The sequence below is a fragment of the Danio aesculapii genome, chromosome 16, assembly GCF_903798145.1.
Source record: "Danio aesculapii chromosome 16, fDanAes4.1, whole genome shotgun sequence".
NCBI lineage: Eukaryota > Metazoa > Chordata > Actinopteri > Cypriniformes > Danionidae > Danio > Danio aesculapii.
The window spans coordinates 13,450,862-13,522,950 of NC_079450.1; the positions used below are offsets into that span (position 1 = coordinate 13,450,862).

General features: G+C 35.5%; 2 protein-coding genes across 3 annotated transcripts in view; one reads left to right on the forward strand and one right to left on the reverse strand.

Annotated features, from left to right (window-relative positions):
- Positions 1 to 2,019: 2,019 nt before the first annotated feature.
- On the forward strand, positions 2,020 to 31,953 carry washc5 (WASH complex subunit 5). Its single transcript, XM_056474686.1, has 29 exons — positions 2,020 to 2,084; positions 2,343 to 2,610; positions 3,989 to 4,134; positions 4,282 to 4,366; positions 5,901 to 6,001; positions 6,145 to 6,337; positions 9,044 to 9,196; positions 9,281 to 9,394; positions 12,644 to 12,815; positions 15,888 to 16,015; positions 16,589 to 16,718; positions 17,255 to 17,367; positions 17,443 to 17,609; positions 18,079 to 18,154; positions 18,225 to 18,335; positions 18,420 to 18,560; positions 20,391 to 20,471; positions 20,545 to 20,646; positions 20,764 to 20,943; positions 23,006 to 23,130; positions 23,213 to 23,375; positions 24,985 to 25,087; positions 25,418 to 25,497; positions 26,254 to 26,357; positions 26,431 to 26,560; positions 28,837 to 28,933; positions 29,336 to 29,489; positions 31,528 to 31,615; positions 31,725 to 31,953. The coding sequence occupies exons 2-29, from the start codon at positions 2,425 to 2,427 to the stop codon at positions 31,779 to 31,781; spliced, it is 3,480 nt and encodes a 1,159-aa protein (XP_056330661.1). The 5' UTR covers positions 2,020 to 2,084; positions 2,343 to 2,424; the 3' UTR covers positions 31,782 to 31,953.
- A 7,663-nt stretch (positions 31,954 to 39,616) lies between these two features.
- The window catches only part of adam22 (ADAM metallopeptidase domain 22), a 124,351-nt gene continuing 91,878 nt past the window's right edge, over positions 39,617 to 72,089 (reverse strand). Inside the window, exons 15-31 of one of the 2 annotated variants that reach the window (XM_056474690.1) lie at positions 69,017 to 69,116; positions 66,644 to 66,715; positions 66,469 to 66,561; positions 66,298 to 66,378; positions 63,143 to 63,193; positions 62,946 to 63,009; positions 62,346 to 62,451; positions 59,630 to 59,749; positions 59,382 to 59,550; positions 59,036 to 59,147; positions 56,260 to 56,350; positions 53,558 to 53,611; positions 51,381 to 51,581; positions 46,137 to 46,237; positions 45,977 to 46,043; positions 40,669 to 40,792; positions 39,617 to 39,728 (exon numbers count right to left, since the gene is read on the reverse strand). In XM_056474690.1, the coding sequence (XP_056330665.1) occupies positions 39,708 to 39,728; positions 40,669 to 40,792; positions 45,977 to 46,043; positions 46,137 to 46,237; positions 51,381 to 51,581; positions 53,558 to 53,611; positions 56,260 to 56,350; positions 59,036 to 59,147; positions 59,382 to 59,550; positions 59,630 to 59,749; positions 62,346 to 62,451; positions 62,946 to 63,009; positions 63,143 to 63,193; positions 66,298 to 66,378; positions 66,469 to 66,561; positions 66,644 to 66,715; positions 69,017 to 69,116 (1,627 nt within the window). In that variant the 3' untranslated portion in view covers positions 39,617 to 39,707. The remainder of the gene's footprint in view (positions 39,729 to 40,668; positions 40,793 to 45,976; positions 46,044 to 46,136; positions 46,238 to 51,380; positions 51,582 to 53,557; positions 53,612 to 56,259; positions 56,351 to 59,035; positions 59,148 to 59,381; positions 59,551 to 59,629; positions 59,750 to 62,345; positions 62,452 to 62,945; positions 63,010 to 63,142; positions 63,194 to 66,297; positions 66,379 to 66,468; positions 66,562 to 66,643; positions 66,716 to 69,016; positions 69,117 to 72,089) is intronic. The other variant, XM_056474691.1, reaches the window with a different exon arrangement.

Here is a 72,089-nt window from a genome sequence, read left to right on the forward strand (position 1 = left end):
ACAGAAACATCTTGCTGTATATTATCATTAATAAATGAGCCAATATGTTTCCAAAATTGTACAGCATAATTACACTCTTAAAATAAATGAAAAACAGTTTCAGTGTGAAATTGACAAAATGAACATTTTACATCAATATTAGAATGAGACATTTTCAAAAATGGTTTAATGGAATAAAATTTGTTGATTAATGTAAAAGACACTTCTTTGACCTTGTTGGAGGAAATATTTTTGTTGCAAAGACCATTATTTTTTCAAATCTTTAAATATATTATTCCAATAAGAGATTATAGGGGACAATGTAACAACGTTGTCAATAAAAGGAGATCTAATTTTGTCATTTCAATTTAGAAAAACAAATTTGATCTATAAACGTCTCAGTCGGATCAGAGAGGCACGTTTTTGATGATTGCTATTTTTAAAGAGCAGTAATTCCTGATGATAGCTCCCATAACAATGGCAAATTTTTTTTTGGCTTACCTGTATGTTGTATTCGGAAATAAATTCATTAAAAAAAACTGTTGTTAAATAACTGACTAAATAAAAGCAAACCGTTTGCTAAAAAAACAAATATTTATTTTTATATAAAATATTTTGGTAATTCCAAATAAAAAATGTGTGAGGAGTAAAATTGTGTTTATAAATTATAGCCCAGGCCAAAATTACTTGGTGGAAATTTCAAAGTTTAACTGGAATTTTGTGTTATAATTATACATCAATCAAAACTTAATGCCTCCAACAAAAGAAAATACCTGTTTTGGAAAAATATTCCAAATATTCCTTATTTAGATACTGGTTAAGCCAATTAATTTTTAAATTATCATTTGAAGAGCAGAAATCAATACAGTTAAGACCTTCTTTATTAAAATAATTTATTATAACAGACTTTTTCATGTAGTGGCTTTTATTTTCCAGACAAATTCTGGTAAAGTTTTGTCAATTGGTTTACATGTGGGTTTATCTACGTACAGAGATTGAGCTGCATAGGAGAGATGAGACAGACCAACGACGAGATGATCCCAAGGTTTCCATATCCTGGACCAGGCCGTATCCTGAGCAGCTACTGTGGTGGTCATGGAGTAGTGGAGAACATGAGACTGATTCCTGTGACGCTCCAGAGACAGACGAGTCTTCGCTGAGGCCAGCTTCCAGCCTCCGCCGCTGAGACTGCAGCTCTGCGCAAGACGTTTGGCCAGCGGAGAAATTAAAATGATCGTGCCCAACTGAGCCTGGTTTCTCTCAAGGTTTTTTTTCTTCACTTCCGCCATTTAGTGAAGTTTTTTTCCCTCTCCGCTGTCGCCACTGGCTTGTCTGGTTCAGGATCTATAGAGCTGCGCATCAGTGGATCTGCTCTTCAGTGTTTGAACTCTCAGTAGTGATTATTAAACCACACTGAACTGAGCTCAACTGAACTGAACTTAAACACTACAAATTGAACTACACTGTTCCTATTTACTGTGACCTTTTATGTGAAGCTGCTTTGACACAATCTACATTGTTTAAGCGCTATACAAATAAAGGTGAATTGAATTGAATTGAATTAAGACAGGCTCTCCACTATGGTGGAAAAAATTGCCTACCCAATCCCCCTAAACTATCTTAATAACTATTAATAAGGAGCAAATTAGGAGTTTATTGAAAAGTCGAAAGCAAAAGTCAAAATGGTTTGCAAATAGCGAGAACTGAACCTTAAAATAAAGAGTGACCAAAAATTCTTTGTCTAGCAAAGTATATTGCAATATTTATTGCAGAAAAACAAAATATCGCAATGTCAGATTTTTCCAATATCGTACAGCTCTAATGTAAATATATTAACTTCAGTCTCAGCGGTTCATTCCGCTGTGGCGACCCCTACTTAATAAAGGGACTAAGCCGAAAATAAAATGAATGAATGAATTACTTCAGTCTCAATCGTGTGAGTTTGTGTCCTTCATTTAAAAAGGAAAGTGCGAGTCTTTTATTTTGAAGTAGTTGACCAGCGAGCAGCCATTTAGTCAAAATGCTAGGCGGAGCGGCCAATGAGCTCTCCTCGTGACACCCATGTGATTTGTAAACAGGAAGTGTCTGGTCTGTGCTGTAGAAGGGTAAGTTACCAAAATCTAAAATCAACAAACAATTTAATCATATAATCACATTTTACATGCCAATAATGCATCACAAAATTTATAACGAGCCAAATTTAGTATATTCAAACCGTCTGCGCGCTGACTGACCAATAAACAATAGGTTGTTAGGCAACTATATGATGGGAAAATCAATCTGAATTATGGAATAATGACTAATTATGGTATTTATGTGAGCGGTATGTATAAATGATGTTCTTTATTTTAATTATCTACTAGTATCAGACCTGGGCATCCCTGAGGAGACTGAATGAATCTGTGAAATCAGAGAGCAGATCTGCTGTTTTCTTCCTCATTCATAATGGTGGATTTTCTGGCAGAGAATAACCTGTGCGGTCAGGCCATCCTGAGGATCGTGTCCAGAGGAAACGCCATCATAGCGGAGTTATTGAGACTCTCAGACTTCATCCCTGCAGTTTTCAGACTCCGAGACAAAACTGACCAGCAGAAATATGGAGACATCATCTGTGATTTCAGCTACTTCAAGGTTCTCCAATTGTCATCTAATTTCTGTCTTGAATTAGATTCACAGTTCACTCAAGAATGAACATTTACTAACCTTCATGTGATTTTAAACCTTCATTTAAACACGAAGGAATAAATTTGGAAAAAAGCTGAAAACCTGTAGGTGGCATGGTGACTCAGTGGTTAGCACTACCGCCTCACAGTAAGAAAGCCGCTGGTTCGAGTCCTGGCTGGGCCAGTTGGCATTTCTGAATGGAGTTTGCATGTTCTCCCCATGTTCATGTGGGTTTCCTCTGGGTGCTCCGGTTTCCCCCACAGTCCAAAGACATGCTCTATAGATGAATAGGATGAACTAAATTGGCCGTAGTGTATGAGTATGTGTGTGTGAATGAGTGTGTATGGTTGTTTCTTAGTAATGGGTTGCAGATGGAAGGGCATCCGCTGCGTAAAACATATGCTGGAATAGTTGGTGGTTCATTACGCTGTGGTGACCCCTGATAAATCAGGGCCTAAGCTGATGAATGAATGAATGAACCTGTAACCATTGACACTCGTAGTAGGACAAACGAATACTATGAAAGTCAATGGTTACAGGTTACGGTTACGGTCACAAAGGTTACGTTTTCTTCACAATATCTTCCTCCGTGTTTAAAAGACGAAAGAAACTCAAACAAATTTGAAACATTGAGGTAAAGTTGGTTTTATATTCACACAATCGTTCATTGACAACTTAAAATGTTTACAATGCTGCTTTAAATATTAGGTCAGAAATAGCATGCTAGTATGACTTCAAAACAACATTGGCACTATTTAATTGACTGTGAACAATGTTGTACTTTGATCACCAACCTGATTTTACCAAGTAGGACATGTTGCTGGATTAACATCTATGTTGATCCTGGAACAACATTACAATCAGCCAATCAGAATTAAGATATGTGTTTACTGTTTATGTTACGTTTAGGTGTTTGGTTAGGTTTATGCACTTCTACATGATTGTTATGCAACTATTCCCCCCTGATTGTGGGATTAATTTACAATTATGGTTGGGTTTAGAGGTATGAAATAGGTATGGATAAAAATTTCAAACAAAAATGATGTTCCAGGATAAACATAGATGTTAATCCAGGATCACATCATAGTTGGCAAAATTATGACGTGCATACTTTGATAGTCTTTGATTTCCCCATTTAGAATTTGCGAAGAATGTTTTTCTGAAAATATAATATTAAGGTGAAAGTTGGAATTTGTTGATATAAAACCAACTTTTCCCCAGTGTTTGGAACGAGTGAATGTTGAGTTAACGAGAATAGAATTTTTGTTTTTGGTTGAACTGTCCTTTTAAGTGGATTTAGGGTATTTAAGGTGATGAGTTTACACTAAGCAAATGTATTTTCTAGGGTCCGGAGTATTATGAAGGTAAACTAGAAGCAAAGCCGGAGCTGCAGGATTTGGACGAGGAGTTTCGGGAGAACAACATAGAAATATTGACACGCTTCTACCTGGCCTTTGAGAGCGTCCATAAATATGTTGTAGACTTGATAAGGTCAGTGTTGTTTTCATATCTGATTTTCATGCAAATACAAGCAATTTTTGTTTGTTTTAATTATTTTATGAAATTTATTTCTATTAATATTAAATAAATAAATATAAATTCTCATAAGCCTTATTATTTTGTTTTCATCTCATGAAGGTACCTGGATGATCTCAATGAAGGGGTTTACATTCAGCAAACACTGGAAACAGTTTTACTCAATGAAGATGGGAAACAGCTCCTGGTAAAGTTTGATTTCTAATTCATTATATGTGTCTCTGGACCACAAAACCAGTAAAAAAGAGTCAATTTATTTGAAATAAATATGCTTTCCACTGATTAGGGATGCACAATATTTTGGTGACCATATTGATGTCGCATAATAAATGTTATTTTTAAATGTTATTGTTTCACAAAAAAAATTTAGGCTGATGTCTTGGTCCCACTTTATATTAAGTGTCCTTAACTAATATGTACTTACACAGAAATTAATAATTTTTTACGTTGTACTTATTGTGTAAATACATGTATTTACTGTGTACTTATGCTTAAGTAAATACCTGTATGTAATTACATCTGTAATTAACTTATGTAACTATATGTGTAAATACACTGTTGACCATCCCTTACACCTTAACCCACCCTTAAACCTACCCATACCACCAAACCTGTCCATAACTCCATCTCTATCCCAAATCAAGAGCAGCACAAGTGTTCTCAAATACATAATGAACACAGTAAGTACATTGTATTTATTTTTTGATGCAAGTACATAGTAGTTAAGGACACTTAATATAAAGTGGGACCGATGTCTTTAAGCCGATAAATGATGTATTATTTCCACTGCCTGAACCATTTCACATGCTTTCTGCTTGTCTCTTTTTATATTTTACTGGTATTTTGATTTTGGTCAATGATCAGTAACTTGGTAACTTGCTTTATTTTTACTTAAAATCTGTAGTTTTTATTTAATTAAAACAAAATTTGACCATAGAGAAACAGTTGATTAATAAAGTTAAACCTTTTCTGTAGTTAAGGCATTAAAATTAGTTATTCACTCTTTATGTTTGCCTTTTGTTTTAGCAATAATGCAGGAAAAATGTAAAATATTTATATATATATATATATATATATATATATATATATATATATATATATATATATATATATATATATATATATATATATATATATATATAAAAAAATGTGTGTATATATATATATATATATATGTTATCTGCCTCCCAATCTTAATATATATCTATCTATCTATCTATCTATCTATCTATCTATCTATCTATCTATCTATCTATCTATCTATCTATCTATCTATCTATCTATATATATATATATATATATATATATATATATATATATATATATATATATATATATATATATATATATATATATATATATATCTATATCGATAGATGGATAGATCAAAAATATTGAATCTGGTGATTAAAAAAATCCATTTAGAGAAAAGCACATTTAAACTCGTCTATAAAAAGTGCTCATCAATGCATAGTAGTAATCAAAATTGAGTTTTGATATATTTACTGTAGGAAATGTGGAAAAAAATATTCATGAAACACCTTTACTTAATATTCTAATGATTTAGAATAAATCATGGCCTTAAAGAAATATATATAATTATTTGACCTGTACAGTGTATTTTTGGCTATTGTACAACATAAGACTGAGTTTGTGGTCCAGGGGCACATATATAGGTTAATAGAGTAAGTCTACTTGTAACCGTGTGTTATTTCTGTCAGTGTGAGGCTCTGTATCTATATGGAGTCATGTTACTGGTTATCGATCAGAAGATGGAAGGAGAAGTGAGAGAAAGGATGCTGGTGTCCTATTATAGATACAGGTAAGGCTTGCATATATTTAGAGATGTTTTTGTTACTCGTGATTGGTTCATGGCTGATAAACAGATATGATGAAACTGCTCATAAAACGGACAAACAAGTCAGATGCTGATGAATGAAACATCTGTGTATGTGTTTTCCCCAGCGCCGCTCGCTCCTCAGCCGACTCTAACCTGGATGACATCTGCAAACTTTTGCGCAGCACAGGATACTCAAGTCACCCGGGGGCCAAACGGCCACCCAACTACCCCGAGAGCTACTTCCAGAGAGTTCCAATTAGCCCCACATTCATCAGTATGGTGATCGGCCGCCTGCGCTCTGATGACATCTACAACCAGGCAAGACAGCTGTGTAATTTATACTTGCAGTTTGCAGGAGGTACTTGGTGGTCATCAGGAAATTTCAGAGGAAAAAAAATACACACATATATATATATATATATATATATATATATATATATATATATATATATATATATATATATATATATATATATACACATACATACAGCTGAAGTCAGAATTATTTAAATATATTTTAAATATTTTCCAAATGATGTTTAACAGAGCAAGGAAATTTTCACAGTATGTCTGATAATATTTTTTCTTCTAGAGAAAGTGTTTTTTTTGTTTTATTTTGGCTAAAATAAAAGCAGCTTTTAATTTTTTAAAAACCATTTTAGGGACAAAATTATTAGCCCCTTTAAGCTATATATTTTTCTGAGAGTCTACAGAACAACCTTCGTTATACAATAACTTGCCTAATTACCCTAACCTGCTTAGTTAACCTAATTAACCTAGTTAAGCCTTTAAATGTCACTTTAAGCTGTATAGAAATGTCTTAAAGTATCTAGTCAAATATTATTTACTGTCATCATGGCAAAGATAAAATAAATCAGTTATTAGAAATGAGTTATTAAAACTATTATGTTTAGAAATGTGCTGAAAAAAATCTTCTCTCCGTTAAACAGAAATAGGGGGAAAAAATAAACAGGGGACTAATTATTCAGGGGGGCTAATAGTTCTGACTTCAATATATTTATAGATAGATAGATAGATAGATAGATAGATAGATAGATAGATAGATAGATAGATAGATAGATAGATAGATAGATAGATAGATAGATAGTTATATAGATATATAGATATATAGGTGTGTATATAAAATAAAAGTAATACATGTTTAGTGACAATAAAAAAATAAAATAGTTATATCTTTTGACAGATAAAATGACAACTTTACTTTTATAGCAATAAATTACATTAATAAAAAAATATTAATGAAAAATTATTTATAAAAAACATTAAAATATAAAATAGTTTTTAAAAATAATTGCAATTAGTATCTACTGTATGTTCAATAAGATTTTAGAATCTTGCCCGACAGAATCATCAGAATTTAAATTGCCGTTCTGGAGAAAAGAATTAAATGTAAATATTCCATTGGATGAATGGAAGGAATCATGTACAAAAGCTAAATCATTAATAGTAATCTTAAATTACTAAAGTACAACTATGAAATCCAACCTGAAATCTCAAACAGTATTTTAAGACTAGATTTGATCAAGTGATTTTTACAAGATGCTGTATTGAACATATAGGATTAACCCACGGATTTTTAATTGGATGAAGACCCCACTCAATGTTTGTACTGCACAATTCCCCCTACTGTAAAACACATTTTACTGGACTGTTCTGCTTTTAATGATTCCAGAAGACTTTTTTTATGAAATGAACTCTCTTAAGGACATTTTCAACAAAGTGACACCAGGAAAATTTTTAGAATTCTTATCAGGTATTAACACCAAAAATCTTATTTAATTTATGTGCTCATTTGTTTGTTGTTTTTAATTGTATATTCATTATTGAAATGTTCTTGCCATGAAAATAGCCTTGGTTGCTGACATGACATTAAATAAAAAATACATTACATTACAGTACAACTGGATTATGAGAACATACATCACTCACGTCAGGGTAAATAAAATTAACCAAAGCATCCCAGACACATGCATCAAATCCTCAGTTGAAAAAGGTAAACTTTTGCACTGTATGTGGGACTGCCCGAAGGTACAGGAATTTTGGAAAGAGGTGACAGTGTTCATTTTTGAAATGGTATCTTTAAAACTGCCCATGAAACCGGAAATTTTAATTTTGCGAATTTCTTGTGAAAATATTGATTGCCACAGCAGTACTCGTAAGCTTATCCATATAAGAATAGTCCAAGCAAAGTGTCTAAAATGCCATCTATTGTACAGTGGATCAATAATATGTCCTTCTGTTTAGCTATGGAAAAGATTTCACACATGTTAAAAGGCAAGCTTACTGATTTTGAGAAAATGTGGACACTCTTAATATATCTTATTTCAAATTTCAGCAATTTATTAAATAAAACAGGAAAAGACAAAATAAACATTGACTTAGCTTATCTACATATCCCCCCTATTTCCAAAGATTTATTTAAACAAGCCAATGTCATATTAATGATCTGGTGCATGCCTTCTATAGATGATTTGTATGTTCAACAATTTCTTCCCAATGTTTTTTTTAAATAATCTGTTACTAATTTAAACAACCTGTGCCCCCCCCCCCCTTTTTTTTTTTCTTTTTTTCTTTTTTAATCCCCTTTTTTGCTTTAGTTTTACCCTCATTATTTTAGTTTGTTCCGCTAAAATGAAAACAAGGATGTAAATATGATTGTAATGTTATATTCTCATATTTTTATTACATCCCAATAAAGTTTTTTATTTTTATTTAAACATGATCATCTACTACTATAAACATCTATTGACATAAAATGCTGAAAAAAGCTTACAGAAATTTTCATACAAGGTAAAATAAAATTATTTTTTCACATATTATTTAATTCTGTTGACAGATAAAATGCATCTATTTATTAATTGTTTGTTTGTATTTTTTTAGATAAATTTTTATATCAGAAAATGCTGCCTCATATTTATATTCTGAGAACAGTTTTAAAACCTCTCATTCAGTCAGATATCTGATGTTTATTCCTGATTTGTGCAAATGTATGCTCTGTTGTAGGTCTCTGCGTATCCTCTGCCTGAGCACCGCAGTACAGCTCTGGCAACGCAGGCCGCTATGCTTTATGTCTGCTTATATTTCACTCCCTCCATCCTGCACACACAACAGGCCAAGATGAGAGAGATCGTGGACAAATACTTCCCTGACAACTGGGTGAGAAGTCTTTAAGAAACATGTTCTTTCAGAAAATGTGAACCGCTTAATATTTTCATTAGAATATCGACCTTAAATCCACAGGTTATCAGCATTTACATGGGTATCACAGTAAACTTGGTGGAGGCATGGGATCCATATAAAGCTGCTAAAATAGCCCTAAACTACACGCTGGACACAGCCAACATCAGAGAACAGGTACGATCATCTGTGCTCTTCCTGTTCACACACGTATAGGGAAATCCAGAGTAACTCTGGATCAGTGTTAGGCAAGTTACTTCATAAAAGTAATTAATTATAAACTACATCATTAAAATTTGATTTAAATTACTTTTTATTTACTATGTCTGAAAAATTGATTTAAATGTGCCTAATGTTGGAGCACATCTGATCATTTCTGGAAGCTGATTCCAGCAGCGAGGGGTGTAATAGCTGAAAGCCGATTCACCCTGCTTTGAACTCTTGGAATTTCTAGTTTATTCGATCCTAAAGATTTGTTAGGTTTGTATTCAGTGAGCATATCTGTATAATGTATTGAGCTCCTAGGCCATTTAGTGATTTATAGACTAGTAGTAATACTTTAAAATCTATTCTGAATGTAACTGGGAGCCAGTGTAAAGACCTGAGGACAGGTGTGATGTGCTTTGATTTCCTGGTTCTTGTCGAAATCCTGGCCACAGCGTTCTTGATGAGCTGCAACTGTCTGACTGTATTTTTGGGAAGACCAGTGAGGAGTCCGTTACAGTAATCCACTCTGCTGCTGATAAAAGCATGAACAAGTTTCTCTAAGTCTTCACTGGAAACAAAGCATCTAATTCTTGCAATGTTTTTGAGATGATAGTATGCTGATTTAGTTACTATTTGGCATGACTATTGAAACTCGGATCTGACTCCAGAGTCACAGTAAGATTCTTGACCTTATTTTTTGTTGTTTGACCCTTAGAGCCAAGCTACGCATTCACCTTGAGAACCTCGTCTCTGCTCCCAAATGCGATGAGTTCAGTTTTCTCTTTGTTTAACTGAAGATAGTTTTTTACATCCATTTGTTCATTTCGTCAATGCATTGGCAGAGGGTGTCAATGGGGCTGTAGTCATTAAGCAGTAAGGCTAAGTAGATCTGAGTGTCAGCATAGCTGTGGCAGGAGATTTGGTTCTTTTCCATTATTTGGCTCAGAGGGAGCATATAAAGGTTGAACAGCAGAGGTGCAAGAATTTAACCTTGTGGGACTTCCAAAGTCATGAGTGTTAACCTTGACCTATGGTCACCTATATTGACATAGTAACCATTTGAGGACCGTCCCAGACAGCCAAACCTAGTTTTCCAGCCTGTCGAGAAGTATGCTGTGATCGACAGTGTCAAATGCAGCACTGAGATCTAGTAATACCAGCACTGTTAGTTTGCCTGAATCTGTATTTAGGCGGATGTCATTGATTATCTTTATAAGGGCGCTCTCTGTACTGTGATGTGCTCTGAAACCAGATTGATAGTTGTCTAAACACCCCTTGAAGTTTAAGAACTTGTTAACCTGGTTAAAAACAACTTTTTCAATGATTTTGCCAATGAAAGGGAGATTTGAGATGGGCCTGTAATTGCTCAATAGGGTATTATCCAGGTTGCTCTTCTTCAAGAGTGGTTTAACAACTGCAGTTTTAAGTGAGTTAGGAAAAATCCCAGAGAGAAGTGAAGCATTTACCACTTTTAGAAGATCCATTTCTAAACAGGTAAACACAGTTTTGAAGAATGATGTGGGGAGCATGTCAAGACTGCAGGTTGATGTTTTCATAATTTGCACGATCTCTTCTAAGATTTTACCATTAATTGCCATGAAATGAGACATAATGTCTAATTTCTTAAGTTGTGGTTGAGCTTGTCTGACTTCGACACAACTTGGCTGATTGGATGAGCTGATTGCTTTTCTGATATTATTGATCTTGTCAGTAAAGAAATGAGCAAACTCATTACATTTGCTTTCAGAGAGTAGTTCACTGGGAATCCTACTGGGGGGAATTGTGACTCTCTCTACTGTTGCATAGAGAGTACGAGCATTATTTTGGTTGCTGTTTATAAGGCTTGAAAAGAAAGTCTGTCTAGCAGTGTTTAGTTCCACATTAAAGCATGACTATTAATTACTATAATCCTGTAATTCTCAACACACAAAGATAAAAAAGTAAAAAGTTTCATTTATATTGTCTAAGTTTGAGTCAAATATGGCCCTTTAGCTTTATTAAAAAAAAAAAAAAAGAATGCTTAAACATTTTTATAACAAGCATAAGATTATTCGGTTAACAAGAAAGGAAAAAAAGAAAGCTGTTAAATAATATAAATATATAATTAATTAAAATGTGCTTAATTTTATATCATTTTTTTGATGTACACCAGTTATTCTATTGACAAATAAAATGCAAAAAAGTGGATATTTAATGTTAAAGGTTGAATAAAGTATTTTTCAATAAAATCTTCATTCGGTTCACAGACAAAAGAACAATATTTTTAACTTTTTTTTTTTTACTAGTTTTGTACCGTTATCATAAGTTATTTTGTTAGATAAGCTCCAGATTTGGCTTCAGTACTGAATAATCTAATGTTTATGCACAAATATAATATTGTATAGCTTTCTATAAAAAATATGAATTAAAATGGGAGATTTGTGAGGAGTGTACTCATGTATGCTGAGCACTATATATATATTCATTGTTCAAATTCATTTTTCAAATGTGCAATAGTTTTATTTTAAATTGATGTCAATAATATAATTATTCTGCCAAATATATTTATATAACAAAAATAATAATTATTAAATTAATAAAACATGATGCTTGCTGTAAACTAGGCTACATTATTTGAGCATTCATTATGACATTGATATCTGTTGTGTTCCAGCTTATGTTTCCTTTTTTAATGTTACGATTTTTCTTTGAAATCTGTACCACTATTGACCCTAATCGTTGATAAAATAACCAGCCTTTTAGCGAAGCCTGATATTTTCCTGCAGGTTTTACGCAGACTAAACCGTCTGAGGCCAGTTTTACTAAATAAACATTGACTTTTCTGTTAATGACAATCCATATTGCGCTTGTCAGTTTCACTTTTATTAATTTAATCAACTACTTTGACCACAATGCTTTACAAACTATTCACAGAGCTGAAAGTATTCCCCTTGGAAGAATAAACTCAGTCGGAAGGATGAGAAAACAGTGTGCAGCCCTCCAATATCTGCAGGCACTTTCAAAACTTAGCAATACCCAATCCAGCAAAAATAGCAATATCAAACCGATATCATATCCAAGTATAGGGATTAGTGCATCCCTACAAGTAACTGTAAATGACCTAAAAATGAGCAATAATGCCTTTTTCAGTGGATAAGTCATTTATTTATACTTACTAGATCATTTGTAACTCATCACATCGCTCTGGATTCACACACAGTGATTTTTATCTGTTCTCAGGCTGGACGATACGCTTCCAGTGTGGAGACTCTGCGGCCGCAGGTTCAACAGTTGTTGAAGGAGGGATTCCTGAGGGAAGAAATCATCCTGGACAACATTCCCAAACTGCTCAACTGCCTCCGTGACTGTAATGTTGCCATCCGCTGGCTGATGCTGCACACTGCAGAGTCCGGTGAGGTGTTAGGGCTCATTCACACCAAATGCATCTTTGCTAGCTCAAGAATGGGGTTTAAAAAAAAAAAAAAGCTCAGGGCAGCGCGAAAACCATGTGACTCGATATTATAAATGTGATTTAATAACGACAATAACGAACTAGACACATAAAAAGACACATCCTATAGTTCTGGATATTCTGGACACAACTATAATGAGCTCCGTCATTATATAACGGTAAATAAAACAGTTGTCATGCCAATTTCTACTATAAACAGAAATAAGTGTAAAGGTCAAACTTGTCCATCAAGCGCATTTATATTGAAAAAACTATAGAAACATAGCGTGTTGAAGAGGAGAAACAAATTCGGTGTCAACAGCTCCGTATGGGGTTTACGTCAGATGAATATAATCACATAAAATGATGGCTGCTTAGTATTTTGTTAATTCACATTTCCCTCATCCATTTGTAATCTGATTGACCAACATACATCTTAAAGCTGGGAGTAAACGGGGCTAAACTGCTTTTGAGTCCTATTAATGTCATAACGTGTAATAATTTAAAACCACTAGAGCATTGTTATATATTTTGCTGACTTGTATAATTACATTAGTCACCATTTCCACATATTGTTCAAGAGAAATAAGCCATTTTAACGAGTGACACGGACCAAGTGCTGTGTTCATGTTAATGATGTCATACACACTTGATTTCTGGTGTGGTTTAAACAGCAAAGCACCAAAGACTTTTTAATATGTTGTGTGTTTTAATAAACTGCACAGTGCAGAATTATAACAGAACTTTAAAATGTATTTAGTGTGATAAACCAGCGCTGAGCACAATCGCCTCACAGCAAGAAGGTCGCTGTTCGAACCTCGGCTGGGTCAGTTGGCATTTCTGTGTCGAGTTTGCATGTTCTCCCTGGGTTATGTGGGTTAACTCTGGGTGCTCCGGTTTCCCCCACAAGTCTAAAGACATGTGCTATAGGTGAATTGGGTCAGCTAAATTGTCCGTAGTGTATGAATGTGAATGAGAGTGTTATGACTGTCTAGGGGTCGATCACAACAGAAAAGAAAAGAGAGTCAATACCAGAGAGAATCTGAATGTAACAGGCTTTGCTTATTACATGAGATAAGGATATATCTTCAGGGGAAGACCAGGCTAAAAATAAGAAACAAAAATATCTTTGTTTACTAACTATCTTACCTAAAGAGAATAAAAATAATAAATAAAATACAGCAATTACTTGCCTAACTCCCTTTTTCCAAAACAATAGCAACTGTACAAAAAATGTGGCGTCATTACTTCTCTTCTCACAATTATTCACAAGTGTGTATTATATTAGCGTTGACCACAATTCTTAACATTATGGGTAGAAATGAATGAGCAAGAATAAACTTACAAATTGAAACAAGAAATGACAGGAGAAAAATCTAAACAAAATCACAACATTAATGACACTCTTACATTTCTATACATACCAAAATAATTTCAATCTCTCTCTGGCATAGTGCTCAATGGTGGGCAAAACAGAGAAATATGCTGGAGGAACACAAGCAGTGTTGCCAACTATTTCCAATGAAAAGTAGCTAAAGCCTGCCCGAAAAGTAACTAAATGTTGCCAAATGATGTCACACACTAATTTGCATATCAGTGACGTCATCATGTAGTATCTGACAAGCGTAAGCTCATCATGTCTTTACTTACTGAGGCGCCGTGTATTATATTATATTAAAACATTACATCCAGATGCACAATAAATAGGTTCTTATTAACATATTACTTTGTGTGATGACGTCATTGCGTAATCGCAACTCAAAACTACATCTTTATGTAGTATACAAAATAATTAATGTTTTCTCAAATTGACTGGCCATCTCAGCAAAAACATTATGTGAAATATGTCCATTTAGATTTGCATGAAAAATAGAGTTGACTATTTGTAAAAGTAATACAAACACTTCGATAAGAATCTTTTAATTTTAATTATAATACTGATAATGAACAGTTCTTTCTCATTCTTTTAAGCAATCACAGCTTGTGTACTTACTCTCTTAACTTGTGAAATTTGTGAAAGTGAAAACTATAGCACTATTGGAATTTATTGCTACCTAAATTACCAACAATGATACATGTTAACAAATATCAGTAAATTAACGGTTATGAAAAAAATCTGAGCTAGCAATTTACTCTACTGAGTGAAGAGTGCAGTCACTGCTCTATTGGGTCACTTTTTCAAAATTGCAAAAAGCAGCCAAATGAATGTTAAATATTGCTCAATTTGTTGCTAGATGCTTTTTGAAAAAAGTTGCTGGGGTAGTATGAAAAGTTGCTAAATCTAGCAAATAAATTGCTAAGTTGGCAACACTGAACAAAAGGGCCCACAAAGCTAATGCGTAAAACAAGTCATTGTGGCACAAAAGGCCTCAATCTGTGCTCCAGTGCCTCCTTTTATTCAGGGTAGGTTGAGATGAGAACCAATCGAATCCATCATCAAATTTCCTCCATGAACCGCCTTCCTTCAAACAAAGTACAAACACACAGAAAGAACCCCAGAGGGCAGCATAGATCCAAACACATTAACTAACGGTCCTAACAAAAGTGTATGGGTGTTTCCCAGTGATGGGTTGGAGCTGGAAGGGCATGCGCTGCGTAAAACATATGCTGGATACGTTAGTGGTTCGTTCCGCTGTGGCGACCGTTGATTAATAAAGGGAGTAAGCTGAAAAGAAAATGAATGAATGAATGAAAACAGCGCTGCTTCTTCTCCATGTAATCACAAGTGGAAGAAACAGAAGTGGTGGACTGTGGCATTATAAAAGCTCCCTAATATGCTTCATACTACCATGACAACAGGTTTTTAGCTAACAACTTTAGTTTACCCATGAACATGATATCTGCTGTCTTGTAGGGTGTAATGAAACTCACATAATTCCACACTCAGTGTTGTACTCCCTATTTATTAGTGAAAATGACATACTGTGCCTTTAAGGAAACACTTAAATTGGAGCTTTTATTAATTATTGATTTTTATGGAATAAGAAAAATGCTTTTCTAATTTTGTTGTTGTTGTTGTTGTTGCTCTTGAAGCTTATGATCCAAACAACAAGAGGCTGCGGCAGATCAAAGATCAAGTCATCAACGACTCCAAATACAACCCCAAAATTCTGTTTCAGCTGCTGCTGGACACGGCTCAGTTTGAGTTCATACTCAAAGAGGTAAACATAACAAAATGTCATTATTTAATTTTCAATGTTAGATTGATGTTGAAGCTTTTTTTAAATGTAATGTATTTTAAAGCAATCCACTAATCTTGTTTCAGATCTTCAGTCTGTCTATGAGAAATATACCTTTTATATTCAAAGCTTTAAAAGGCATAGTTCATCCAAAACTGAATATTTTGTCATTGTTTACTCCTAATTCACCTGTTTCAAACCTGTTTGAGTTTCTTTTTTTCTATGGGACACAAAAAAAGATATTTTTAAACATGTTAAAAACCTGTAACCATTGACTTCTTTAATATTTGTTTTTCCTACTATGAAAGTCAATGGTTATTTTTCTTCAAAATATCTTCTTTAGCGTTCAGTGGAATAAAGAAACTCATAAAGGTTTGGATAAACAGTAAATTATCTTTTCTGAGTGAACCATCACTTTTACTTTTGAGAAAGCAAATATTTTGCATTTATTAAAAAAAAAAAACATGGAATCTTGTATAATGTTTTCCCATCCTAAGTAAAAAAAGCAACAACTTTTGATTTATTATTTCTTTCTTTTTTTAATGTGATTGTCAGATGTTCAAGCAGATGTTGGCAGAGAAGCAGCTGAAGTGGGAGAGCTATAAGAAAGAGGGATCAGAGCGGATGATGGAGCTGGCCGAGGTGTTTTCTGGGGTCAAACCTCTCACCAGAGTGGAGAAGAATGGTAAAATGTATTCCATCTTTCACAATAGCCGTAGTAGACAACTTTTTTGTGTGTGTTTGTTAAAATAAACCATGGTTTTACACATCCAAAAATTGTACCTCATTACCAAAAATGACATATTTCAAAAGTGATTTAATATATTCATCAGCGTAGTAAAATAATAGTTAATTTTAAGTTAATGCAATCTTTTTTCTTTTTAAACTAAAACATTATAAATGTGGAATAGTACAAATGTGTTATTGGACTTGCAATTTTTACACATTTATGTATTTATTTAATTCTCTCTTTATTAAGAATTATTTTGGTTTATACAAGTAAATAAATACAATATGTACTTTATATATTTACACTTTATACCTTAATCTCTCTATATGTCCATTTATGTTTTTCCAACAAAATTAAGCTTGTGCAGTTTGTGTTTCACATACAAGTCAAAAGGTTGTTATTGTACTTGCATAGATTTATTTGGCATAATTATTTTAAAGGAACTCAGCATAGACATTATTGACCATGTATTCTTCTTTTTGCTTCATCAGAGAATCTTCAGGCCTGGTTCAGAGAAATCTCCAAACAGATCGAGTCCTTAAACTATGAAGACTCCACGGCTGCCGGCAGGAAGACTGTGCAGCTCATTCAGGCTCTGGTGGAGGTACAAACACATCTGAACATGTGCTATACTGTGATTCTCTCCAGTGATTTCACACAATGTTTGCTTCTCTGAAAGGTCCAAGAGTTTCACCAGCTGGAGTCCAACCTGCAGGTGTGTCAGTTCCTGGCAGACACACGCAAGTTCCTGCATCAAATGATCCGCACCATTAATATCAAAGAGGAAGTGCTCATCACCATGCAGATAGTGGGGGATTTATCCTACGCCTGGCAGATCATTGACAGGTGATGCCGTCATACTGGCTTCTTTTTATTTTCTTGCACATTTAATCCATTCATTCTTTTTCCTTTGGCTTAGTGTCTGATTATCAGAGGTTGCCACAGCGGAATGAACCGCCAACTTATCCAGCATATGTTTTTCACAGTGGATGCCCTTCCAGTCACAACCTAGTTCTGGGAAACACCCATACACTCTCATTCACACACAAACTCATACACTACGACAAATTTAGTTCATCCAATTCACCTATAGTGCATGTCTGTGGACTGTGGGGAAAACCGGAGCACCAGGAGAAAACCCACACCAACACAGGGAGAACATGCAAACACCACACAGAAATGCCAACTGGCACACCCGGGATTAGAAGCAGCAACCTTCTTGCTGTGAGGCGACAGTGCTGTGCCACCAAAGCCAAAACAATAATACATAAAGATGCTCAATGGTTAAAGTTCCTCTTCTACACATTTCTCACAGCTTCACCTCAATAATGCAAGAGAGCATCAGAGCAAACCCGTCGATGGTGACCAAACTCAGAGCCACATTTTTAAAGGTGAGTAAAACTGTCCTCTTGTGGCGCAACACCAGAAACAAATCCACTTCTAACCCAATGTTCTGAACAGTTGGCGTCTGCACTGGATCTGCCTCTGCTGCGAATCAACCAGGTCAACAGTCCCGACCTGCTCAGCGTGTCTCAATTTTACTCCGGGGAGCTTGTGGCGTACGTCAGAAAGGTTTGAAAAGGCTTTATTAACATCGCTGTATGCCAGCTGGTTTGGTTCAGATCTCTCAAACCGTGTTTCCATGTTTCCTGGCAGGTGCTGCAGATCATTCCAGAGAGTATGTTCACCTCGCTGGCCAAAATCATCAAGCTGCAGATCCATGACATTATGGAGGTGCCCACACGCCTGGACAAAGACAAACTCAAGGATTACTCTCAGCTCAGTGCCCGCTATGAGGTACGACTGACTGACTGCATCTCAATGGTTTCCTTCAGATGCTATTAAACTTGTAAACTAACTTGCTCTTTGATTTTTCATGCTGGTGTTTCATACTTTTTTGCAATTTATTTAAACACTTTATGGTGCAATGAACCATACACTACCTGACAAAAGTCTTGTCGTCAATCCCAGTAGTTAGAGCAGCAAATAATAACTTGACTTCTAGTTGATCATTTGGAAAAGTGACAGAAGGTAGATTTTTCTGATAAATCATCTGTTGAACTGCATCCCAATCATCACAAATACTGCAGAAGACCTAATGGAACCCGCATGGACCCAAGATTCTCAGAGAAATCTGTCAAGTTTGGTGAAGGAAAAGTCATGGTTTGGGGTTACATTCAGTATGGGGGCGTGCAAGAGATCTGCAGAGTGGATGGCAACATCAACAGCCTGAGGTATCAAGACATTTGTGCTGCCTATTACATTACAAACCACAGGAGAGGGCAAATTCTTCAGCAGGATAGCGCTCCTCATACTTCAGCCTCCACATCAAAGTTCCTGAAAGCAAAGAAGATCAAGGTGCTCCAGGATTGGCCAGCCCAGTCCCCACACATGAACGTTATTGAGCATGTCTGGGGTAAGATGAAGGAGGCGGCATTAAAGATGAATCAAATGAATCCTGATGAACTCTAAGAGTCCTGAAGAAGGCTTTCTTTTCCATTCCAGATGACTTTATTAATAAGTTATTTGAGTCCGGGATCTATTGATGCAGTCCTCCAAGCTCATGGGAGTCATACACAATATTAATTCTTTTTCCACTGCACCCTGACTTTATATTCTATACTGTACATTATTTCTGTTAAGCGATAAGACTTTTGTCTAAGCAAAGTCAGACCTTACTGTCCTAATTAAATACTTAAAAATCAAGGCATGATCATATTTTATTTGGTCAAATAAGCGTAATCTAGAGGCCTTTCATATAAACCACTTCTGATACCAAATGATCAACTAGAAGTCAAGTTATTATTTGTTGTTCCTAAAACTTGGATAGGCGACAAGACTTTAGTCAGGTAGTGTATATGGTAACTTCATTGATATTGATAACATTAGATTTTTATTTTATTTAGTTTTTTAATTTAATTATTATTTTTTATATTTTATTTATTGTATTATTTATTTATTTATTTAGTTAGTTAGTCATAAAAATAAGTTCAAAAGTCTTGTAATAACCACCATTGACACTTCAGGGTTTTACAATGAGTGTTAATATATATATTTCTTTTCCTGCACATTTAATTTAAAAATAAATTTTTCATGAAAATGAACCATATTCATTTTCACATCCATAACTTGTACTGCAATGCAAAAAAATAATTGAATTATGTTTGTTTTAATTTATTTATAAACATTAATTGATCAATTAATGAGCATTAAAAAACATTAATATATGTGTAGTGTATAGTGTGTGTGTGTGTATATATATATATATATATATATATATATATATATATATATATATATATATATATATATATATATATATATGTGTGTATATAAATAATATTTATGTAGTGTAGAGTATATATGTGGTGTTGGATTTTGCAATATTTTCCCCTATACATTTTTTATTTAATGTTTGATTGTCTATTTTTTTGCTTTATATAACTCTATTATATTTATTTACATCTCTATATATGTACATTTACATTTTTTCCCACAAAATCAATGTTTTACATCTTTAAGTGTTTGAGATCTGAGTCAACAGGTTGTTATTGTACTTGTATAGATTTATTTTGCATAATTATTTTTATAATACTAACAACATTATTGCTCTTGTTCATTTGACAGGTAGCTAAACTCACTCATGCCATTTCCGTCTTCACTGAAGGCATCCTGATGATGAAGACCACACTTGTCGGCATCATTCAGGTACACTAAAGATTTTCCGAACATTATGCTTTGGGTTTCTAAAAGCTCATCACCATGAAAATGTGTGTTCCAGGTGGATCCTAAGCAGCTTCTGGAGGACGGGATCAGGAAAGAGCTTGTCAAACGTGTAGCGTACGCTCTGCATAAAGGCCTCATCTTCAACCCTAAAGCCAAAGTGAGCGAACAAACCTGCTAGTTAACAACTATTCTGTCCTTATTTCTGGATTTCCTCATATCCTTTTTGTTGTTTTTGAGTTTGTGGTGAGGTGTTGGTTCCTGACGTTTCTTTCAGCCCAGTGAACTGATGCCAAAGCTGAAGGAAATGGCTGCCACTATGGACGGGTTTTATCGCTCGTTTGAATACATTCAGGATTATGTGAGCATCTACGGCCTGAAAATCTGGCAAGAGGAAGTGTCTCGAATCATCAACTACAATGTAGAGCAGGAGTGCAACAGTTTCCTTAGGACAAAGGTCTGTTTTTTTTTGTTGTAGATTATTCATTCTGGGTGTGATTTGTAGATTGATGACAGTCCTTGTCCAGACTGCCGTTTAAGATAAGGGTATCCATCCAAACGGTACAGCATAATACAATTGATATGCGACCATTTACGCTTTTTTTTTTTTTTTTTTTTGCTTTCTTAGGTTCATCTTGGGTCAGACAGAAAATAATAACTCTGTAAAAACAATATAGATACCATACAGATTCACAAACATAATAAAACCACACACTAGTTCAATTCAGAAAGTATCAGCAACACAAGTATACACTCAATTAGTTTATAAATAATTAGAAACAATATCTCATACATACACAGATGCATACATAAAACAAATGTATTAATAAAAAAAATATATATATATATAAATATATATAATAAACCTTTCTAACATTGTGTCCTAACAACACGCACAACGCAACAAGCAATTTGGCTTTCTGTGTCGAACGTGACGCAACACAACAGAAACATTTAAATACCATCCAGTGCTCTCCTGACGAAATGGTATGGGTTAGATTCCATTTAATACATATTTAACATAATTAAAAGTACATAAGCTGAATGATAGATGATTTTGGTTCTCACTAAATCACTGACTTTCATTTTCAAACCATTTTCGAGATCTGAGGTTCACTGTCTGCTGCTGCATTCAGAAGTATGGCGATAAAAGACATGTAAATTGTATTCGAACTAAAAAATTGTAGCATTTAACATTGAATAAAGCACATAATCAGTACCTGAGGAAATAATGGTCATAGTAGTACATGCTGTGGTTTTGCTTATAAAATACGAATTTTGTGCGTTGGTGTCGCATATGGTTAGGACAAAAAATTTTCGTCTTAGGTTTTAACATACAAAAGATTTATTTTCCCTTTATCGTTGTGTGTAGTTAGTCATGGTGTAAAGTTTGCAAAAAAATCAGTCAAGTTTTTAGAACGGCTGACTGTAGTATTGGTAATCTAGTAACTAACAGTAAACAAGGCAAGTTAAATAGAGACAGCCGATTGGTCACATGGGTGTAATTTTCACTATGTCAGAGTTTATTAGTCAAATGCATTTCCATTTCTCGTTATTAACATTATAGTAATAATTCACAAATAACATGGAAATGTACTCACTATTGACTCACTTCCAAGTGGTTTCAAATCTTTATGAGTTACTTCACAAAAGAAGACATTTTGAAGAGAGCTGAAAACCTGTAACCATTGACTTCCATAGAGGGAAAAACAAATACTCTAAAAGTCAATGGTTAGAGGTTTCCACCTTTTTAAAAAATATTTTCTTTTGTTTTTAACAGAGGAAGGAAATCCATAAAGGTCTGAAACAAGTGAAGGGTTATTAAATAGTGAAAAATTACAGCTTTGGTTGAATTATCCCTTTAACTGTTTGGATTAAGTGGTAACACTTTACAATAAGGTTGTATTAGTTAACACTAGTTAATACACTTACTAACATGAACATACAGTGAACAATACATTTATTACAGTATTTGTTCATGTTAGTAAATGAAAATACAGTTGTTCATTGTCAGTGCATGTTAACTCACAGTGCATTAACTAATGTTAACAAGCATTTGGATTTTAATAATGCATTAGTAAATGATGTACTATGATTAATAAAGGTTGTACATGTATTGTTCATACTTAGTTCATGTTAGTCAATACATTATCTAAGTGATACTTGCACATTATGAAATAGATGTAGATGTAGAAAATGCACATTATCACAGAATGATGGAAACCCATCTAGACTAGACTAGTGTTATGCAATATGTTCATTCATTCATTCATTTATTCATTCATTAATTTTTTTGTCGGCTTAGTCCCTTTTTTAATCTGGGGTTGCCACAGCGGAATGAACCGCCAACTTATCCAGCATATGTTTTATGCCCTTCCATTCGCAACCCATCACTGGGAAACATCCATACACACTCATTCACACACATACACTACAACTTGCCCAATAAAAGCAAACTTTAACATATTTTATTTTATGTTTTACTACTGGTATTGATTTAAAAAAATATATATTTTCAGATTCAAGATTGGCAAAGCGTCCACCAGTCCACCCACATTCCCATTCCTAAATATCCATCAGTTGATGAATCCGCCACATTTATTGGACGTCTTTGCAGGGAAATCCTGAGGATCACAGACCCAAAGTGAGTTGGATTAATTCTGACTTTCAAAGCTTTGACAGCTGAACGCCTAATATCATGCCCATATCACGTTTATTCCTCTCAGGGTGACATGTTACATCGACCAGCTCAACACCTGGTATGATATGAGGACGCATCAGGAAGTGACAAACAACCGGCTGTTCTCTGAGATTCAAGACACGCTGGGTACCTTCGGGCTGAACGGACTGGACAGACTCCTGTGCTTTATGATCGTCAAAGAGCTGCAGGTCTGGGATAGTCAGAATTATTCACCCTCCTGTGAATTGTCTTTCCTTTTTCAAATATTTCCCAAATGATGTTTTACAAAGCAAGGACTTTTTCACAGTATTTCCTATAATATTTTTTCTTCTGGAGAAAGTCTTATTTGTTTATTTCGGCTAGAAGAAAAGCAGTTTCTGATTTTTGTTTTTTTAAAACTATTTTAAGGTCTAATATTATTAGCCCTCTTAAACATTTTTTTTCTAATTGTCTACAGAACAAACCATTATGCAATATACATTGACTTTTTATTTTTTAATTACCCTAACTTGCCTAATTAACCTAGTTAAGCCTTTAAATGTCACTTTAAACTGTATGGAAGTGTCTTGAAAAATATCTAGTAAAATATATCATGGCAAAAATAAACGAAATCCGTATTTATTGAGTTATTAAAACTATTATGTTTAGAAATGTGTTGAAAAAAATAAATCTTTCCCTTAAACAGAAGTTGAGGAAAAATATATACAAGGGGGCTAATAATTCTGACCTAAGCTGTATTTATTTATCTGTGATTCATGATTATAATGCTAGAATAATTCTAGTTATGAAAGCAAATAATTGTACGTTGAAGGGATAGTTGACTCAAAAGAGAAAACTTACACTCAAGACAAAAATATTCAGAAGAATCCTGGAAAAAAAGTATAGCATAGCAGACACCCATAGCAGGAACACAAACTACTGTGGATGTCAATGACTTTTTATTCATTTTTTTATATTCTTCAGTGGATATAATATTAAATGTAATATAATATTCATTCATTAATTTTCCTTCGGCTTAGTCCCTTATTTATCAGGGGTCACTAAAGCGGAATGAACCGCCAACTTATCCAGCATATGTTTTACACAGCGGATGCCCTTCCAGCTGCAGCCCAGCACTGGGAAAGTTCCACAAACACTCACATTCACACACATACACTACGGCCAATTTAATTCAACTATAGCACATGTCTTTGGACTGTGGGGGAAACTGGAGCAACCGGAGGAAACCCATACCAACACAGAGAGAACATGCAAACTCCACGGAAAAATGGCAACTGACCTACTTGGGACTCGAACCAGAGACCTTCTTGCTGTGAGGCAACAGTGTTAATAACTGAGCCACCGTGCTGCCTATAATATAATATAATATAATATAATATAATATAATATAATATAATATAATATAATATAATATAATATAATATAATATAATATAATATAATATAATATAATATAATATAATAAAAAAACTAGTTTTTTAATATATATAAATATACATATAAATTGTATTTAAACCAAAATAATTATATTATGATATGGTAATGATGATTAATAATTAATATTATTTGATGACAAACCAATGATATTTTACTCTTTTACCCCTTTCACAATACATGTACTGTAAATAAAAATATTAGCAATTATTTTTATTACTAAATGCAAACGAATATTAGTTTTAAAAAGAAACAATTATAATTGTATCAAGAAGTTAGGGCTAGCACTCCTACTGCTTGTGAAAACCATGAGATCCCTCTTTATATAAAAGTCACATTAATAACAATAATAATAATAAAATCACTCTTTGTTTCTCCTCTGCAGAATTTCCTGACAGTTCTTCAGAAGAGCATCCTGAAGGATAAAGCTGTGGTCGATGTCTTCAAAGCTCTGCTGACAGCTGTCAATCCTGTCAAAGGAATTGTGGGTATGTATGTCTGACGCACCACTGCAGAAATCAGAATTATAAGAAATAAACGAATTGCAAAAGATCTTAAACTCAAAAGTCACGATTCATACACTCATATTACATCTGCTGTTTGTTCAAACTACTAATTAAAAATGAGCTGAAACAACACAATTCTTGAGTTTTTTTAAGGGACAGATTAATGTTCAAACAACTTAACATTGTAAAAACTATTCATTTAACTTAATCAATGTGCATTTAGATGAGATGATCGTGGAACCCACCAATTTTTAGTGTATAAAAAGTCTTAAGTTGCGTTGTTCCTGATGGATCATTTGTCAATCTTTTCAGCAAATGCAAGCAAAGTGTACACAAACGCTGTGGCCAAAACACAGAAGATCTGGAGCGGGTATCTGGAATCCATCATGAAGGTGTGAATGATGATGATGTTTGAAGGTGTAACAAAGATTAACTGTACTTAATTATTTTTACGATGAAGACTATATATTCAATGTGGCGATGTCATTGGCCCATGAACATTTCCTGCTTGTTGTCAAAGTATTTCATAACAGTAACAAAAGGCAATTCAGTCATAACTTAATGTTGAAACAGCTATCATAATATTATTTATCAACATGTGGAACGTTTTGCATTCTCAGAAGCTATAGAAATTAAAAATGTTAAACAGGAATTACATAAGGACCGTTGTTATTGTTTACATCCCTCAAAATGGTCTATACAGAGTTATTTTACATTTGCTCTGCAATAAATGCTTTCTTCAAATATTGGCTTATTTCTAGTCTATAATTCAAACAATATTATTTTATGTAGCCCATTGGCGTATTATTTTGCTTGTTTTAAGGAATTAATTGATTTTAACGTATTATTTCTGAAAACAAAACATTCTCACTTGTCTAGAAATTGTTTCTTGATTTAAGCTTTTTTGCATTGATTATTCAATTTCTGAACCTGAATACTGTTTGACTCTGAAAAAAACGTTAAATAGATCTATTCGAAGCATCTAGTGTTCGCTTCGCAGTATTTATTGCAGAAAAATATAAAATTGCAATATCAGGTTTTTCCAATATCGCGCAGCTCTATTCCTTTGTTTTTTATCCTATCATCAACATGTCTGTTCGAATGTTTTTTTATTTATGTTTATGCTAATAAACCACATTCATTCACAGGTGGGTCAGATGCAGATTTTGAGGCAGCAGATCGCCAACGAGCTCAATTACTCCTGCAAATTTGACTCCAAGCATCTCGCCGCGGCTCTGGACAACCTCAACAAGTGATGCTTATTCCTTTATTTGTGAAGTTCTTGTGTCAGTAAGAACTTACAGTGGAATTGTGGTGTTTTTCAGGTCCCTGCTGTCAGATATCGAAGCTCATTACCAGGATCCATCACTGCCGTATCCTAAAGAAGACAACACTCTTCTTTATGAGATCACTGCCTACCTGGAGGCTGCAGGAATTCACAACCCGCTCAACAAGGTCAGTCGAGTGCATGTAAAATATTAGGGGTGTGTGATGATGTCATAATTGTTGTTTTTATCTGGGATGTCACTCACAAAAAAACATCTTTAGAATACCAAAGCATTGACTGCAAGATGAAGCCTATTAGAAATTACATTCTAGAATGCTATCAAGGTTTTGAATGAATCAAATGAGTGAGTGATTCAATGATCCATTCATAATTCGCCTCCAAAATCACATACTATTCGAGTAGATGTTACATTCGAATTAGAATTTACTGGATGACCATTAGAAACTTATGTTCTATATAGTAGTGTTGTCAGAAATGTTGATAAATATCGATACAGAAATACTTAAAATGAAAACAAAGCTGCAGAAGAATTTGAGCATGTGATGATTTGCTCCTGAATCATTCTGTTTTTAATCAATCAAATGAATCAGTGATTCCTAAATGAGTGTTTCAAATATAAATGAATATTATATATGATAAAATGTGCATGGTTAATACAGCTAATTGTCTAAAACATGTCATTTTAATTTAAATTAAAAATAGAGAATTAACCCCTTAGCATTCTAGAGCGCTAACGAGTTTTTGAATGAAACAAATGAGTGAGATTTCAATGATCTATTCATAATTTGAGTCCAAATTCACATACTATTCAAGTAGGTACTGCATTTGAATCAGAATTTACTTGATGACCACTAGAAAAGTATGTTATATATAGTGGTGTTGTCAGAAATATTGATGCTGAATTATTTCAAATGATACAATCTTGCTTTTGGTTGGTATCAATACTGGCTTTGCTCTCTCACTCTCTCATGATGAATAATTAATAATTGAGATGAATAATTCATAATAATGATATTTTAACACATTTGTTTTATTCAGAAAATAAGATGAAATAAGATGAATAATCAATAAGATGAGAAATTTGCACTAATTTTAAAACTTTTTAAAATGTATTGCTATTTAGACTTAAGGACTGCTGATGTAGCTGGTATAAGCATTATCATTCATTCATTCATTCATTTTCGACTTAGTCCCTTTATTAATCTGGGGTCGCCACAGCGGAATGAACCGCCAATTTATCCAGCACATGTTTTACGCAGCGGATGACCTTCACACACTACGGACAATTTAGCTTACCCAATTTACATGTCCCGCATGTCTTTGGACTGTGGGGTAAACCGGAGCACCTGGAGGAAACCCATGTGAACAAGGGGAGAACATGCAAACTCCACACAGAAACGCCAATTGAACACCGCATACCCTATAAGCATTATATGGTTTAGTTATTTGTTTTCACTTTTACTTAATTTGCTTACTTTTAATATTGCAGTATTTGTTCTCCACTGTATCGAAAATGATATTGAATATCGATATTTTTCAAGGTATTGTATTGAAGTTGGAAATTCCAGTATCAGGACAACACCACTATATGTTATGAATATAAATAATGTGAGTGGAATTCGGATGTACTATTCCGCTTTTTGTTATTAGACACATGACCTACCTTCGTCAGTTGTGTTCATTAATATATTTTCTCACATGGCCTCATAGGAGAATCTCAGAGGTAGTGGGTCATCCAGGTACTTTTCATCTCCTGTTTTTCAAATATTATACAGTGGGTACGGAAAGTATTCAGACCCCCTTAAGTGTTTCACTCTTTGTTATATTGCAGCCATTTGCTTAAATCATTTGTTCATTTTTTTCCTCATTAATGTGCACACAGCACCCTGCATTGACAAAAAAACATAGAATTGTTGACATTTTTGCAGATTTATTAAATAAGAAAAACTGAAATATCACATGGTCCTGTATATACGGACTTAATACTCGGCTCTATTCTAATATCTAGTAAAATATATAGGAAATACAAGATTTCCGACGCAGCTATAATAGTCACTTACTTCATATCTGAATCAATCAGCCATTTGGAACGAACTGTTTGAATGAACGATTCAGTGAGACTGAAATATTTATTCATCCATAACAGCCCTAAATCATCCAGGCTATTATATTTTATTTTTCATTTATATACTTTAATTTGATCTTCACCTTTATCTTTCATTTTATCTTTCTTATCCATATCCATGTTGCACCTGTAACATTAGCAGTTTCCCACTGCGATTAATAAGGCATTCTGATTCTCTCTGTCAGAAGTACACTCAGGAAATAATAAATTGTTTAAAATATTGATCTTTTTTCCCGAATATCCCACACCCCTAAGATGTTTTTTTAATTTAAACTTGAAATTAACCACCTGTTTCTTTTATTAATGTACTATTTTCAGATCTACATCACAACGAAGCGCTTGCCTTATTTCCCCATTGTCAACTTCCTGTTCCTCATCGCACAGCTGCCAAAACTGCAGTATAATAAAAGCCAAGGTTAGTGAGTGACTTCTTTTTTATTTATCAATTAACTTCTATTAACTAAATAAAATCCACATTTGGTATGATCACACCTTGCATTTAAAACACTTGTCTATAGGTTATCAGGTAGCTTTGCAAGTCAAAGGTTTTTTAAGCATCTTAGAGATGTTGCCAAGTTCTTCTGGATTTCGTTTGTTCTGTTTCTTCATTTCATTCCAGACAGACTAAATGATGTTGTCAGACAATAATCTCAATTAATAACAGTTAATGACAAAAACCCATCATTTTATTACTCCAGCTTTGAGTGCCACATGATCCCTCAGGAATCCTTCATGTTCAAGAAACTTTATTCTCAAAGTTGGAAACAGTTGTGCAGCTTGATCTTGAGGGGAAACGGATGCTTTTGTGTTTCCTTAGGAATGGCGTGCAGAAAGGCTGCGGATGCGCTGGATTGGGCTCCTCTGGTTCTGGGTCTGCTGACGCTCCTTAAACAGTTTCACTCCAGATACACGGATCAGTTCCTGGCTCTGATCGGACAGTTTATTCGCTCCATAATGGAGCAGTGCACCAGGTACCGCACTTCACAAAACATCCAAAAGAACCTTATATTTATTTATTTTTAACACGCAAGGATTGGGCGACTTTTAAAATATAAAAATACTTAAATATCGATTTTGTATTTTAACAATACAATATTTGTTTTTGTTTTCAGATGTGATTAACTGATCAAGCTCTTGTAGATTAAAACAGTAAAGGGTTTTATATAACTAAAACTATTTAAGTAAAATAAAATATCAGATGAATATCATATATAATAAAACATTTATAGTCGATACAGCTAATTATCTGGAACATGTCATTTTAGTTTCCAAAAAAAAGTACAGCTTTGCATTGCTTAACTAAGAGTTCAGTAAAGCATGGGTGGTATGCTAGAATGCTAATGGGTTAGTAAACACATATTCAATTAAATAACAAAACAAAACTAATAAAAACACAACACTTTGCTTAAGTTAAACAATATTTCAGTAATGCTAAAAAAACACTGATAAGATTGTTTATTTAAAATAAATATATACATAATGGAAATAATTGTCCTTTCACATGTTTCTTTTCAATGTATTTCCTGTTATGGATGTTTTTCTTTAGGAGAAAGTCTTTTAGGTTAGTCTTTAATTTCTTTTAGTTTCGCTGTAAACAATAAAAAAAAATGCATTTAATTTCTAAGGGCCAATAATATTAGTCCCCTTAAGAAACTATTTATTTTTAATGGCTTCAGAACAATCCACTGTGGTCCAATAACTTTCATAATTAACCAAACTTGCCTAATTAACCTAGTTAAGCCTTTAAATGCCACTTGAATATTAGTGTCTTGAAAAATATCTAGTCAAACATTATGTACTGTCATCATGACAAAACAAAGGAAATGGGTTATTATAAATGATTTATTAATATTATTGTTTTAAAAATGTGTTGATTTAAAAATCTTCATTTAACAGCACTTGGGAAATATTTGACAAAATATTTACAAATTGACAGGAGGGATAATCATTCTGACCTACACTATATGTAGTAAAATAATGTATCATTCATTCATTTTCTTTCCAGCTTAGTCCCTTTATTAATTAGGGGTCGCCACAGTGGAATGAACCGCCAACTTATCCAGCATGTGTTTTACGTAGCGGATGCCCTTTCAGCCGCAACCCAGTACTGGGAAACTAAAATAATGTATACTTTATAATAATGTTATAATATTTTTGTTTTAAATCCACAATAAAGGGAGTAAAACAAATGCTTCATTGATGAGTAAATGTACACTACCTGACTAAAGTCTTGTCGCCTATCCAAGTTTTAGTAACAACAAATAATAACTTGATTTCTAGTTGATCATTTGGTATCAGAAGTGGTTTATATGAAAGGCAAAGGCCTCTAGATTTGAATGGCAAAGAAAGCGTTCTTGCAGGACTCCCAGAGTTCATCAAGATTCTTTGGATTCATCTTCAATGCCTCCTCCAATGTTCATATGTGGTGACTGGGCTGGCCAATCCTGGAGCACCTTGACTTTCTTTGCTTTCAGGAACTTTGATGTGGAGGCTGAAGTATGAGGAGGAGCACTATCCTGCTGAAGAATTCGCCCTCACTTTTAGTTTGTAATGTAATGGGCAGCACAAATGTCTTGATACCTCAGGCTGTTGATGTTGCCATCCACTGCAGATCTCTCGCACGCCCCCATACTGAATGTAACCCCAAACCATGACTTTTTCTTCACCAAACTTGACTGATATCTGTAAGAATCTTTGGTTCCTGCAGGTTCCAGTAGGTCTTCTGCAGTATTTGAGATGATTGGGATGAAGTGATGATTGGGAACCTTCTGCCACTTTTCCAAATGATCAACTAGAAGTCAAGTTAATATTTGTTGCTTTTATAACTGGAAGCGACGACAAGACTTTCGTCAGAGAATGTACATTTCATATAAATTACTGAGCTTTAAAATGGGATTATCCTGTTAAAATATGCTTAAAAACAATCCACAAATTGTGATATGAATGTATAATTCAGTCTTTGAATAAAAAGATTTGACGTGAATCCTGTAAATCTCTGTTTTCGTCTAGTCAGAAGATTCCAGACATGCCTTCAGATGTAGTCGGAGCGTTAATGTTTCTGGAGGACTATGTGCGTTACACTAAACTGCCAAGAAAGGTAAGAAATATCACCATCAGATCTTATATGTAATAACATTTAAAGACAAATATCCCCCAGCAGAAGTGATGAGGAAAGCCCTGTTGTTTTGTTTTGTCTGCTGTTGCAGGTGGCAGAGGCTCACGTGCCCAGCTTCATTTTTGATGAATTCAGGACCGTGCTCTAAATGTCATAATGGTGAATCACATAGGAGATTCATCTGTCTTTCTCTTAAAGCACTAATGCTGTTGAGCGATTAGCATTTTTAACATTTCAATATTAAAATATGATCATATTTTGTAGCCGTTACTGACCTCATGTCTGTCTGCTAATCTAATAAATGCTAATCTATGTTTTGATACTGCTTTTTAGCACATTTACACACTCTCCATGAATCAATCACTGTAACTCACAAGCTTTTATAAACTGGAGGGAACAGAAACTTGTGGAGAACTATTCAGCCGTGTTTCCGTCAGTTGGAATTTAGAGTTCACACCAAGAGCACTTACTATACAGTTCATATAAACACAAGTCTATGATCAATAATTACGCCCCATTCACATGGGGCGTCAGCATCAACGCTTCCCATTCATTTTGAATGGCTGACGTCAGGCATTGCCGAACTGAATTGTGGATCCATCAGCGCCGCTTCAGTGGCGTTGCTCGCTGCAGAGGTTGGGAACTTATGGAAGGCCATTAGGGCCAAAACGTATGCTTTCAGGCGCCAGCGGACACGTCAACCAATCAGATCGCTTTATGCAAATACACCAGGTCAGACAGTAGTCGATTGCGGATTAATTTCATTGGCAGACGCTGCTGACACAAGCATTGACTCTGAAGCTCCGTGTAAATCGTTACTTCAGCGGTTCCAGTTTCATGCTACCATGATAATAAGTTTTAAATGCTTTAGCTCATCCATGTTGTCTGAAGGAGCCCCGTAGGATGTAATGAAGACCACAACTCCCATGATTCCACACTCAAGTCATTGCATCATCAAACTATGCGTTTGTTGCAGCGTCCCAATTCACATACTTACACTATGTTCTAAAAGTTTGTACTTCTTTGTGAAGAAATAGTACATACTTTTGAGTGTCAGACGAGTATGCAAACAGACATACTACTTCCTCATTAACCGACCGTTATGTTCCTTATGTTTACCCTTTTTCCCCAGGATTGTAGTTCTTAATAGAATTAACATCCTACGCACTATGTATTGTGGGCAATATTAGCGTAGCGGTTAGAGTATGGACGGTTCTACACTTTCAATTTCTAATGAAACTAATGGCCCTTTTCCACTGAGTGGTACGGTTTGGTACGGGGTCACCTTTATCAGGCTTGTGTCTCCACTGCCAAAGTGTACCAATGGTACCCTTTTGGAGGGTGTGGTGTACGACAGAAAGTTTCAGTCAACGTCATTCTCGCTTGATGAAATGTCAAAGTAAAGCTGTACAGATCATTCACATATCATATGAGCAGCACAAAACTCCCAAAACAGATGCTTTATACCCATACCAAATACAGAAAAACTACACACAACATACATTTGGGCCTTATTTGGGTTCAAAAACAACACGCAACATACAGTTGGTGCAAACCTCTCATCTCTCGCGTTTGTGCGTTCCTGAAATGATGTCAGAAGCACTTCAATAATCATGCGCATGTTATTAATAGGAGCTCAAGTTGTTGAAATGTTTAATAGGAGCTCAAGTTGTTGAAATGTTTCAAATATAGACGTGCGGCGAGCTCTCTCGAGAAAGTGAAACCACTCGCGCTCAGAGGCCTTGTAAACAACAACAGGGCATAAGGGGGATTCTGCTCTTCTTCTTGGCTTTGTGGCTGTTCAAGATGACGACATGGTTTGTTTGAGCTCAGATTGACCATGACTTGTTATTATATGTATATATTATTAGGATGTAATGTCTAGGATGTGTATTTAAAAATGGTGCTTCCTTTGTCTTCATTCTCCAGGCTTGTTGCATGCGCTAGGGATGTAGCTCTGTAAACCAATAGCGTTCAGCTGCACGTCTGGCTCTGCCTTTTGGTACCCTTTTGTTGTGCTAGATACCCTTTGGAAAGGGTATATCAAAAAGTGGTACGGTTCGCTTTTTGGTACCTTTTGAGAGTGGAAACAGCCATAAAAGCCTACCGACCCGTACCACTCAGTGGAAACAGGCCATAATACACCATCCAGATAAGTTACCTTTGAGATACTCATTTCAACGTAGTACGGGACACTCTTTGTACTTACTATTTTGGACGGATAGTATTTGAACTGGGACACAGCAATACTGTGCTAACTAACTTCAGGCAAAAACAATTCTTTCTGTCAGTTTTATGTCTTTAAAATGTGCTTATCTTAGTGTGAACGATGCTTTTATTCATTGTAATGCTGTGCTAAAAGTGTACAAGAACACAGGAGACTTGATTCGAATGAAAGTTTTACTTTTATCTTAAATATATTACAGAACTGAATGAATACTGTATGAAAAATGAGCTTTTATCGTTTAATAATCAGTCTATGTACAGCACACGATGAAAGAAAACAGCCATGAAGAATCTATGAACAGCAACACTGTGAACACAGTTCAGATGCGAACAGAAGAGAATCGTAAGGCATGAAAAAAGACGTAAAGTACAGCTGCAAACAAAACAATCATGTCCTGGATTTGTGTTGTGGCGCTTACGTGTGTAAAATATAAATTTCCCTAAATACATTCATCAGTATTTTGGTTGTGTCCTTCAATCGGAGATCGATGCTTGGTTGAATCGATTCATTCGACTCTGGTTCTACTGACTCGCGTGCGTTTGTGTCGGACAGATCAGGGTCACAGTGAGCAGCTTGTATTGCTTCAGATCGGTTAATCAAAAAGAAACTAAATCTACATTGAGTTAAGGTGGATAAAGTTACATCAATGAATAATGTTGTCCGTGTGGTACTTTTGCACGTAAACTGCAAATACAAACACAGAAACAGGGCAGGTGTACAAAGACGATCCGTTTATGGAATAAAAACCTCAGTTTGCACAAAACCTATTGCGGCATTAATCATTCTAAAGCACTTATTTGTCTTCAGGGTTAAATATGTACATGTAGTAATACTGGGAGGAGGGAATCAAAGACTTTACAAAGTTACCTTAAAAATACTTAATATGCATCATGTTATTCGAGGATTACAGGCAGAGTGCAAAAATCAGTGCCGACAGGTTGAACGCACAGCAGACTATATGTACAGATGATTAATAATACAATACTGACCAGAAATAGGCAATCGAACAAGGCCGAATGGTCACGTGACCAGGAGATACCGATACTGCAGTGTGAACGGTGGCATGCTGTAATCCAAATCAGAAAACTGTGCATTGTGGGTTCATAAAGGTCAAATCTACATACATGTTAATTCAGGGAGATCGTGTTTTTAAAATAACCCTCAACAGTTCAATCTTAATAACAGTTCATCAGAGGAAATGTTTAGTCATACATTCGCACATCTCTGGGGTTTAGTTGGTATCATTAACTCACATGTAAAACATGACATTTATTTCTTCCTCGATTCTGAATTCCACTTTAGTTCATGCGTTAGTTTAATCCACCCTATTTTATTCTGGCGAAATTCATTTTGATGGATTCCATTAAAAGAGAAGTTAGCTATATTCATAAATGTGCAATACCAGCAGGCACACAACATCATAAGACGTTAATATTAGGTTAGATTTAATCATGATGTCCGGTGACCAAAATTCAATGTCTAGCCGGTGTCTAAGGACGTTGTTTTGATGTCCAATAACGAGGTCAAATGACGTTGATATTTGGTTAATTTTAGGTTGTGTAGGAAAGTGACCGAAATCCAACATCTTAAACTAACAACATATCGTTTATTCATCAGGTATAGCAACCAAAATCTAATGTTTGATAGACATCATAGTGGTAACGTCCACACAACGTCAAGCTGTAACATCATTAGATGTTGATTTTTGGTTGTTTTTAGGTTGGAAGGTGACTAAAATCCAACGTCTCTTCGATGTTGGACACTGACGTCAACCCAGTTTTCATTTCCACCCAAAATGCAACGTCCCACAACGTTGAGGTACTACGTCAATCTGACGCCATGTTGATGTCTTGTGCCTGATGGGATGCTTCCATTCATTTGCCACAAAGTAATAATTTTTGTTCACCAAATCAATGTTTACCATTATTACGATAAACTAAACTAATAACAAATACTGGTTATCTTCCGCTAAAATAACTAAGAGTGTCTAAAACCGGAAGCTTTGCCCATTCTCCGTAAACACGATCCCACCAAAAGATAAAGGATAAATCTGATAAGCAAATCTGTTCATGAATGCAGCATGTATCACAAAAAAGGAAAGTACCCAAAAACAAACGGCTAAAATCACATTCTTTACGCTTAAGAGACCATATAAACAACGTGAGATGACTGAGGAAATGATCTAATTACTTTCAGCTCTGAACATGAGGGAAAATAAACACATTTGAAACACCAACAGTGACTAACGAAGGCCCTGTGCATGATACAAACAAACACTCTTCTCAATCACGCGCTTTACTATTTACTAATCGGTTAGAAACTCACATATAGGCTCTGCTTACACCACGTATTTAAGTTCATTAGTCAACAGCCAGCATTCCTGTGCTAACATTAGTCTCTAATGTCCACTTTTCACCACTTTCATTAATGAGAGTCGATGTTCATGGGCTCTTTCCTGACCTTTTGATCTAACGTTGAGATTTTTCTGCTCTGATAGCCAAATGCTGTGGCTTTGTGTTAAACTCAAACACATTTGACAAAGAGCTCTCTTACTCTCCAAAAGGTTTACAACTACCTCTTGAAGTGGTCGAAAGTGGACAACCTCAAAACAGTTTACACCTGAATTTAAGCCTACTGTGACTGAATTGACAGAAACACATCTTAATACCAGATGTAAACTGGGTATTTGCGATATATCAGCAACTGATATACAGAACCAAGTCCTTGCCCTACAACTTTATTTATTGATCTATTAGACCTGCATTTAAGTTGCAATACAATAAAAAAAAAGTCGCTAGTATTTAATTGCAGCTTTATCTTAGCACCTTAAAGGGTTAGTTCACCCAAAAATGAAAATTCTGTCAATAATTACTCGCCCTTATGTCATTCCAATAAGAGGTCTGCATGAGACTGATTTTTTTAGTCTCGCTCCCGTTAGGTTTTATTCCGCACCCGCTGTATATTTTGCCGTTTGTTCACCCACTGCGCGCTTAGAATAATTTTGTAACCAACCTTACCGTTCCCGCTAAATTTAGATCTGGTTTCCAAAATCTTGTTTAAATTGTGTACTACTAAAAGAGAGAGACAACAGATAACACTGTAGGTTGTGCAAGGATTGTAGGCTAAATGTCTTTGTTTGCCCCTTTGTGATAAGACATGAGTGCCGCCTTAAACCTGAGGTTCTAGTCTTGTGACTGGGGTTAAACTTTGCGGTATTATCACATCGTGTAAAGGGTCATTTTTTTTTTTTTCCATTTGTGTCTATGATGCATGAAAAAGACTCCCATACATCAGGCTTGATGTAAACTGACCATTTTCTAATGCAAGCTGAAGGAGAGTGCAGCTTCACTTTGCTCTCCCATGTTGGTAAAGGCCGCTCTGAGGACTGTTATGCAGATGATGCACGCACTGATGTAAAGTAACAAATTACAAATACTCACATTACTGTAATTGAGTAGTTATTCTCAGAAATTGTAATTTACTAAGTAGTTTTAAAATTGTGTACTTTTACTTTCCCTTGAGTACATTTTTACTGCAGTATCTGTACGTTTACTCCACTACTTTCCTTCTACCTGCATTCACTACTTTATTTGGCTTGTCTATGGTGATTGACTAAAGCAGAAAAATCAGTCCTGTGATTCCTGTCCAATCAAATCACACATAGAAGGTATATCCCATCATACTGAACAACCTCAAGACATGGGCAAAGTTGTCCAAAATCTTTACACGCATTGACCCAGAGACTTTATAAACTGCATGTCACCTGATGAGAAAATGATGTCGACTGTATGATGACTGAAATCACCAAATAGTCTTAAACAATCACTAAATGGAACGAAAGAAGAATGGAAAGAAGGGCCTAATGAAGGAAAGGCTGAACAAGGAATCGAAGAAAGGACAGAATGAAGGAAGGACCAAATGAATGAAAGAAGGAAGGACCAAATGAATGAAGGAAGGACCTAATGAAGGACGAAACAAAAGAATGAATTAACGAATGAATGAGTGAATAAATGAAGAGAGGAACAAAGGAAGGACCAAATGAATGAAGGAAGGATTCATGGAAGGACTGAACAAACGAAGGAACGAATGAATGAATGAACAAAGGACCTAATGAAGGAAGGAACAAAAGAATAAATGAATGAGTGAACGAACGAATGAAGGGAGGAACGAAGGAAGTAACAAACGAATAAAGGAACAATTAAACAAACAAATGAATGAAGGAAAAAAACGAACAAACGAATGAATAAAGGAACGACAAAATAAACAAACGAAGGAATGAAGGTAGGTAGGAAAATAGGAAGATAACTGAATGCACTACAGAATGTTACGTTTACACATCCCTGCACAAACTGCAGGTAAACGCATGAAATTTTCACTACTCTTGAGTACTTTTAAACTCATAATTAGAGTAATATTTACTACAGATACTTGCACTACGTTTTTGGACCAGTAATGGTACTTTTACTCGAGTATGATTTTTCAGTACTCTTTCCACCACTGGTAACAGTCGTGAGCACTGGCTGTACACAGATATGCTGTTCTGCAATACCGTCGGGACTCAGGAGCGCTATATTGTTTGACCCACTCCTGTTCAAATTAAACCAGAGTTACCAACCGATACCGCGATTTAGTCGGAAATTTATTCCTGCGCTGCAAGAAATCTGGTCGGGTCTGACGGTACAGCCGCAGGAATGCAGACCTCTATTTCTAATCCCCTGAGATCTTCGTTCATCTTCAGATAACAAATGAAGATATTTGAGATGAAATCTGAGAGCTCTCTGACCCTGTAGACTGTAACGATCACAAGACTAAAAACTTTGTCAAAACATTTCATGTGACTTCAGCGGTTCAACGGCAATCACGCGAAACCAAAAAAAACGAACTGATGTGCTTTGACTCTTTTGGTTCCTTTTCTGGACATCTCAGGACCATCGCTGTCTATCGAGAGTTATTAATGAAATCATTTTCATTTTTGAGTGAACTAATCCTTTAATCTACCCACTTAAAAGTAGAAGCACCAAAAAACAGGACACTTCTGCCTTGTACCATGCACTAGGGCTTAAGACAATGTAATTTTAGGACAGACGTTCTGTATGTTAAAATAAAAGTTCCACCAAAAACGCTCTCCAAAACAAAAAAAAAGACTACAGTCTCACATTCCACTCTGAATTATATGACATATATACAAAATTCTCTGAGAAAGGATGAGTGTAAGAATTGGACTGGATGATATTGTGGTGATGCATGTGAAGGGGGTGTTTCAAATGTGAACCTTACCAGCCTACGGAGCTGTCCTTCGATACATGCGGCACCCTTGAGTGAAAGATCTTAAAACTTTTGTACATCGTTACACTACAAGGAATGGATAAACATGTTTTTCTCATGCATACAGCAGTAGGTTCTACAGTGACAGCGTGCGTTCAGAACAATAGTTTACTTCCTGCTCCTGTATGAGCTTGTCGCACCCGGGCAGCAAGGGCACCAATCACAAGACAGCATGTGTTTAGGGGGCGGGGTTTTAATGGGGCGCGAGTGGCTGCAGTTGTCCCTGTATCTGCTCAGCACGGCTGCCATTCTGGGTTTGTCTCGTGATGAAATCGTATTCCTGAGTCCTGTTTTACGAATGGGAATCTGTTACCGCGCTCCTCAACGTCCAGGGTAAAGACGGCTCCACGCCACAAATGCTGAACAGACATCGGAGGAGACCGCGCACAACTCTTCCACTCACTCGTCCCTTTGTTTCTCCATGTCAATTCCTTTGTTTTTTCACTGGTTTTCATTTTCTCATTCATACAAAAGCAGAGGAAAGTCCTTACGGAGTTTTGCAGACCAGTTTCCAGGAGTTCTTTATATTGACGTTTCCCACAGCTGAAACAAATCACAGGAGGAAAAATGAATTCATGCTTGTAAATATGAGATATGAGTAACAAAATAACTATTCATATGAAGAGATTTTATTGTAAATTTATTTTTAAGATCTTCTGACAAAATATTAGTGAACTTAAACTAAGCTAATGGACTAAGAATCAAGAATTGAGCCTGTCAAAATAACATCTTTTTACTTTAACCATTTAACTGCCCCACCCAAAAAAAAATCTGCCCCCTCACATACACTAATGTGCCACAAACAGGACGTTAATATCACCAACCATTCCCATTTTATTAAGGTGTATCCATATAAATGGCCCACCTTGTGTGTGTATATATTTATATTCATTCATTCATTCATTTTCTTTTCAGCTTAGTCCCTATAATAATCCAGGGTCGCCACAGCGGAATGAACCGCTAACTTATCCAGCACATGTTTTACGCAGCAGATGCCGTTCCAGCTGCAACCCATCTCTGGGAAGCATCCATACACACTCATTCACACTCTTACACTACGGAGAATAAAGCCTACCCAATTCACCTGCACCGTATGTCTTTGGACTGTGGGGGAAACCAGAGCACCCGGAGGAAACCTACGCGAACGTAAGGAGAACATGCAAACTCCACACAGAATCGCCAACTGACCCAGCGACTTTCTTTCTGTGAGGCGACAGCAATACCTACTGCGTTTATATATATATATATATATATATAAACTGCTTTTATTCTAGCAGAAATAAAACAAATAAGACTTTCTCCAGAAGAAAAAATATTATCAGACATACTGTGAAAATTTCCTTGCTCTGTTAAACATCATTTGGGAAATATTTAAAAAAGAAAAACAAATTCAAAGGAGGGCGAATCATTCTGACTTCAACTGTATTTAAATTTACATAAAAAAAAAAATCTGCTAAATGCAAACAAAGCTGCGCCGACGTACCCTGGCACTCTGTCTGTTGGCCTTCCTCTCCTCGTCTGGAAGGGGAGGCATGGGGTAGGGGTATCTCCGGCTGGAGGCAATGGAGCCTGTTGAAGAGGTGGGTGATTTGGCCGGTGACAGCGTTCTGTGGGATCACAGAGATCTGACATTAAAACTGGTGTACAAACCAGACAACAGCGTCAAGATCCAGAACAAACATGGAGCTGTCACCTCTGACCCCTTGAGGAGGTCAGAGGGAGTGTTTCCAAAAGCAAACCATCATCCGAAATCACTAACTTCATCAGTCCTTGCCACAAAAATACCCACTTAGTGGAGAGTGAAGCTGGGATGTTTAACAAACAAACATACCAGACGTCATGTGGGCTTACAAACATGGCGGACATGATGAGGTGATCAGGACAGACACATGTGATGATCATCTACACAGTGACTACGGCAGCCGTATGACGATGACATCAGAGCGCACAAAAGCAACACACGTTAAGCAGCAGCCGGCATGCAGAGAGGAGTGTATGAGCGGGACTGAACAGTGGCGTAACAAATAATAATGAATAAAAATAAATAAATACAGAGCTTTAACTACAATCAATGAGGCTCATTTGGGTTTTCCATGTACACACACTGATGAACAAACACAAGGATCTACACAGAGCACCTGAGTGAACGTCACCAAAACACACTTTTATATCCAAAATCAAAAGGAAAAAAAGTCACTCGATTTTTGTATTGATTAACCAATCGTGAATAAAAAAAAATCAAGAGACTACTTGAAAATCCCCAACTTCAGTTTAAAAGCTATGTGTTTGAGTGAAACATAATCCCAGCAGGCTCACAACATCATAAGATGTTAATGTAAGGTAAGATTTAGGGCGTGATGCAGGTGACTAAAATTCAATGTCTAGTCAGCGTCTAAGAACAACATTATTTTGACGTCCAATAATGTTGATATTTAGTTGATTTTAGGTTGTGTTGGAAAGTGACCAAAATCCATCATCTTACCAACGCCATGTTGATGTCAAATATTGACATTCATTTGTCAGGTATGGCAACCAAAATCCAACATCTGATAGACATCATAGTGGTAACGTCCACACAATGTCAAGCTGTTACATCATTAGACGTTGATATTTGGTTATTTTTAGTTTGTGTTGGAAAGTGACCAAAATCCAACGTCGAGCCAACGCCATGTTGATGTCAAATATTGACATTCATTTGTCAGGTATGGCAACCAAAATCCAACATCTGATAGACATCATAGTGGTAACGTCCACACAATGTCAAGCTGTTACATCATTAGACGTTGATATTTGGTTATTTTTAGTTTGTGTTGGAAAGTGACCAAAATCCAACGTCGAGCCAACATCTTAAACCAACGTCAAATTGACGTCAAATACTGACAAATATTCGTCATGGTATGGAAATCAAAATCCAACCTGACGTTGGATTTTGATTTCCATACCATGACGAATAAATGTAGACGTCATAGTGGTAACACCCACATAACGTCAAGCTGTAACATCGTTAGACATTGATATTTGGTTGATTTTAGGTTGGATGTTGGACTTTGAAGTTTGCCTGACGATGGGTTCTGACATCAGTCTGATTTTCATTTCCAAACAAAATACAATGTCCCCACAACGTTGGGGTACAATGTCAATCTGACTTCATGTTGACGTCCTGTGCCTGCTGGGAATATTCTGTAAACTACTTACATTTCTTCCAAATTTAAAAAAAGTTCACATTTATTTTGCATTAAATAACAAAAAGAGGACATGTTTTCAGACATGGTTACATTCATTTTTAGACAATTTAATACCCAATATCTTCAGAAAAATTATGAAAGCAATATTTTGTGAAATAAACCTAATTTTCAATGATAAACTGAAAAAAAAGTGTACATTAGCAGTTTTATGTATTTTGTGATTCATATTTTTATTTTCCCCCATTTATTTATGCTTTTGAATTGCAATATGGGACCTTGATAGAACTTTTAAACTTGAAAAGTAAAAAAAAAGACTTTTATTTAGCAGAGCAGAGATAAACGGTCCAATAATGCAATTCACAATCGTAAATAAACTATGCAGAAACTGTTAATTAACTGATTTTTCTTTTTTTAAGAGTAACAAATGAAAATATCCTAAATGGAAATCATTTGATTTAAATTTGGGAAGAAATGTTATCAGATCTTTAATGATTAAAGAACTCTTACGTTAATAATTTATTTGAGTTATTTGGGATTAAATGTCCTTCTTTGTTATTTCAAAAGTGTCACGGTTCAACAAAAGCGTACTGTTGCGAAATGTATTTTTTCCTGTTGATTTTGGAATGAAGTCTAATCTTGGTTTTGTACAATGACCATATGAAAGGCATTCCTGTATACTTGCATCTCATGATTACTGATGTTTACACTGATTATCAAATGCCTTCTGTCTCCTTCAAAGACAACCATCAGTTATATGACTGTAATGTGAAGTATGAATGGAGGACTTCTCAGGACAAACAATTGTGGCTCATGAAAACTCTGGATGTTAATCCTTGGAACTGCAAAAAATGTTCGTGCCTATACAGTACACTGCATTTACTCGAAAATTGACGTTTGATTTCTTTCTGATGATGACTTGTTAAATGCAATAATCCATGTTTAGAGTATCGAAATCAAACAAATACACTGAAATGAATGAATTTGGAGTATTTCTGATAGAGATTGCTTCTAACTCTCAGGTCTCAAAAAATAGTATTTTATCAAGGAAACGAATAACTGAAGAGGGAAATTAATGAATAGGGGACAGGTATATAATGTAGGCTGTTGATATTGTACCTAATGTAAGGTCCTTCAGTGTTTTTATTCACATCTTCTACCCATTTAGTAACATAATATTCTGATTTGACGCAAGGGGTTAAATACCTGTAGGAGGAGGACGGAGAAGGAGTGATGGTGAACAGAGAAAGAGAGAGGGAAGGGTAGGAAGGGAAGAAAAAGCACAGGAGAGATTGAAGAAAGAAGGAAGTCGGTAAAAGACAGCAGCAGCACTGACATTGGTTACAGTCCACGATGCAGGCGAGAGAGATCAGACTTCAGCACCTTATAGTATGGAGGGTGATCGAGGCCAAATGTCTTTAACCAGCGAAATTTGATTGGTGCCAATTTTGAACATACAACATTAATGTATAAAAATTAAGTCTGATGTTTACATATAATACATATCGTATTGATGAGATTAAACTGCATGGATGGCAATTAGGGCCAAATAATTGGTCCTGATTGCCTTACATACAGGTAAAGGAATATGTTATAAATTGCTGCCTTGAAAACCTGGAATAGTCACGTAATTTTGACATGGAAAGGCCTGGAAAGTTTTGGGTTAACAAAAGAAAATTGTTTAACAATCTGTATACTTAAATATATTTTAATTGATAATATTGGTGTAACCCATTCGTCCTACTGCACCCAACCCGGTCTGAGCTAATATCGAACCGGTGATTCTTTTTATGGGAGTTGGTTGCTGTAACAAGGAGGCTACAGACCATGACCTCTAGTGTCTGTCGCTAGAGCACCTCTTGAGGTCAAAGGAGTGAGGTTTACCTGCATAGCACTTCGCTAGTTGGCCTCCGTTACACTCACCCCCTAAACCTCACCCCCATCTCGGACGAGCCCCCACATGTAATCCACTGGTCTTACTGCACCTAATTCGCTCTGAGCTGGGATTGAACCAGTGATTCTTTGCATGGGAGTTGGTTGCTCTAACTAGCAGGCTAAAGACCATGGTCTCTAGCGTCTGTTGCTAAAGCACCTTTTTAGGTCAGAGGAGTGAGGTTTACCTGCATAGCACTTCGCTATTTGGCCCCCGTTACACTCACCTCCCTAAACCTCACCCCCATCCCGGACAAGCCCCTACGTGTAACCCACCAGTCCTACAGCACCCAACACACTCTGGGCTGGGATCAAACCGGCGATTCTTTGTATAGGAGTTGATTGCTCCTACAAGGAGGCTAAAGACCATGGCCTATAGAATCTGTTGCTAGAGCACCTTTTAAGGTCAGACGAGTGAGGTTTACCTGCACAGCACTTCACTAGCTGGCCTCCGTTACACTCACCCCCCAAACCTCACTCCCATCCTGGACGAGCCCCCATGTATAACTCACCGGTCTTATTGCACCCAACCCGCTCTGTATGTATGGAGGTCAGTTGTTCTAAAAAGGAGGCTAAAGACTAAAGATGTCTGTCGCTAGGGCACCTTTAGAGGTCAGAGGAGTAAGGTTTACCAGCATAGCACTTCATAAATAACTAAAAACTTGACAAGCTTTATTATCAATGTAAACTTGTGCTTTAAGACTGTCTCTTTACTTTTAGAAACTGACTTAGGCAAATGTGATGGCAAAAGTACCAATCTCATTGGTTTACCAGTTTTTACATCCCAGGCTCATTCTGATTACGTAGCTCTATATAGATTTCTGGAGAGAGCAAAATACATCACAGGAGCTAACTTTTAAAAAAGTTTTTGCAAGGTCACTGTACACGCTTTTTGAGATCTCAAATTTACGTGCCTGCTTTTCTCATGTAATCTACTAAAGACCACTGTTGACTAACTCACTGACTGACCAACTGACTGACCGATAGCCCCGTAGCATTCATTTTAAAGATGACATGCTCTGGCTACATAATTTGCGATCTCCAGAAACGTATATAGGGCTACATTTTCAGAATGAGCCTATGTTCAAACCAAAAAATTATAGTTTTTTAATTACGCTTTTATGTCTGGCTTTTTGAGCACTGGTGAGCACTCTAAAATGGAAGCCCTTTGATTAGTCACAAGGCATTAAACGCGAGCAAAAGTTGTGGTGAATAAATGATGACAGAGTGTTTATTTTTCAGTGAACTCTTCCTTTAAATTTAGCAGACATTTTCCATAACCATCAACCTGTTCGCTGGCCAAACACATAGTGGAAAAACATCAATATTTTTAAATATCTGGCTTAAGATTTTAACGAACATTACAGTTTAAGGTAGTATTTGTGTTGGTCAGCTTCATTTTTTATTTTTATTTTTTTGCTTAAGTTAGTTTGGTTATTTGTCACATGCGTTTGATTTCAGTTGCAGAAACAGGCATCAAGCTGAAATCACAATCCATTGTGTCCATACAGTTAAAGACAGACGTGCAGGTCAGTTTCAGCATGCTGTTCTTTCCAGAGATTCAACCAATGCATTTTACCAACAAACACATATCAACAAATTCATCAGGACTTTCACACACTGATACACATAGCATAGAGTTTAGCCTGTGTTTGTTGTAAAGACTGTATCTCTTACTCGGTGGAGTTGGAGCGAGCCCGGAACTTCTTTCCCTTGAGCTTCTTACGGGTACCTGTGATGTTTCCTGCAGTAACAGACAAAAACAACACATGATTTGACATCAGAAATGAATCTAGTTCAAGCTCTATAATTTAGAGAGGATGACTGGATGGGTTACCTTGCCATGAGTTGCTCCTGGGTCGTCCATTTTCACAGACGTCAGAGATGTGCTTGGCATCTGGGATTCTTTCACTCCAGGAGTGAGACAGACCATTCGATCTTCAGACCAAAGAATGGTTTAAGTTCATTAGTTACAGATATTAAATGGGCTTTGCAAAGGGAAAGCAAATGACTGAGATGCCACATGGGTCATTCCTACTAAGCAGAACATATTAATCTTCCTATCGTAAATTGAATAAAATATTAAGCTCAATGTTATTAAAGAAAGAATCATTATCTCTTTATTATTTTCTTTTATAATAAAATTTCTTTATAATCATTATCAGTTCCATTCCAACTTCTGAGTTGGAAAATTAGCTTAGGTATTAAAGGCATAGTTCACCCAAAATCAGTAATAATTTATTCAACCTTCACTTGTCACAAATCTCTTTCTGTTTCTTTTTTCTGTTTAACACAATTTGAAAAATGTTGGAAACTGGTATCCATTGACATAATTGTTTTTGTTCTACTACGGAAATACACTTGTAATGGTTAATCTTTTTTAAGCCTTGTGCACTTTTCAAATGCACTACCCTTTCATTATGTTCAGGATGAAAACATCCATTGAATTCTACTGCTTTAAAAATGCATCAGATATATTTTTTTCAAATATTTTTGCATAAATCTGTTAATCAACCTCAGCCCTAATCAAAACTACTACATGTTTTTTAAAATTACAGGATTTTAACTCTTTAGTTGCCAAATTCAAAAAAGATGTCTGATTTGGTGGTGGTGGTGGGGGTAGGGGTTACAAATTATCTTCAATATAAAAATTGTGGACTGGATTTTTTAACCTTTTATCATAGTCTTGGACATGTGAAAGATTATTAACAACACTGCCTTTGATGCATTGTTAGTTTTTGTGCAGCTTGAAATTTCCATTTTTTTCCCTAATTTACTGTTGGTGGCTGTTTTTGCCTCATTGACTTCCATTATAACCACAAAAATGTTTCATTGCAATGCCATGATGCCATACAATTATGCATTCTTGATTGTTTGTGGTTTTCCCTATTGGGAAGAAGTAAAATTTGTAATTTTTACTGTTGATCATCAGTTGCCACCTTTAACCCTTATCCCTTTAGATAGGCCTGTGCAAAATGCTTAGTTTCTGGATTTTATATGAAGTAGTATGGAGCATAACAGCAAATTAAAGTATGTGTATGTGTGTTTGTAAGTGTGTGAGAGTATCCTTTGCGCACTTATTTTGTTTTTCTCAGATGCATCAAGGTATGCACCTCAGCTCTCAGAACTACATGGAGTAAACAAAAACAAAGACTGTGTATATCACAATATCATTTCTATATCACTCCAGAGTGGATGAAAACATCCACAACAGTACATAAGTGTTAAACATTTTTTTATATATATTTTTAAAATAAAATATAAAAAGGCTTGGAACCACTTGAGGGTGAGTAAATAAAATTGTTGGCTTAAACTATCCAATTAAGTTATTTTGCATGGCTTTCTCTTCTCTCTCTCTCTCTCTCTCTTTTTAAAATGTTTAATGTTAAAAAATGTAAAATAATAATAATAATAATAATAAAAAAAATAATATATATATTTATATATATATATATATATATATTTTTTTTAAATAATTAATCAAGTAAAGTAAACAAAATGCCCCAGAATGCTGTACAATCCTATAAATGCCTACTTTGGTTGGAAACAAAAAAAAACCACACACATTGTTTTGTGTATGACTCTTTAAATGCAATAAAGCTGCTTTGCCTTTACAGCAAATGCACAGGCTCCTCTGGCCACAAGAAACAAAACATCTTCATATGTTTTAAAGCCTTGTTAGTTTAAACACCAGTGTAAATGTATACAGTGATTTCTTTCTATACAAATAAATAAACTGAATAAATTGCACTGTAAAGCAGGAATGACCCACGTGACTTTGATGAGCCAAACAAACATGCTGAGATGAGCGGAAATGAGCATGAAATCATGAAGAAATGACACCATGAAGACACAGATTTACCTACTGCACCAGCATCAATAATACAAGAGCCTGACAAAACTTTAACAATATCCGAGAGAGAGAGAGAAACAGACAGTGACAAACAGCACAAACCTGCAGAGGAGAAGTCATCAAGGAAGGAATAAAAACCTGTAAATCTTGATATAAAAATGGCGTCCTGTGGAAGGAACTGCACACTTTTTAAAAAAATCTGTGCCAAATAAAGCACAAATTATTTCATATTTCTAATAATACCACTCAAAAGCATGAATTTTTAGATCATGAAAGAAAAAAAAGATCTCATTTGTATCTTCTTGACAAAAAAAAAAATCTAAACGTAAATGTGCCTTTTAGCTTATGAGATGTTTCTCGTGTCTCAATCTTAAGTGCTTCTTCTCTTGCTTTTTAAAAGAGATCACACTCTCCTGAACTATCTTCAGGTTTGCATTGATGCACACATGTTTTATGTCTCCAAAGAAGCAATGTTACTAATGAGCTCATGTCATGCCAAAAAGTCATTCTTTTGTTTATTTCATGTACTAGAATAGGTCAGTACTCTTGAAAAAACACAATTTTAATTTTAATTATTTAAATATAATAATTCTAAACATCATAATAACAAATTTCAGCTTCTAAGCACAAAAACTGAATAATAATGTTGGGTTTAAATCAAGCAATTGCAACTTTTAAAGTCAGAATTCTGACTTTATATCTCACAATTTTGAGAAATAAAGGGTTTATATCACGCAATTGCGACTTTTAAAGCCAGAAGTCTAACTTTATATCTCACAATTTTAAGTAATAAGGGCTTTATATCATGCAATTGTGAGTTTTAAAGTCAGAATTCTGAGATAAAAAGTCATGACAGTGAGTTTTAAAGTTAGAATTACGAGTTATGATGTAGTTTCCTGTTATGAAGACTGACCTTAAATGGAGTGTTAAAGACGCATATGGTTTGTAACTGTCGCAACACTATAATTCATTGAAGCTCTCCTTCTGTGCATGCGTATTTAGGTGGAATAATGCTTCAAGAGTTCATACTTAGCTGATGATTGATTATAAAGCTTGTTTGGCATGCTGTCCCAGGCAGTGGCGTAGCGCAAAATGCGGGGACAGGGATTTACATACTTTAGACCGCATACTTTATACCAGGGAATGAGCGAACATACTGAGAGGGAGGGGGGGCCCTGTGGGCTCGTCCGCTACACCACTGGTCCCATGAGAGAATCCTGAGCTCATAAGATCCTCGAGCCCGGTACTCCCTCCAGTTTGCAAGGCGAGAGGGGAGTTTGAGTTCCGGTAGATCTCGAGAACTCCCTTGCTAGAGTAGCTAATGAACAGATAGTGATTGCTCTGATGAGAGAACTACTTACTAGGAGCATGTCTATGGTGACGATTTCGATTAGTCAATTAACTTATGTTTCATGTTTTTGGACGGTGGGAGGAAACAGGGGGCCCAGGAGAAACCCACGTGAGCACAGGGAGAACGTGTAAACTCCGCAGAGAAACGTTGGCTGGCTTGGTAAAGACTAGAACCAGTGATGTTCTTGCTGTGAGGCAACAGTGCTAACCACTGGGCCACCGTGTCACCCATCTAGGAAAGGAGGAGGAGTAGGGGTGGAAGGGGGATTCTTCAAAACGAAGATAGCTGTGATATGGAACTTAGGGTATTTATAGTGGCTTAGGAATCATAAGCACGTGATCCTCTCGAAATTAGTTTATGAATAAACTTCACTCATGTTTCAAACTGTTAAGTAAAATAAATGAGAATAAATGTTACCCTGGATCACAAAACAATCCTATGCAGCACACATAAATAAGTCAATGAATAAATATCAATAAATGTGTCAAAATGATGAAGGTCAGGTTCTATGAAGATATTTAGTACATTTATTTCCATAAATCTATCAGAATGTAATTTGTGATTCGTAATATGCATTGCTATGAATGCAACTTGGAAAAAATTAAAGGTGATTTCAGATGAAGCATGAATAAGTTTCCAAACATTTACACGTATGTCTGGATTTGTGATCCAGGGGCACAACAGCCTTTAAGTGGGAGACTATAATCTTATACACAAACTGTATAAATACATTCATTCATTCATTCATTCATTCATTCATTCATTCATTCATTCATTCATTCATTCATTCATTAATTCATTTTTCTTCGGCTTAGTCTCTATTTCAGAGGTTGCCACAGCAGAATGAACTGCCAACTTATCCTGCATATGTTTTTTAGGCAGCGGATGCCTTTCCAGCCGCAACCCAGTACTGGGAAACACCCATGCACACTCATTCACACACACTAAGGGCGTACTCACACTATGTACAGTTGCCTTGAACTGGGCCAAAGCACGCTTGTCCCCCCTCCCGTCTCCCCTGACGGCCCGCACTCAGATTACATTCGGGCCTGGGCACGCTTACGTTATTGATGATGAGCTGTTCAGTAAGCGTTCTCGCTCAGCACAGTGAAGATTTCTTTAGTTATATCGTTTTAGCCATTTGGGATGCAGTGACACGCAGTCAAATATTTAGCTGAACAGATCAGCCACTTTTGACGCTCATAAACAATCATAAAGTCCTCGTGCAGCAGGAATTAGGAAGTTTGCTGAAGGTGCAGAGCTTTTGTGCAGTGAGAGGTTTGCATCTTCAATAAACTACAACAGTTTGGGTTCATTGAACAGTAAGAATGATTAATAAATCCATATGAAACAGTCCCTTAAAAGTCACGTCTCGCTTTCAGTTTTGGGCCCAAGTGAACCCCGCTCTGCCACACCTCTTCCAACTGAGCCAGGGCCGAGCCCGATTCAGAGCACTCACACTTCTCAAAAGATCCGGGAAACGGGCCTGGGCACGGTTCGGATAGCATAGTGTGAGTACGCCCTAATACACTACAGCCAATTTAGTTTCTTCAATTCACCTATACCGCATGTCTTTGGACTGTGGGGGAAACCGAAACACCCAAAGGAAACCCACACTGACACAGGAAGAACATGCAAACTCCACACAGAAATGGCACCTGGCCCAGCCGAGCCTCGAACCAGTGACCTTCTTGCTTTGAGCCACCGTGCCACCCCCATATAGATACATTCACTACTAAATGAAAAGGAATCAAAGCATTATATGACCTGTTCAAATGGAACATAAATGCAAACTTCAATGTTTGTACTTAAGGTCTGTCGGTTAGCAGAGCAGGCAAAGCAATGAAGATGAGGATGCAGATGGAGATGAAGCACACCTGAAGCCGAACAGAGAGATGTTTTGGCTGATGGAGGGGATAGAGGGGGTGAAAGAGCAGGTGTTGATCTGGAGGTGAGACAGGTAAGCAGACCTCTTCTTGGAGCTGCTGCCGGAGTTGGAGCTGACGCCCTGCGGCATGTCACTGTACAGAGAATCGGCATCTCCAGGCTTCTTCACATAATCTCCTGGAGGCATCGGACTAACAAACACAAAAAGGTTTGATTTGAAAAAATGGTCTAGAAATACTGTCAAACGACAGACTTTTAATGGTGCGGTATGTAAGTTTGACACCCAGTGGTTGAACTAGGTATTGCACTCCTGGATCAAAACATTGATTGGATTTAAATTGTGTTCTAACAAAAAGCAACGGCACACAATAGAAGGAACATTTCTCATATTAAAAGGTGTTTTTGTTCTAACCAACACCTGGAATTTATATTTTAGAAACGGCTTCTATTTCTTGCAACTGAACAACAGAAAACTGAACTTTACTGAACTGTGAAATAATGCAAACCAACACATATCAGTTTAATATGTTTTAATTAGATCATAAAGCTTACAAGTTCGTGAGTAAGTGCACTATTCTGTGATTCTGAATGGCTGTATTTAAATTTCTATCATGTTTCGTCTGGTGCAAACAGCCAAATTGCTTAACACTGCAAATCTCCTCATGTAGCGTGTTGTTAGGTCACAGGGTTACAATGTAGCCTGCTCACCTAATGTTTACGCTCATAATGTTTATATTATTTGCTAATTAATAACCTCATGTGGAACTCTGAAACTGTGTCTCATTTTGGAGTTTGCTACTGTCCATCAGAGGTCGCATTTCAGTCATGGGTGCATGCTTTGAGAGCCTTTCTGAATGATTGAATGAATGAAATACGAGGCTTTACACCAAGGCAACCAGGGGTGCTGAAATATAACTGGCTAAAGTGGCACTGGGCAGGTTAAAAGAACCTGGGCAGGTTTCAAAGCAGAATATCTGACTTCAGCATTGTTTTTTAGATAAACAAGAATGTTCACTTGTCATCTTTCTTAAATAGCTGCAAATATATTATGTATTAGGTGTTTTTATGCTTTAGAAGAGTCAAAAACTTACATACAGCACCTTTAAGTCTATCTAGGATGCAAATACATTTAAAGTCTGGGCTCAGTATACTTTTATTATTTTAAAGAAATTCATATTTTATTCAACAAGGACATAGTAAATTGATCGAAATTCAGTAAAAACATTTATAATATACTAAATATTTACCTGTTTTGAACTTAAAATCAACATTATTTATAAAGCACGTTTTCAACACTGATATTACTAGAAGCTTTTTAAAAAATATCAAATCATCTTATTAAAATGATTTATCAAGAATCATGGGACAATGAAGACTAGAGTGATGTCTAATTTCAGAATTACAGCCTAGCAGGCACACAATGTCTTAAGACGTTAATATTACGATAGATTTAGGTTGTGACATCAGGTGACCAAAATTCAATGTCTTGCCAGAATCTAAGGACAACATTATTTTGATGTCCAATAATGAGGTCAAATGAAGTTGATATTTGGTTGATTTTAGGTTGTTAGAAAGTGACCATTTTAAACCAACGTCATATTGACGTCAAAAGCTGACATTTATTGGTCAGGTATGGCAACCAAAACCCAATGTCTGATAGACATCATAGTGGTAACGTCCACACAACGCCAAGTGGCAACATCATCAGACATTGATATTTGGTTGATTTTAGGTTGGACATCGGCCTGATGTTGTGATCTGACGTCAACCCGATTTTCATTTCCAAACAAATTGCAAACATCAATCTGACATCACACGGACGTCCTGTGCTTGCTGGGAGAGTTCACAAATACTTATAGAGAAAGCTGCAAATTTAAATGTGAAGAATATTTCATAATATTTCATAAAATTTCTTTGCATTTTTGATCAATTAAATAAAGGTTTGTTGAGCCTTCTTTTAAAGAAAAGACCCAACATTATCTACACAACATTTTAATAGTAGAGTATATTACATGCTAAAATGTACAGTAATACACAAGCTAAATAACTTATTCAAACTCTTTATTTAGAAGTAACAATAATAGCCTTAAAAGTAATGAAAAACCTTTCCCTCCTTCACACAACACATCAGACTAGACTCATAAAAGGAAGAGAAAAGTGGACAAACCGACAGAATCTTCTGTGCACGTCTGATTCAACATACTGCCGCTGTCTGTAGGTTCTTCACAAGGAGAAAAGACAAAAAATAAATAAAGTTGAACATTTTAAGGCTGAAACTTTAAAGAAAATCAAGTTTGAAACAACAGTAGGGTAAAAAAAAAGCCCACAATTTTCATTTGTAAAGTATTTTACATTTAAGCTATTTTAATAATATCTGCAACCAGGGCTTGACATTAACACCCGCCAAATGCGGGTAGATTTCAGCGGTGGCGGGTAAGACAGACACTCCCATTAGCCACTTTGGCTGGTTGAAAATAATTTTCCCGGATAATAATTCTTAAAAGCAGGGTTCGACAATAAGAATGGTCCAATATGCATGCAAAGACGATCTAAGAATTGAGAAAGCAATATGACTAGATAAAAATAATTGCATTCGCGCAAGCAATAGAAAGCAGGTCAATACAGAATGAGAGGATAATCACTCGTACTCATAGCTGAGGTGATGCACGCGACTGTTTAAAACACGTGCGAGCTCACGTTTCCTTTCGTGAAGAAACTGTGTCTAGAAAAACAACGGATGTGATCGGTTCTCTTTCCAATAGACTAGACAAAAAGTGATGAACATGTATGGAACAAAATCAATGCCAAAAGTATTGAATTAAAAAGCTTGTTGAATAGCACAAACTGAAAGAAATAATACACCGTATTAACAAGTTCTTGCATTTTAATGACTTGAATTGCAGGGTTTGTATTTTTAGGTCCTGAAATTTAACATATCTGTTTATTTAAGCTGTGAATGTTTCAACTAAAAATATTTCAAACACGTTTTCGTACTTGTAAATTCAATAATTCATATTCAATTTCCAGGTTTCACTTACAAAATATTCAATACCCTTTAAAAATACGATGTATAATATTCAAAGGGCAATTTTCAGTTAATTTTATTTCAGTTCAAATGTGAAATTTGGCTCAAATTCGACTGTTAGAATTCGACATTACATCCGGGAACTGCAGGAAAAGCAATAGAGTGCAGATTAAAGATCGCCAGCTGCTTTTTCACCAGCAGGTGGAGATGGAATAATGTAAGATTTTTAACCCGAGAAAAAAAGCTAATAAAGGCACAAAAGTAACATTTAATATTAACATCAATTATTCGAATTCTAACAGTCGAATTTGAGCCTCTGAATTCATGGAAGCGAATATTTGAACTGAAATCAAATTAACTGAAAATTGCCCTTTGAATATTATACATCGTATTTTTAAAGGGTATTGAATATTTGGTAAGTGAAACCTGGAAATTGAATATGAGTAATTGAATTTTCAAGTACGAAAACGTGTTTGAAATATTTTTAGTTGAAATATTCACAGCTTAAATAAACAGATATGTTAAATTTCAGACCCTGCAAAGTCATTAAAATGCAAGAACTTGTTAATACGGTGTATTATTTCTTTCAGTTTGTGCTATTCAACAAGCTTTTAATTCAATACTTTTGGCATTGATTTTGTTCCATAAACATGCACCCACAGTCTTGCTGCTTTCAAGAGTTCCAGATTTGTCTTTTTGTAAGCAGCACCGGTTGCTTTCGCTTCAACCATTCTTTGAACAGATTATTTATGGGTGTAACGTTAACCATGTGTGTGTGATCATCCTTTCATTAACACATGGTATGTTTTTTTACCTCATTTCTTTTGGGTTAATATGGTTTAATTATCTTTTTTTTTTACAATAACATTAGATTAACTCCCCATTTATGTGTAGTTATGATCTGGGAACTTTAGCCAGGACAGATTACTGTGCATATGTTTTGTTAAATAAAAAGTATAGTATACAGCTATATTTTGCTTGTTTTGACACATTAAAAAATTTGTGGCTAAGAAATAATTACTCATTTATGTTGTTTAGGTCAGAGATAAATTTGCTAAATCCTTCATTTTCAGCTCTGAAAATTATGTGAAATAAAAACTAATTGTAATACTATAAAACCATGACCCATTTGCTCGGGATTATTGAGAAAGCTCATACACTACACACAAAAAGTGAAATGAATGAGGAGGCATGTGGAGATAACACAAACTCTAAATCAAGTAATTTTAGCATGTCAAAGTCATATTTACTGTATGTGTATAAAATATATTTTCCCAGCAATAAAATTGTGGCTAGTGAAAATGGCGAGTGGCTAGTAATAATGGAAAACTACTAGCCACGGTGGCTGGTGATCAAAAAAGTTAGTCAAGCCCTGTCTGCAACCCAATTCAAAGGCAGCATTCTTTAAAGATAGCACAGCATAATAAAAGAAACACAACAGATGAATCTCAGATTCACTGAGCACAGATGACGACATAATATTTTTGTAAGATAACACTTTAAAATCTAAGTAGCCTAGTATTTTATATACTACATATATAAAATATAAATAGTATATTAGTTTAGTATATATAAATATATACTAAACCATTTTGATTAGTAATATAAATTGCTAACCACTTCATTAGTTTCACTTTAAATTTAAAGACAATCATCAATATTTAGATTTTTTTTGGACCCTCAGATTCCAGATATTAAATTGCTGCAATTTAGCCAAATATTGTCCTATCCCAACAAAGTGTGTATCAATGGAAAGGTTGATGACGTTTCCAAACATGGACACTTTTGTAACTGAAGGATGCAGACTCTGAACTTGAACATGCATCTGTGTTCATGTGACTCACTTATATCCCCATGCAGAAATCCCTAGAATTAATGCAAGGACCAGGATAGAGCCGGCAATGGCCCCGATGATGATGTTAGTAGTGATGATTCCTGTCAGAGAAACAAAACAATTAATGCCAATGCAATTACCAGTCAACACTGACCTGCAATCATCTGGACAAACCAAATCTAGTCTGGACGTGAAAACATAGCTTATATTGATGCTGCATATCTATTATTTATTTATTTATTTTTTGTCCAGTTGATCGCACAGCAAAAGCAGTACAGGATAAGACGCTGGGATAAAAATGTATGATTCTTTCCGTCCATGGTGTCTGTACGGCAAAGGCATCCACATAAATCAAATCCATAAAAAGGGTATATGATGAGGTTTATAACAACACAGCACAGCAGATAAGTAACACCGTTAGCTTTCATTCAGACAGAAACACAGAGGAATGATGGGGTGAGTGAACGACAAAACGACAGAGAAGAAACGACAACAAACAACAACTCAAATCTAAACTCACTGTCACTCCAGCAAAAGACATGAGCCTGTCCACAAAGAACGAGTGCGTATGAACAAAAGCCATGAAACAGAAAAATCAAAAGAGAAATTAAAAGCGTGTGAAATGTGCGCGTGGTGAATGAACTGTTGAACATGAATATGATAACAAAACGGAAGAATAATAGACTAATGAAAAAAATAAACCCTCACATCAATTGATTCAGTATTAAAATTGATTCATTCAAAATCATAATACTTGTGTTTTTGCTCAGAAATGGATTACAACTGGATTTTTGGTGTCAATCAAATAAAGTCAAATATAAATAATAGTGTTGTCACAATGCTGGAATTCGGTACCAGTCGATACTGAAATTTTAAAATGTCCATTTCCCGCTACATTTGATCGCTGTTGAGCACGTTCGTAAACACTGCTGACACTGGAGCGTTTCAAAGTCACGTCGATCAGCTGGTTTGTCTATAAGCTGACATACAAGCAGTCCGCTGATGAATCATGGCTTTAAACCGCTCTAGTGTCCCTGTATCTGCGATTACACTCAGTCAACAACAGTGAGTTCGGTGAACTGATGACCTTCACGGCCAATCACAGTCATTTCTGTTGAGCACGTGAACACAATGGCAAATCAGCGCTGTTGTAATGCACTGCATCTCAAAGTTTTCTACAATAATTTTGACATATGTTTTGCATTTACTATTCGAAGTGATGAAGAGTTCATTTGCTGGAGGCATTTATATATACTCTATTTTCCTCAGAAATAAGTTGCACTTGACAACAAGTCAGACAGATACAGTTGAAGACAAAATGATTAGCCCTCCTGTAAACTTATCTTTTTCAAATATTTCCAAGTGACACATTGATAACGGCGACTAAAAAAAGCCATCACAAGGCATTGGTTACTTCCTGAAACCCCTTACAATGCAAGAGTGGTTGGAAATTGTATACAACATTCATGTTATGGAAAAAATTTAATTTTCCCTTTGCCTCCAAATGAATCTATTCAGAAATATCAGGTCCAAATGGACTAAATATGTAAGGTTACTTTATCCAGATTTTGTAGAAGCATAAAACAATTGCTTCTTGGCTTTAAATCTGCAAGGTACGCATTATCTAATTAAATAACCAGTAAGCTTTCTCCTCCTTGGTACAGTCTAGATAAGATACATCTGCGGATGCGCACATCTATATTGCATAATTGTTGTGACACTGTATAACAATAATTAATATTTTTATAGTACTGTGACGGTAAGGTTTAGGGTTGGGGTGAGGGTAGACATTAAAAAAATACAATTTATTGGATAATTTAATAAATAACATAAATAATACTTGGTAAAACTATTGTTTTTACATTACTGTGATGGTTGGGTTTAGGGTTGGTGACGTTAATAAAATACAATTAATGGGAAATTTAATAAATAATATAAATTATTCTTGTTAACTTCTGGCCACAACTTTATTTGATCTAGCAGCAACCCTCTACTGACCAGGAAGAAAGATTTTAAATGATTTAGTATAGAGTTATTTAATTTTTGCGTTGAGTTTTGTTACTTTATCCAATTTATATCAAAAAGTGAAATGTTTGGCAGTGAGAAATGTGCCCTCTTTTAAGTTCAAGTATTATGTTGGTTTTGATGCTATAATAAATAAAACAATTCTAATATTTCCAATATCTGTTTAACAGAGAGGTTTTTTTTCAACACATAATAATTTTAAGAACTGAATTCTAAAAACGAATGTCTTTGCCATAATGACAGTACATCTTATTTTACTAGCTATTTTGCAAGATACTAGTATTAAAAATTGATCTGTTCTATAGACACTGGCGAAAAATTATTTCTTAAGAAGGCTAATGATATTAATAATTAATCATATTAGCATTTTTACAATTTAGAAAACCTAACCAAAAGAAATAAGACTTTCTCCTGAAGAAAAAAGTAATTGGAATTACTGTCTAAAAAAATCTCCATAAAAGATCACTTAAAATATATTTGAAAAAGAATACAAATTTTACAGGAGGACTTATAATTTTGACTTCAAGTTGCACTGGAATTTAAATCGCATTTTCTAATTTTATATAGAAATAATGTAAGATAGTTGCATGTATTCTTAAATAAAACAAAACATGTGTCTTTCTCATTTGGTGCCAATAAGCCATCACGTTTCGTAAAAATAAAAACTCAACTCCAGAAATTAGTGACCACCTGCACTATTCTGCTGCTTTGGTTATTATTAAGATGTTGAAACTCTTAGTAAAAGTAAAAGTTTGGCTCACCTGATGTTTTAGCTGTGGGTCGCACCAGCAGGTAACTCAATGGAGAGGTAGAGTTACAGTCCTCACCTGCCCAGCCCAACTCACACACACACCTGAGGTCATTACTGCACACCTGCAATACAGAGAGAAATCATTCATATTATACAGTGTCAAAATACAGTAATGAACAGCAGCGTTTAACAAGACCTTTTAAATATAGTAAAAGACTTGACTTGAACTGTTTTGTACATATTAGTACTATTAGACATTTAGCTTTCTAATAAAAAATATAGAATTTTGTAATTTAAAGTATAAATATTGTATATATTCAGCAATTTTACTCGTTGCACTTGAGTAAAATACTCACCCCATGTCCTGAGCAGATCACTCTTTCATTGGTGCCGGGACACGTGCTAAAGTTGAAGTCCTGTACCGGGAGGCATTTGTGATTAAAGCAGATGCGATCTGTCCCGCAAGCCGTTCCGTCCTCCACATATCCCAGATCGGTGTCACCATCAATCAGCACATGCCCTCCACTGAAACATTCACACTCCATTCAGAAAAATCAGTGTACACACAGAAAGCTGATGAAAGTGTGTGTGTGTGTGTGTGTACCTGCAGTCCAGTGAAGCGCTGTGCTGGGCCACAGAGAAAGAGGTCAATCCTCCCTGTAACTCTCCTAGTCTGGGTGCTGGAGAAATGTTGGAGCACAGCAGGTATCCACAGTGAACATCCCTAAAAACACACACACACACACACTTTAAATCTTTGCTTCTAGTTAAAAGATCTTACACAACCTTGACATGCTTTAATGACTAATGAACTGATCGCTGTCCACATTAACTCTTTCCCAGCCATTGACCAGACATCTCGTCAACACTGCAGATAATGCTTTTCTTACTTAGAGTTTTTTGGCCTTATTATACACCCAGCGCAATAAGCCGCAAGACGTGTATAGTGTGATTTGTTGCTATTTTCAGACCAGCGCAACCCTAATTTTCACGTTTTGCACCACGTTGTTTAAAAAGCAAATCCACTTTTTGGACTCATGGGTGTGCTGGTCTATAAAAGCGGTGTGTTAAGGCGCATTGTTGGTGTTTTGCTATTTTGAGGAACTGAAATAGACTGCGTCATTGACCTACTAAAAACTGGTCTAAAGTGCAGCGCAGAGCACGTTAGTTATGCACCTATGCAGGTCCAAAGCACTTACACATTGCTGAATACACACAGGATGTACAGCAATACACAAAAATCTTTACAAATGAAAAAAACTTTAAGGATTAAAATGTTACAGAAAAAAAAATATTTTCGACATAAATATAAATTCTCTATGCCTTCTTCATGTCGGGGGGCTTTTTTCAGTTTATTCATGGCAATTTGCATTTTTATAATGTTATTATTTTAGTAGTATTATTGATTATATGCATATGTATATTTGTTTAATAAAAACAAGTTTAGATTTGTCCACCTGTCAGGTTTTGGAGATGTATGCATGCCCATATGGGGTATAAGAATAGGCTGTGTGTTTGGATATACGTTTTTTGACTACACTTCATTATTATTGTTCATTTATTAGTTTGCTGGAAATTAGAGCTTAATTTAGAAATGATTTTGAAACAAATCTTTGCGCTTAACAAACTAAATTAAATATGTAGAGTAAAGAGGTAAAGAGAGAGTAAAGAGGCGGAATGGAGGTGGCTCATTCTTTATTGTCACGCTGCAGATGGTCTGTTTAACAGTTTTTTCTCATGCTAATAACACATGCGCCATGGCGTGATGCAACTGACTCTTTAAAAGAATGGGATTTGTGATTCTGATTGGTTTAATGTACTTTATGCTCAAAACACACCCATAACTCCATGAGCCAGGGCACAAATCTTATTTTTCTGTCCTTAAAATAGCAAAAGTGGATTCGGACATGCCCTTAATGCTTTCACGCCATTCACTTTAGACTTTATGTCTAGATTGTTAAAATAGTCCAAATATCTAAAAAAAACAAAAAAAACATCTTGTTTTCAGAAATAATATGTTAAGTGATTAACAAAATTAAGTGACTTTCTTATTTCAAAACAAAAACAAGATTATTTCGCTTAACCCATTGGCAGATTATTTTCCTTTTTGTTATTTTGACTTATTATTATTTTTGATTATTTACGGAAACAAAATATATTTTTTAAAAGTCACTTAATTTAGTTACTCACTAAACATATTACTTCTGAAAACAAGACCATGTTTCTTAGATATTTGGACTAGAAACAAGACAAAAACTTTAAGTAAGAAAAGCATTTTTTTGCAGTGAATTAAAAGAGAACGTTTCTCCAAATGTTTACAGCAATCTGTCTTTTAGGTGTATTACGGGGAGGGAAGTCATTCATTCATTAATTTTCTTTTCAGCTTAGTCCCTTTATTAATCAGGGTTCGCCACAGCGGAATGAACTGCCAGTTAAGGGAAGTCCTAGTGCATTTCCACCTGAACGAGGATGAGACTTCTGGGTTTTCTGGGTGTGAAATATAAGGCGATCAGAGAAAGTGTAGATAAGATCGCATGTAAAGATGTTACACAACTTTCCTTTTGGTTACTTCATTCTTTATTAGCACTCGCCACACGAAATGATCCACCAATTATAAAAATGATCCACAATATAGACACAGACACTAATAAACATACGCATAAAACATGCATTGAAATGTATCTGCATTCAAGTGGTGATACAACATAAACACATGAAGATAGAACTCAAACCCTTTTTTTGTTTAAAGTCAGAGGATGGGTTCTTTATTTTTATATATAATAATGACATACATGGGCGGCACGGTGGCTCAGTGGTTAGCACTGTCACCACAGCAAGAAGGTCGCTGGTTCAAGTTGGGCCAGTTGCCATTTCTGTGTGGAGTTTGCATGTTCTCCCCGTGTTGGCGTGGGTTTCTTCTGGGTGCTCCGGTTTTCCCCACTGTCCAAAGACATGTGCTATAAGTGAACTGGATGAACTAAATTGGCCGTAGTGTGTGCGAATGTTAGAGTGTATGGGTGTTTCCCAGTACTGGGTTGTAGGTGGAAGGGCATCCTCTGTGTAAAACATATTCAGGAATAGTTGGCTGTTCTTTTCGCTGTGGCGACAACTGATAAATAAGGGAGTAAACTGAAGGAAAATGAACGAATGAATAACGTCTTATATTCCTAGCAGAAAATATTCTGAGTGCTGTCAAATTTTGCGGAAAATCATCAAAAATGGTGGCTGCGGCTAGCAACTTTAAAAAAAGGCTTGCGAGGAAAAAATTAAGGAATTAATAATAAAGTAATACTATTATAATGTAAAAATTTCCAACTCACTGTTTTTTGCACTGTATCCAGGTGTCTTTGTCACGTCCACAGTTGCCCTTCTCTGTGCCCTCAATGTTGAGTTTCTCATAGCAAAACTTATCAGCCGATGTCGCTTCTTTAGAAACATTTTAGAGATATCAAAGTAATCAAAATCACACCAAAACCACCCAGAAAGAAAAAAAAAGCATGTTTCAAAAAGTGGAAAGTGATGTTGCTACTTTCTGTAACTGAAATATAAAGCTGAAATAAAATGAAAATCTTAATATTATAGGGTCTATTTGTAGAATTCAGATACCCTTCTGTTTTATTAATAACGGCTTTCCAAGCAAAAATGGTCTTTTAAATAAAAATAATATTAGATAACCTAGGGGAAGCCTGAAAAAGTCAAGTTTTGTTACAAGCTGTTCACACACTGGCAAATGAAAAAGAGATTTTTAAGTGAATAGTGAATATTCTTACATACAGCCCCTTTAAACATAAAAACAAATGTGAAAACCAAAATTTAACAATTGAAATTACAAAGAAACACACTAATACAAACTAAACTGAAATATAAAATAAAAAGCTAATGTAAAATGTGAATTAATGCTACTGTATTAAGTCACTCACTCTCTCCCCAGAGGTACTTGCACTGCCTGTCCTTGGTTTTGCATCTGCCGTTGAAACATCTTCCCTAAAATGACATGAAAAGTAGAACAAAATGGCCACAGAAACAATTATATAAATGATATTATAAATATATTGTAATATATTATAATTATATTATATAATTATATTGTATTATATATGTATATACAAAAACTCACTTGATCTTTCTCACACGTGTACCCATCCATCTTGTGTAGGTTTGGAGGACACTGTTGAAAAGCGTATATAATGAGCTTAAATATAAAATTCAAAAGTACTTGAGGAAATACAAAATATAAGAGAATGACATATTATAAACTGTTTTTAAACAAATATAGTTTACAAAACACAAACCATGTATAGTAAGACATGAATTTTAAATATGCATGGAACAACATTATGACTAAACTAAACTTGCACGACACACTATATGGAAGACTAAATCCCATAATGTACACAATGTAATGTTTGAACCAGAAGCAATAGCACTCATATATACATTCAGATTCTTTTTTTATTTTTAGATGATAATAAGCCATGCATCATGGAGCATAATAATTTTAAATGTGTATAGTCACAGACAAATATTGGCTTTTTTATTAGGTAGTTTACGTTCCAAATGTAGATAAATTTGCAAACTTCTCAAAATTGGCTTCTTCAAAGGGCCCTTCCGGTATTACTGTTGGATATAACTTTTAATTTTCAAGCATGATTCCTCACTGATGTTTGTTTAGTATGTGAAATCTAGTATTTAGATATTACGCAAGATTATGCAGAAGTCTTTAAGTTCCCTACAACTTTTGAAATCCCTTCAAAGGTCTAATTCTGGAGGGTAAACCCTTTAAATTGATTAGGGCATAAAGATGATCCTTTCAGAATGGAACAAAGCCAAACTCAATTGGTGTATTAATTGGTATATGTACGGAGATATTTAATTTTGAATACAGCAGCTCAGACGCTACCGGTCATTTCGATAACTGTCATGCCATTATAAAATCGCCAGGTTTAAGAAGCTATTTCGTTTAAAATCAGTGGTTTTCACTGGCTGATTGAGATACATAATGTACTGGGCATCACAACAGACAAGAAGCACTGCATTAAATGACAATGTTCCACCACATCTCCTTAATATATGGTAATTTGGAAAGTATTTATCAATGGACTTTCTGCACTCACCTGCTGCTCCTGGCAGCACTTGTGTTTAAATAGACTTTCATCTCGTTTTAAACTTGAACAATTAAATTAAAACGGAAGTGTATTTAACTCATTATATTTTAATTAAAATAAATTATTGATGCTGTAAAAGAAACCTTATTATATTAAAAATAATCAAATAAACCTTTCACTGGAAGTTTATTGGTTGCTGAAAAAAACGGTGCATTCCAAATGGGCAGCTCGGCATGAACATAATCATGGGCACCATATTGAGCTGTCATTCCAAAGAGAAGTGCTCAAAACTGCCCACTTCAAATGGCCCTTTGGAATGAAGGATATTTAAGTGTACAACTGATGGACCCATTGGGCCATGATGCATTGACCAGGGAAGTTGTTTGGTGTCACACACTGCATTCAGCTCGAAAGGGCTCATCCTGATGCTCTAATCCCTTCAAAGGGACCCTCCCAAGGGATTAGGGCATAGGGATGAGCCTTTCCGAATAGAATCCAGTCAATATTCGGTGGTTAAGTCTGATATCACGGATCCAAAATGCTCTATCAAATTGTATGAGGAGGCTCAACAAATGGTAATAAAGCACTGTAATACTTTCGAAAATCATGATCACAATATATATAAAACCATGCCTAATATCAGATGGCCAAAAATTGCTTATTTTTTTATTGTTAAAATATTGATGTCTGTGATGCAGCAGGAGCAGAGACTGTTCTATACACCATGATATTATTGAAAAAAAATCATTTTAACGCATTAAATGACTAGAAAGGCGTCATAAACTAATATTTATAGTTACCTGAGTCTGAACAATCCTTTATTTCGAAAAGGTTTTTATTTTGAAAAATGACCGTATTCTCTCGGTTTCATCTCGGTCACTTGAGCGCCCAAATTTAACCCACAAGAAGCAAAATGAGTAAGAAACAGATGTCTATGGAAAGTTTCTTTGCTAAGGGGAAAAGGCCCAGTGAAGGACCCACAACCCATTTTTCAACAAATCAGGTGAATCCACCATGGCTGTGTAAGAAGATCAACTGATGGAGATCGCAAATGACAGCCTTTTAGTGGCCGTTCGCATATCACGTCTTTTCTAGAGTTCGCACAAGTTCGTTGTTTCCAATGGAGGTGCTCATGCCTTCCAGACGCACCCAGTTGAAGGAATCCTGCGAGCCCACCGCGAGTTACGTGACAAGAACTGACCAATCAGCATCAGCTTGTAAGGATTATACACATTTCGGTCAACTAATTATCTCAGACAAACACAAAACACCCAAACACTGCAGTGCTTTTTTTGGACAGCAATGTATTGTCAGCTTCTCATCCTCTGACAAGCAACCTTCAATCTACGAAACACGGCTACCCCCAACCCCCCATCCGCCTCCAGAGGTCTTGATTGGCCCCAAAGAGCTTAGAATCACCAAGAGGCGACACTCTAGTGCAATTTTGGAAACAGCCACTAGATGGCGCGACTGCCATTTTGAATGAAAACTCCAATAGAACAACAGCATATTGTAAGTCAGAAAAATAAACTATTAAAAGTGCTCATGATTGTGATAGTAAGTGTTGTATTGTCATCTTTAGGTTGTATCTCAGCTTTAATGTGATTTTTAAATAAATAAATAAAAAACAAAGCAGCTGCTTGCCATCGCGACAGCAATAAGATCCAATGGACAGCCGATCGCTTTCACTCCAAAATGGTGGAATCCGGTGTTGTTGTTGGGCGTTGATGTTGCAATGGAACGTTCTATTGAGTGTCGCCTCTTGGTCATTCTAAGCTCTTTGTTGGCCCCCATGTCTCAGAACCCTCCAGAGCAGTGCTTCCTAAAATCTACGATCAGGTCAGGCTGGTGGATGTGCTGGACAGTCGGGATGCTGCACACTTGGCCATGATGAAGAGACCTGACCTGGGCATCACCTTCACCAAACTCCACTGCTGGACTCTTATAGATTTGAAAAAAAGTCACATTAACCGTTCACCAGAAGTTTATCTGTAGGAGAAAAAACACTGGCTGTGCAAATACCCTATTCAACGGAGTAGCGGCTTGGACCTGGAAACAGTATTCCATATAGTATGCCACGACTTCTGTGGATACACAATATAACAAGTGGATAGCCCGTTCTACTCCTGCAGGATGTGTTTTGAGATGTACATAATAGTTCCCTTACCTGGCTGGAGTTCCCAGTGCACATTTCCGGTATGTCGCAATCATTGACAGCCTCTCGACAAAGCACACCCATAAACTCCAGCTACAGAGACATCACAATGATCATTAAAAATCTCACCCGAACAGAAACAGCTGCACTTTTTTTTTCCTTCTTGTACGACTCAGCACCTACCTGGCAGTTTTTACAACAGAGACCATCACTGCATTTGGCTCCCTGAGTCAACATACATTTTTTGCAGCAGTTTTCCCCCTCTCTAGCACACTCCTGCAGAAAGAGCGGAAAAAAAAGAGATTACATAAGCAATGTCAGATTAATGTGATCGTGATGTTGATGGAAGATCACTCACGGCTGGGCTTCCACAGTCACACTCCTCTCCTGCCTCCACAAAACCATTTCCACACTCTGGAGGATCCAAGAGCTGCAGACAAAACAAAGCGAAGGAAATAATTTGGCAATTTTTAAACAGTCAATAAACATAAAACATTAAAGGGCACCTATGATGAAAACCAACTTGTGTATCCACAGTCATATTGGAGTAACATAAACCCAACAAATCTCTTTTTAGAAATTCCCTGATGTTAAAATAGGACCCAAATGCCAGAGATTTTGAAGCCCACCGCAACATGACCAAGGAGTGCGGTTTTCCCCGCCCACCAAAACTAATTGAATCGCCATGTTTCTATACACATGTCCACAGACTTTTTTTTTTTCTTCAGATTAATTAAATTAAAATTTCTGTTCCAACTCTCTGTGACTTTTATAAGATTAAAAGTTTTTAAAAACAGAGCATGTTTGCAGGGCTGGATTAAGAACACATTGGGTCTTGGTGCTATAGCAAATTCAAGATATATCTTGTTGTTGTTAATATTATTAACAATAATAATAATCATTTATTAATTAATATTATTATCTAATTTCCACCATTTGATTTATATTTGATTATTATATATATTTTTCTATTTTATTAAAATAGGCTTGCAAGTGAGCTATACAAAATTAACTAATGACATAACATCAATTTTAAAGTTCAAACAGGCTGAAAAAATCAGCAACAAAAAAACATTTGCAATACTTCCTCAATCAGTGCTTTATAACAAATACTTTAAATATGGGTTTAGCTTTAAAATCTTTCTTTAGAACTTATTATAAATCCCTAATGATAGGATATCTTTAAAGAACATGCTTCTAATATCCAAAAGATTGTGGTCTTCTGAGTTACAGAAGGCTAGCATCCTTTTACTTTATTTTATATATTTTTTGCATCAAATATAGTCGGATGAAAGCCAGTGCCAACATTTCATTGCTCCATATTATTACTGTCGTAAGGGGAAAAGTAAACATTCATAAAAAAGTTTTCTTTCTAACTGGTTCAGCTAGACTTACTGTAAAGCATAACGGAGTGTATTTACTTGAAATACATACTCCGCAACGACGGACATTTTAGTAACTGCTTTTTGATAACGACTGCGGCAGGTGCATGCTGGTTTCTTGAGTCCAGCTGTAACAGCTGCGCGGCTAAAACTGCGCTTCAGTTATGACATTATCGACATGATTCCACCTATCCCAGCTTCTGTACTACGCGTACAAGTTAATCAATGATGAAGACTGATTGAATTTAATTTTTTGTTCTACGACAAGCTTAGTTTGCCTACCTTTGACTGGATGGTTCTCGCGGTAGTGCTGAAATAGGTTCTTGGAAAATTGGGACATCTGATCACCCTTATGGGTGACTAAACAAGTTCAATCTCAGACAATCTCTGATTGAGCTACAGCCACTCTGAGCAACGGCGTCACTGTTTTTGAACAGCAGCAAACCCAAAGGAATACTTCACATTATCGACGAGAGAAAGCATAACACAAAGAGGCGTTTCCTGCATTTCCCTTATGTTAATCCGGCCCTGCATGTTTGTAATAAATACAGCAAAATCGCTATCTAATTCTTAACTGATATAATCACCACGGCCACATGGTGCCAGTAAAAGCTAATATGTGTGTGTGTGTGTGTGTGTACTGCAATAGGAAATCGAATAGGAAATAGCATTTGTGTGAGACTCATCATTTCAGAAAGGCTTGAATAAACTCCACCACAAATACATGAAATAAACTTATTTGGTATTTTTGACTAATGAGCTGTATTTCAGCTTCAACCGAGTCTGTCTCTATCACTGACTGCTGTTTATCTGACGTAACGCATAAAGAGAAGGAGAGACACATGTGGGAATGGTGGGCGGGGAGAAGCAGTTCATTTGCGTTTAAAGCCACAGGCTACAAAAACAGCTACAATGTATCCAGACACCAAAATGGGCAGATTCTGGAGGCTGTAATAAATTATCTGAAGGGTATTTTGAGCTAATACTTTACAGACACATTCGGGAGACACCAAAGGGTTATCTTACATCTTGTAAGGGGTCAAATAGGTGCCCTTTGAATATTATTACAATTAACAGTATCTGTTTTTAAAGTCTTAAAGTGTTCTCCAGTCTTCTGTGTCACATGCTCCTCAAGATATTATACTAATATGTCGATTTAGTGCTTTTTTAATAGTAATCCAAATTAAAATCTTCATAAAAACAATAAGTATTTGAATGTATAAAACTTTGTTAATGAATCTTTTAATTATAAGAAGGAAACCTGTACCTTGTGTTTAGAGTTCTGTGAGAGCAGATTTTGTTTAGGGACATTTTAAGGAAAGTCATTGTTATAAACAGACAGAAATTACCTTTGAGGGTTTGTTGAAGAGACAAGCGCCGCCTCCACTGTTCAGGAAATCATGAAACTCTTCCACATTACAGTCAGAAAATCTCTCAGGCAAGTAGAAACTGTTAGAGAGAACCACAGAGCACTAAATTCATACTGGCCAATTTTACTTTCATCTCCTCTGATTACTGAAACAGACTGATCATGGTCAAATCACACTGAGATTGAACTGAAAATCCACTATTCTTACATTAGTCACCATGTTTACATGCATGCTGTTTTGTGAGGTATTCTAGTACCAATTTAGAAATTATTCCTATATATTAAATATATATCATGTTTAATGTTTAATATATATATATATATATATATATATATATATATATATATATATATATATATATATATATATATATATATATATTACATCACCATAATTATCATATTCCAAATTTCAAACTATCCTCTTGTGGAAATTATGGAAAATATTAGTAGTCTGAAAATGAGTAAATTAACAAATGGAAATTCAGACTCCAATTGAGATATTTGTTGAGATTTTTCAAACATTTTCCAAATAATGTTTAACAGAGCAAGGAATTTTTCACAGTATTTGCTATAATATTTTTTCTTCTGGAGAAAGTCTTATTTGTTTTATTTCGGTTAGAATAAAAACAGTTTTTAATTTTTAAAAACAATTTTAAGGTCAATATTATTAGTAATTTAATAGCAATATTTTTTTCAATGGTCTACAGAACAAACCATCATTAAACAATGATTTACCTAAGTACCCTAACTTGCCTAATTAACCTAGTTAAGCTTTTAAATGTCACTTTAAGCTGTATAGAAGTGTCTAGAAAAATATGTAGTAAAATATTATGTACTGTCATCAAAGCAAAGATAAAAGAAATCAGTTATTAGAAGAGTTATTAAAACTATTATGTTTAGTAATGTGTTGAAAAAATCTTCTCTCCATTAAACAGAAATTAGGGAAAAATTATACAGGGGGGCTAATAATTCATCAGGCATAATAATTCTGACTTCAACTGTAAGCATGCTGCATTTTTCACATTGGTTTATCAAGTCAAATCCCATTTACATGACACAAACAATCAGAATATGCCAGAATTAATCAATTAAAATGTTCATGTAAACATGGTCACTGTTATGGAAGAGGTCTACCTGTTGTTAAAAGTCACAGGCTTTAGGATAGAAAACAGGATTAATGTGAACCAGCCACATATATATATATTTTTGCTCGTTCAAACTACCTATTTAAAATAAGCTGAATCAACACAATTCTTGAGATTTCATCGGGACAACATGATTTTTTATGTTCAATCCACATAGATTTGTTAAAAGTGTTAAGTTAATTTAATTTATTAAGATTTGCGTTGGGACAACATGAATGAATTGTGTGGAACCCTGCATTTTTTAGTGTATAATCATCAGTCTGCTCAGATGAGGAAATGGTTAAGCAGCTACTAACTTATGACCAGCAGAGGGCATGACTTATACATAAAGAACACCAAAACATAGTACAAACCAACACAACGACCACAACAACCAAACCTAATGAAAGAATAAGCAACCAAAGAAGAACCAACAACCAAAATGAAAGAATCCGTCAATTCCTAGTTATGTGCTTATAGATGGATCTTATCCTTTTCAACCCAGTGGATATGTGTCTTGCATTACACATAAATGCTTGCTATCTAGGTATTTATGTACAATTCTGCTTTAAAGCTTATTAACCCCTTGAGAAGTTTACACTTTTATATATAAAAACAGGTAAAAAATAAAATAAGATGATGGTAAAAGAACAACAAACACACTCTGAACTGACAAACTTTGAAGTACCATTGAATCTGGGATTCCCAAACTTTTGTCAACAGCTTAATATTAATTACTTGCCTAAAATATTTACTTAAAGTCTTTTTTAAGATTTTAAGTGAACAGTTCAACAATTTAACGATACACTATAGGCAGAGGGTGAACAAACTCCAGGGTAAGGCTAATATATGCGCTGCCCTTTAATACATTTAAAAAGATTTGCGACCGACCAAGAAGAGGTTTTAACAAAAGCACCACCTATCAACAAACGTCTATTACATTCAACACGCACATTCAATTATTTTATTAAACTCTCCCACTGATCTACACTACCGGTCAAAAGTTTGGGGTCAGTTTATTTATTTTTTATTATTATTACTTTTATTTAAAAATCTGATTAAAATTATTCTGTTCATCAAGACGGCATTTATTATATATAAAAAAATTTTAAATACTTATTTATGAAATATTTATTTATTACTTATGGTATGCAGTTTCAAATGAAATTATTACTCCCTGTTGCTTTTATTACTATTACCCATAATAATCATCATAATAATAATAATTAATATTAGGGAGGACGCAGCCCACACTATTCTTCCGTACTAGGCGGCCGCCTAGGTCACCTCTGGACGCGCCGGCCCTGAGAATAAGAAATCATTCTCTTTTTCACGAGGCCAATCGAAAACCGAACTTGTAATTCAGCAATAAATATTTGACCTTTAAAATGTAAAACTTTAAACGATTGCCAAAACAAGATTACTACACTATAGGCTAGACTACCTTACAATGAAGCTACCAATTTCATTTAATGCTAAAAAAAATGAAACCAGAATAATATTTTGTTATAGCTCTCTCTTAAAACTCATTTGTCATTTTATTACTTCTGCCCTTGACCAGCAAATCAGAATAGTCCGCTGGCCAGCACTTTTGGCTTGGTTTTCAGAGCTGCTGTGAACTCCAGTAATAAACAGTGCTCATCAGCGCAATGTGCGGGGTTGGACAGTTTCTTTTTTGTGCGGAGGGGGACTTTAAATTTGATTGACAAACTTACAATAGCTAAAGTGTTGTGTTAATCATCAACATTAAATTACATTCATATTACGCCTCACACCTGTTACATGTTTTCAATGCATTTTTTTCTTTGCTGCTATCTCCGTGGTCTCTGGCCAGGGGGAGGCTAAGCCTTCCCCAGCCTTACACACTCTCCGCCTATGCGATACACTTGTATCACAGTTGGCAGTTGTGCAATCTAGATAATTATA

Coding starts and splice junctions, on each gene's coding strand:
- washc5 (XM_056474686.1), top strand. CDS start 2,425: ATGGTGGATTTTCTGGCAGAGAATAACCTGTGCGGTCAGGCCATCCTG. Junction 16,016..16,588: donor TTGAGTTCATACTCAAAGAG/GTAAACATAACA, acceptor TGTGATTGTCAG/ATGTTCAAGCAGATGTTGGC. Junction 25,088..25,417: donor TCCTGTCAAAGGAATTGTGG/GTATGTATGTCT, acceptor CAATCTTTTCAG/CAAATGCAAGCAAAGTGTAC.